Consider the following 72,089-nt stretch of genomic DNA (forward strand, 5'->3'; position numbering starts at 1 on the left):
CAGCAGTAACGACACGGAGTCAGTGATGCAGTCCAGGGCCTTTACTCACAGTTCTTATTATCCAGACCACTTCTGCACGTAACGGCTGCCCACGTCGTACTGTGCTCACCAGGTGAGGGGCTCAGACAACTCCCAGACACCTTTGGAGTGCTTCACAGGACCCCCTTTGTGTGTCCTTTGTCTGGCCTTTCTTACCAATGCTTCTGTCCGGCTGCCTCGGGCCTCCTCTTGGTAAACTTGGCGCCAGTTTCCCTGACCCTATGTGGTGCCTTTCTAGCGGGTGTAGCGAGGGGCTGCGCCACATAAAAAGTCACAGCCTCCGGTTTCTAGCTGAGGGTCGTTTCCCGCCTCCACTAGTTTCGGGGACCGGTCTCCCCCTTTGGCCTGACCCCTCCACGCAGGTGGATTCGGGCGTGCGGTGGCGACTCACCCATCCGCACCCCTGGGATCCCTTCTTTCCTCGTTCCTGGAGCCTTCTCCGCTCCTCTTCCTTCCTTCTCCCTCTTCCAGGCCTGGGCCTCTGTTACTAGGCCCGCCTCCGGAGCAGAGCTCATGCAGAGCCCCTGCTCCCTGTCACTTCTGCTCAGACTTCTCTGCTCTGAACTAAGATGGTGCCCACCTTTTATACTCCCTTCTCAATGCACCCAGGAACTGCTTCCTCCCTGCTCCTGCACTACAGGGTTCCCCTTCCTCGGTGTTCCCTCCCCCCACTCCAGCCAGGGACAGGGACTGTCGTGCCCATCTCAGGGGCATATTGGTCGCCCTGCCCCACGGCAATGTGGTGTAATGCATGCAGGTGTGGGGGTCCTGATCCACACTCCATCCTTACCTGAGAGTGAGATATCACACCTCTGGGTGAGGTGCAATACCTCTGTAGCAACCGAGCCCTCGGGGTGCTACAGTTCCATTTATCTTCTGCCTAGGTGACGTACTGCGATACAGGGCCGTGATTTTGGCTATAAAAGGGTCCCCTAGACCCCTACCCCAAGCTTTTTAAGAGAATAATATATGGCGTGCCAGGAGACTCTATGGAATGCTTTCTCAGCATCCAACGAGAGTATCTAATTACAAATTTTTAACTGCATCTAACCCAGGAAATACTTTGTGCCTAGTAGCAGTGTCTGCTAGTCAGCGGATTATCCCAGCTGTTAAGCAAGCTATACCACCTGTAGTTTGGACACTTAATTTTTTCAAAGGAAATGCTTCGGGACCCCGGGATACTCATTGAAGAGCATCGGGAGGCACCCCAAGGCATAGGGGCTGGGACTGGCGGTAGGACGCCTTGCGGTGGACAGCTGAGCTCGATCCTTATAAAAGCTTTTTAACTGCAGCAGCTTTAGTGGACGCTACTGGAGCTGGAATTACGCGGCTGCTGGCATGAGACTTGCCCTCCAATAGATCCTTGTAAAAGGATTTAAAGTGTATTCATTCAAATTAGAGAGACAATTTAAATTAAAAAGCTTAGAGCTGCCTCCACCACAGGGGGGCTCGCTCGACCCACCAGCGGACAGGAACCAGTATTGGGAGAGGGGGGCTGGCCGTCAGGGTCCACCGCAGCTCTGGCACAAAGCCGGCGACACGGAGGTCGCACGGGCAGGAACGGACTGGCCGTGTCGGCTTCGCACTTTTTTGATTTTAGAAGGGCATGACATGCCTATATCTGTGTCTCCCCCTCCTTTTACTCCTCCACCTCTTTTCTTTTCGCATGACTATATGTACTTGTCACTTTTCCATGTGTTAGTTGTGTCTTCTGAGCAGTTTGTCAGGTTTTGGACACCTTTGAAGGTATTCTCTATGTGTTTCTATGTGTTTTAGTTTGCCTGCCATTAGTTTTAATGGTGTTCGAAGGTGTTCGACGAACATTTCAGCGAACATACGGATGTTCGACGAACCGAACCGAACTCGAACACTACGGGGGTGGCTCAACACTACTTATCACTCCGTGTGTTTGATGAGTGGTGATAGCGTGTTGGGTAGCTGAGGTATGTGGACTGTGATGGGGTGTGATTTATGCTCACTTTCCAGCTTATAACAGAGGTTGAGTGCAAGACTGAATGAGAAGATAAATGAACCCTTGCAGGCACACTCCACGTCATGTGCTGACAACTGTGTACATGACAGACACAAAAGCTAATTATTTAGAATAATGCGAGCATTTGATCCTTGGTATCAGTTTTTCAATACAGTACAGGCAGGAAAGTTAACATTAAGTATAAAAAGCTAATAGTAACCAGGACCATGGGTTATTGGCTGAATCAATAATCAAAAGTACTAGGTGCTTTATCCAGTTTTTGTTATATATGGACACTATGTACCATGCCCACTAGTGTCATGACAGTGATGCTTGGTGAAAAATTGTGAAAGGGTTCTGAAAGTATCTGCTACTGCACCAAGGATCAGTTGGGGTGTTGAAGTCTTGCTGCACTTTATTATGGATAAAGAGAGGGTGCTATGTCTACACAGTACATGGTGACTGTTTGCTGACCAGATGCCCTCTGACTTCTCATCAAAGCTCATTGCTAGTTGTAAGTAACGTGGTTCAAATAATCTTTAGGGTGTGTTCACACTGAGTTATTTTGCAGAGTTTTTGGAACAGAGTGTCATGACAGTGTTGTTTTATATCCCGGTGCTAGGGGCTCCTTCCCTATCCCTTAAGCTGGGGGCGCCCTAGCTATCCCTGCTCCCCGGATTACTTCTTATGGTGAAGACGCTGGGACAACGAGCCTTGCTGAGTTCATAAATCAGCACTTATCTGTCCCCTCCTCTACCCAGGGAGGTGGGGAGTAGTAGTGTATAAGAATACACAAACCAGACTAACAAGGGAAGATGTACAGGGATAAATGAAAAAAACAATCACACACTTATGCAATCATAAACAACAGAATGGAACACCGGGAATTAAATAAAAGGAAAAACCAAGGATTATAGATGTAAAATATATACATCTCCGGCCTCTCCTGGGGAAGGATTTTGATGTGCTCCACGGACTCCGCTTCACGGCAAATGCTGACACGGGGAAATTAATGAGCGTTATAGTGCAGCTGTGTTTTGAGCACCCATGTGTCTCATTGGCCGCATATATGTATATAATACCCCACAATAATCTATTCTACTCCCTCTCTGAAGAAGCAATCACGCAAAACGTGCGTTAGAGGGGTGCAAGTCTGGGTAATTATAACATCTTTATGTTAGGAAGTGTACTTTACATTTGGTTGTCCTGTTAGCATATGCTGGTATAATCCTACTGCACATGTGGGAGGCACTAGCAATTTTACATCTATAATCCTACGGCACATGTGGGAGGCACTAGCCATTTTACATCTATAATCAATAATCATACTTCTGATTTAACTTTAATTTTCTGTTATTATTTTACATAATTCTATTAGTTATAGTTTCCATCTCCACCACTTTTGCAGTAGGATATTTTCTCAACCGTAGTTCTCCGTTAACACCACTAGGTGGAGATATTGCTTTACACTTTAGTTGTTTTCAATCGGTATAACCAGGCATCCATTTATGTGTGATTCTTGCTGATTTTGCACAATTGATATTTATATCTATTGCATTCTATCCTGCACATTTACTATTTAACATACTTTATAATGTTTACATTTTTGAGATTATGTGCAATATAAATATATAGAGATACATATATTTTATTACTGTGCCAGTGTTTACAACTTACCTGATTACATCATTTATTGTGATATTTATTGGTGTTTAGCAGCTTTCTCCATATGAACTTATTTTAATGGTCACTTCTCATAAGAATTCAATATACAGATGCATCTCACTAAATTAGAATATCATCAAAAAGTTCATTTATTTCAGTTCTTCAATACAAAAAGTGAAACTCATGTATTATATAGTCATTACAGACAGAGTGATCTATTTCAAGTGTTTATCTCTGTTAATGTTGATGATTATGGCTTACAGCAGGGGTCCTCAAACTTTTTAAACAGGGGGCCAGTTCACGGTTCCTCAGACCATTGGAGGGCCGGAATATAGTTTTTAAAAAAAACTATGAACAAATTCCTATGCACACTGCACATATCTTATTTCGTAGCAATAAAAAACAATACAGGAACAAATACAATATTTAAAATGAAGAACAAGTAAAGTTAAATCAACCGGTATTTCAAGAGGTAGGTAACTGTACCCAATAGGCAGCATAGGTCCTCAATAGGCAGGTAAATGTCCCCAATAGGCAGGTAAATGTCCCCAATAGGCAGGTAAATGTCCCCAATAGGCAGCATAGGTCCCCAATAGGAAGGTAAATATCCCCAATAGGCAGGTAAATATCCCCAATAGGCAGCATAGGTCCCCAATAGGCAGGTAAATGTCCCCAATAGGCAGGTAAATATCCCCAATAGGCAGTATAGGTCCTCAATAGGCAGGTAAATATCCCCAATAGGCAGGTAAATGTCCCCAATAGGCAGGTAAATGTCCCCAATAGGCAAGTAAATATCCCCAATAGGCAGGTAAATATCCCCAATAGGCAGCATAGGTCCTCAATGAGCAGGTAAATGTTCCCAATAGGCAGGCTGTTTCCCCCTTATAATGCCATATGCAGGCTCTTCCACCCCTTATAATGCCCCATGCAGGCTGTTCCCCCCTTATAATGCCCCATGCTGGATGCCACCCCCCCATATAATGCCCCATGCAGCATGTCACCCCCCCCCATATAATGCCCCATGCAGCATGTCACCCCCCCATATAATGGCCCATGCAGGATATCACTCCCCCCCATATAATGCCCCATGCAGCATGTCACCCCCCCATATAATGCCCCATGCAGGATATCACTCCCCTGTCTTTATAATGCCCCATGCAGCATGTCACCCCCCATATAATGTCCCATGCAGCATGTCACCCCCCCATATAATGCCCCATGCAGCATGTCACCCCCCATATAATGCCCCATGCAGCATGTCACCCCCCCATATAATGCCCCATGCAGCATGTCACCCCCCCATATAATGCCCCATGCAGCATGTCACCCCCCCATATAATGCCCCATGCAGCATGTCACCCCCCATATAATGCCCCATGCAGCATGTCACCCCCCCATATAATGCCCCATGCAGCATTTCACCCCCCCATATAATGCCCCATGCAGCATGTCACCCCCCCATATAATGCCCCATGCAGCATGTCACCCCCCCCATATAATGCCCCATGCAGCATGTCACCCCCCATATAATGCCCCATGCAGCATGCCACCCCCCCATATAATGCCCCATGCAGCATGTCACCCGCCCATATCATGCCCCATGCAGCATGTCACCCCCCCATATAATGCCCCATGCAGCATGTCACCCCCCATATAATGCCGCATGCAGCATGTCACCCCCCCCATATAATGCCACATGCAGCATGTCACCCCCCCATATAATGCCCCATGCAGGATGTCACCCCCCCATATTATACCCCTTGCAGGATGTCACCCCCCCATATAATGCCCTATGCAGCATGTCACCCCCACATATCATGCCCCATGCAGCATGTCACCCCCCCATATAATGCCCTATGCAGCATGTCACCCCCCATATAATGCCACATGCAGCATGTCACCCCCCCATATAATGCCACATGCAGCATGTCACCCCCCATATAATGCCCCATGCAGGATGTCACCCCCCATATCATGCCCCATGCAGGATGTCACCCCCCCCATATTATACCCCTTGCAGGATGTCACCCACCCATATTAAAGATCTATACCTCCATACATTAAAAAAAAAAAAAAAATCCAATACTCTCCTCACTAATCACTTGCTGCTGCTGCCGCTGCTCTGGTCTGGACTCCAGCATCGCGGCGGCGCTGTCCCGCTCTGCGCTTCCTGTGACGGCACTCGGGAGGGCGCGGTGAAAAGACGTCACCGTGCCCTCTGACCTAAGACGTCACAGGAAGCGCAGAGCAGGAAGACAGCGGATCTGCGGAGGCACGGGGAAAGGTAAGTATCCGCCTGCCGGGGCCCTGAGCAAGCGGGGGAGAAGGGCGGGCGCTGACACCGCTCTCCTCTCCTCCGCCCATAGCCCGGCGGGCCGGATAAAAGTCCTTTGCGGGCCGCATGTGGCCCGCGGGCCGTAGTTTGAGGACCCCTGGCTTACAGCCGATGAAAACACAACAGTCATTATCTCAGTAAATTAGAATAATTAACAAAAACACCTGCAAAGGCTTCCTAAGCATTTTAAAATGTCCCTTAGTCTGTTTCAGTAGGCTCCACAATCATGGGGAAGACTGCTGACTTGACAGATGTCCAGAAGGCAGTCATTGACACACTCCACAAGGTCCCAGAGTTCTAATTTTCATTTGGAAATCAAGGTCCCAGAGTCAGGAGGAAGAGTGGAGAGGCCACAATCCAAGCTGCTTGAGGTCTAGTGTGAAGTTTCCACAATCAGTGATGGTTTGGGGAGCCATGTCATCTGCTGGTGTAGGTCCACTGTGTTTTATCAAGACCAAAGTCAGCGCAGCCGTCTACCAGGAAATTTTAGAGAACTTCATGCTCCCCTCTGCTGACAAGCTTTTTGGAGATGGAAATGTCATTCTCCAGCAGGACTTGGCCCCTGTCCACACTGCCAAAAGTACCAATACCTGGTTTAAAAACAACAGTATCACTGTGCTTGATTGGCATCAAACTCGCCTGACCTTAACCCCATAGAGAATCTATGGGGTATTGTCAAGAGGAAGATGAGAGACACCAGAACCAGACCCAACAATGCAGACGAGCTGAAGGCTGCCATCAAAGCAACCTGGGCTTCCATAACACCTCAGCAGTGCCACAGACTGATCTCCTCCATGCCACATTGATGCAGTAATTGATGCAAAAGGAGCCCTGACCAAGTATTGAGTGCATTTACTGAATATACATTTTGGAATTTAAAATAATTTTTCAAGCTGTTGTTATAAAGTATTCTAATTTACTGAGATAATGACTTTTGTGTTTTCATTGGCTGTAAGCCATAATCATCAACATTAACAGAAATAAACACTTGAAATAGATCACTCTGTAATGACTCTATATAATATATGAGTTTCACTTTTTGTATTGAGGAACTGAAATAAATTAACTTTTTGATGATATTCTAATCTATTGAGAATCGCCTGTATATGGTTTTGCCTGTGACTTGCTTCCTGTAGTGATTTCAGTTCCCCCCTTCTTTTACAGTGGGGGAAAAAAAGTATTTAGTCAGCCACCAATTGTGCAAGTTCTCCCACTTAAAAAGATGAGAGAGGTCTGTAATTGACATCATAGGTAGACCTCAACTATGAGAGACAAAATGAGAAAACAAATCCTGAAAATTACATTGTCTGATTTGGAAATAATTTTTTTTTTTTTGGTGGAGAATAAGTATTTGGTCAATTACAAAAGTTCATCTCAATACTTTGATATATATGGTTTGTTGGCAATGACAGAGGTCAAACATTTTCTGTAAGTCTTCACAAGGTTGGCACACACTGTTGCTGGTATGTTGGCCCATTCCTCCATGCAGATCTCCTCTAGAGCAGTGATGTTTTGTGGCTGTTCCTGGGCAACACGGACTTTCAACTCCCTCCAAAGGTTTTCTATAGGGTTTAGATCTGGAGACTGGCTAGGCCACTCCAGGACCTTGAAATGCGTCTTACGAAGCCACTCCTTCGTTGCCCTGGCGGTGTGCTTGGTATCATTGTCATGCTGAAAGACCCAGCCACGTTTCATCTTCAATGCCCTTGCTGATGGAAGGAGGTTTGCACTCAAAATCTCACGATACATGGCCCCAGTCATTCTTTCATGTACGCGGATCAGTCGCCCTGGTCCCTTGGCAGAGAAACAGCCCCAAAGAAGAGACCATTTAAAACTAGTGTTGAGCGATACCTTCCGATATCAGGAAATATCGTATCGGATTGGATCGGACCGATACCCAAAAAGTATCGGATATCGCCGATTCCGATACCGGAAACCAATGCAAGTCAATGGGACACAAATATCGGAATGAAAATAAACCTTTTCTTTCCTTGTAGGTTAATTCTACATGAAGGAAAACAACTAAGAATAATGTAGAATGTATTACGCGAAATGCCGGCAATTCATCAGCGGCATACACCGGTACCCGACAATTTACAACAGAAAGAATAGAGCTTCACACATAGATTAGATAGATAGAAACATGTCAGTCACATATATATGAAGTACAGTGACAGTGTTGCTTACTGTACTTGTCATTTAGTGTAAAGGATTTATTTAAAAAAATAATAGTGTTTTCATGCACCGTCTCTTTAAAAGAGCCGGCCGGCAATTCAGCAGCGGTACCCGACAATTTATAATAGAAGGAATAGAGAATCACACATAGATTAGATAGATAGAAACATGTCAGTCACATATATATGAAGTACAGTGACAGTGTTGATTACTGTACTTGTCATTTAGTGTTAAAATAAAGGATTTATTTAAAAAAAAATTGGCGTGGGGTTCCCCGTAATTTTAGTGTCTAGTGGAGGTTAAGCAGATGGCTGGGGCAGCTGTTTGAAGCCTGGGAAGGGGGTAATACCCACGGAGCTTCCCAGGCTACTAATATCAGCCCCCAGCTGAATACCTAGCCTTTACTAGCTATTAAAAAGGGGGGACCCCCCCAAAAAATGACGTGGGGTCCCCCCTAATTTATTAGCTAGCAAAGGCTAGGCAGACAGCTGGGGGCTGATATTAATAGCCCAGGAAGGGTGCCATGAATATTGGCCCCCTCCCAGGCTAGAAACATCAGCCGTCAGCCGCCCCAGAAATGGCGCATCCATAGGATGTGCCAATTCTGGCACTTAGCCTCGCTCTTCCCACTGCCCTGTAGTGGTGGCAGTGGGGTAATAGGGCTGGGGTTGATGTCAGCTTATAATGCCAGCTGACATCAAGCCCAGGTTAGTAATGGAGAGGCGTCTATAAGACACCCCCTATACTAACCCCATAGTCAAAGTTAAAAAAAACACAAACACCCAGAATAAAGTCCTTTAATTGAAATAAAGACACAATTCTTTATTGTTCTAAATTAAACCATACTTACCACCACACCCATTCCAGCTGAAGCCAACGATCTCCTGCAATAAAAGCAATAAAAGAAAAATAATAAAGCAACATCATCCTTACCTTTCCATGGTTCCCACGACAGCTTCAGCTCTGCTACATCGAGATGACAGGCTGGATCGCAGCAGAACTCTGCCATTCAGCCTGTCATCCCGCAGACACTGAGAAGCGCAGGCATGCTTGCGCTCCTCAGTGTCTCTCTGTGACGGCATTCAGATGAGCCGAGTTCTTGTCCAATGAACTCGGCTCACCTCATGCACGTCACTGACAGCGTGGGAAAATTCTCCTGCACTCAGCGCTTCAGCGTGGGAATTTTCCCACGCTGTCAGTGACGTGCATGAGGTCAGCTGAGTTCATTGGACATGAGCTCACCTCATGCACCTCACTGACAGCGTGGGAAAATTCTCACGCTGAAGCGCTGAGTGCAGTAGAATTTTCCCACGCTGTCAGTGACGTGCATAAGGTGAGCTAAGTTCATTGGACATGAGCTCACCTCATGCACGTCACTGACAGCGTGGGAGAATTCTCACGCTGAAGCGCTGAGTGCAGGAGAATTTTCCCACGCTGTCAGTGACGTGCATGAGGTGAGCTGAGTTCATTGGACATGAGCTCACCTCATGCACGTCACTGACAGCGTGGGAAAATTCTCACGCTGAAGCGCTGAGTGCAGGAGAATTTTCCCACGCTGTCAGTGACGTGCATGAGGTGAGCCGAGTTCATTGGACATGAACTCGGCTCATCTGGATGCTGTCACAGAGAGACACTGAGGAGCGCAAGCAAGCCTGCGCTTCTCAGTGTCTGCGGGATGACAGGCTGGATGGCAGCGTTCTGCTGCGGTCCAGCCTGTCATCTCGATTATAGATGTAAAATATATACATCTCCGGCCTCTCCTGGGGAAGGACTTTGATGTGCTCCATGGACTCCGCTTCACGGCAAATGCTGACACGGGGAAATTAATGAGCGTTATAGTGCAGCTGTGTTTTGAGCACCCATGTGTCTCATTGGCCGCATATATGTATATAATACCCCACAATAATCTATTCTACTCCCTCTCTGAAGAAGCAATCACGCAAAACGTGCGTTAGAGGGGTGCAAGTCTGGGTAATTATAACATCTTTATGTTAGGAAGTGTACTTTACATTTGGTTGTCCTGTTAGCATATGCTGGTATAATCCTACTGCACATGTGGGAGGCACTAGCAATTTTACATCTATAATCCTACTGCACATGTGGGAGGCACTAGCCATTTTACATCTATAATCAATAATCATACTTCTGATTTAACTTTAATTTTCTGTTATTATTTTACATAATTCTATTAGTTATAGTTTCCACCTCCACTACTTTTGCAGTAGGATATTTTCTCAACCGTAGTTCTCCGTTAACACCACTAGGTGGACATATTGCTTTACACTTTAGTTGTTTTCAATCGGTATAACCAGGCATCCATTTATGTGTGATTCTTGCTGATTTTGCACAATTGATATTTATATCTATTGCATTCTATCCTGCACATTTACTATTTAACATACTTTATAATGTTTACATTTTTGAGATTATGTGCAATATAAATATATAGAGATACATATATTTTATTACTGTGCCAGTGTTTACAACTTACCTGATTACATCATTTATTGTGATATTTATTGGTGTTTAGCAGCTTTCTCCATATGAACTTATTTTAATGGTCACTTCTCATAAGAATTCAATATACAGATGCATCTCACTAAATTAGAATATCATCAAAAAGTTCATTTATTTCAGTTCTTCAATACAAAAAGTGAAACTCATGTATTATATAGTCATTACAGACAGAGTGATCTATTTCAAGTGTTTATCTCTGTTAATGTTGATGATTATGGCTTACAGCAGGGGTCCTCAAACTTTTTAAACAGGGGGCCAGTTCACGGTTCCTCAGACCATTGGAGGGCCGGAATATAGTTTTTAAAAAAAACTATGAACAAATTCCTATGCACACTGCACATATCTTATTTTGTAGTAATAAAAAACAATACAGGAACAAATACAATATTTAAAATGAAGAACAAGTAAAGTTAAATCAACCGGTATTTCAATAGGTAGGTAACTGTACCCAATAGGCAGCATGGGTCCCCAATAGGCAGGTAAATATCCCCAATAGGCAGGTAAATGTCCCCAATAGGCAGCATAGGTCTCCAATATGCAGGTAAATATCCCCAATAGGCAGCATGGGTCCCCAATAGGCAGGTAAATATCCCCAGTAGGCAGGTAAATGTCCCCAATAGGCAGCATAGGTCTCCAATAGGCAGGTAAATATCCCCAGTAGGCAGGTAAATGTCCCCAATAGGCAGCATAGGTCCCCAATAGGCAGGTAAATGTCCCCAATAGGCAGGTAAATATCCCCAATAGGCAGCATAGGTCCCCAATAGGCAGGTAAATATCCCCAGTAGGCAGGTAAATGTCCCCAATAGGCAGCATAGGTCCCCAATAGGCAGGTAAATGTCCCCAATAGGCAGGTAAATATCCCCAATAGGCAGTATAGGTCCTCAATAGGCAGGTAAATATCCCCAATAGGCAGCATAGGTCCCCAATAGGCAGGTAAATGTCCCCAATAGGCAGCATAGGTCCCCAATAGGCAGGTAAATGTCCCCAATAGGCAGGTAAATATCCCCAATAGGCAGTATAGGTCCTCAATAGGCAGGTAAATATCCCCAATAGGCAGGTAAATGTCCCCAATAGGCAGGTAAATATCCCCAATAGACAGCATAGGTCCTCAATAGGCAGGTAAATGTCCCCAATAGGCAGGTAAATGTCCCCAATAGGCAAGTAAATATCCCCAATAGGCAGCATAGGTCCTCAATGGGCAGGTAAATGTTCCCAATAGGCAGGTAAATATCCCCAATAGGCAGCATAGGTCCTCAATGGGCAGGTAAATGTTCCCAATAGGCAGGCTGTTTCCCCTTTATAATGCCATATGCAGGCTCTTCCACCCCTTATAATGCCCCATGCAGGCTGTTCCCCCCTTATAATGCCCCATGCTGGATGCCACCCCCCCCATATAATGCCCCATGCAGCATGTCACCCCCCCCCCATATAATGCCCCTTGCAGGATATCACTCCCCCCCCATATAATGCCCCATGAAGCATGTCACCCCCCCATATAATGCCCCATGCAGGATATCACTCCCCTGTCTTTATAATGCCCCATGAAGCATGTCACCCCCCATATAATGTCCCATGCAGCATGTCACCCCCCCATATAATGCCCCATGCAGCATGTCACCCCCCATATAATGCCCCATGCAGCATGTCACCCCCCATATAATGCCCCATGCAGCATGTCACCCCCCATATAATGCCCTATGCAGCATGTCACCCCCCCATATAATGCCCCATGCAGCATGTCACCCCCCATATAATGCCCCATGCAGCATTTCACCCCCCCATATAATGCCCCATGCAGCATGTCACCCCCCCATATAATGCCCCATGCAGCATGTCACCCCCCCATATAATGCCCCATGCAGCATGTCACCCCCCCATATAATGCCCCATGCAGCATGCCACCCCCCATATAATGCCCCATGCAGCATGTCACCCCCCCATATCATGCCCCATGCAGCATGTCACCCCCCCATATAATGCCCCATGCAGCATGTCACCCCCCATATAATGCCACATGCAGCATGTCACCCCCCCATATAATGCCCCATGCAGGATGTCACCCCCCCATATTATACCCCTTGCAGGATGTCACCCCCCATATAATGCCCAATGCAGCATGTCACCCCCCCATATCATGCCCCATGCAGCATGTCACCCCCCCATATAATGCCCCATGCAGCATGTCACCCCCCATATAATGCCCCATGCAGCATGTCACCCCCCCCATATAATGCCCCATGCAGCATGTCACCCCCCCCATATAATGCCCCATGCAGGATATCACTCCCCCCCATATAATGCCCCATGCAGCATGTCACCCCCCCATATAATGCCCCATGCAGGATATCACTCCCCTGTCTTTATAATGCCCCATGAAGCATGTCACCCCCCATATAATGTCCCATGCAGCATGTCACCCCCCCATATAATGCCCCATGCAGCATGTCACCCCCCATATAATGCCCCATGCAGCATGTCACCCCCCATATAATGCCCCATGCAGCATGTCACCCCCCATATAATTCCCTATGCAGCATGTCACCCCCCCATATAATGCCCCATGCAGCATGTCACCCCCCCATATAATGCCCCATGCAGCATGTCACCCCCCCATATAATGCCCCATGCAGCATGTCACCCCCCCCATATAATGCCCCATGCAGCATGCCACCCCCCCATATAATGCCCCATGCAGCATGTCACCCCCCCATATCATGCCCCATGCAGCATGTCACCCCCCCATAAAATGCCACATGCAGCATGTCACCCCCCCATATAATGCCACAATCAGCATGTCACCCCCCCCATATAATGCCCCATGCAGGATGTCACCCCCCCATATTATACCCCTTGCAGGATGTCACCCCCCATATAATGCCCTGTGCAGCATGTCACCCCCCCATATCATGCCCCATGCAGCATGTCACCCCCCCATATAATGCCCCATGCAGCATGTCACCCCCCATATAATGCCACATGCAGCATGTCACCCCCCCATATAATGCCACATGCAGCATGTCACCCCCCCATATAATGCCCCATGCAGGATGTCACCCCCCATATCATGCCCCATGCAGGATGTCACCCCCCATATCATGCCCCATGCAGGATGTCACCCCCCCCATATTATACCCCTTGCAGGATGTCACCCCCCATATAATGACCTATACCTCCATACTTTAAAAAAAAAAAAAAATCCAATACTCTCCTCACTAATCACTTGCTGCCGCTGCTCTGGTCTGGACTCCAGCATCGCGGCGGCGCTGTCCCGCTCTGCGCTTCCTGTGACGGCACTCGGGAGGGCGCGGTGAAAAGACGTCACCGTGCCCTCTGACCTGAGACGTCACAGGAAGCGCAGAGCAGGAAGACAGCGGATCTGCGGAGGCACGGGGAAAGGTAAGTATCCGCCTGCCGGGGCTCTGAGCAAGCGGGGGAGAAGGGCGGGCGCTGACACCGCTCTCCTCTCCTCCGCCCATAGCCCGGCGGGCCGGATAAAAGTCCTTTGCGGGCCGCATGTGGCCCGCGGGCCGTAGTTTGAGGACCCCTGGCTTACAGCCGATGAAAACACAACAGTCATTATCTCAGTAAATTAGAATAATTAACAAAAACACCTGCAAAGGCTTCCTAAGCATTTTAAAATGTCCCTTAGTCTGTTTCAGTAGGCTCCACAATCATGGGGAAGACTGCTGACTTGACAGATGTCCAGAAGGCAGTCATTGACACACTCCACAAGGTCCCAGAGTTCTAATTTTCATTTGGAAATCAAGGTCCCAGAGTCAGGAGGAAGAGTGGAGAGGCCACAATCCAAGCTGCTTGAGGTCTAGTGTGAAGTTTCCACAATCAGTGATGGGTTGGGGAGCCATGTCATCCGCTGGTGTAGGTCCACTGTGTTTTATCAAGACCAAAGTCAGCGCAGCCGTCTACCAGGAAATTTTAGAGAACTTCATGCTCCCCTCTGCTGACAAGCTTTTTGGAGATGGAAATGTCATTCTCCAGCAGGACTTGGCCCCTGTCCACACTGCCAAAAGTACCAATACCTGGTATAAAAACAACAGTATCACTGTGCTTGATTGGCATCAAACTCGCCTGACCTTAACCCCATAGAGAATATATGGGGTATTGTCAAGAGGAAGATGAGAGACACCAGACCCAACAATGCAGACGAGCTGAAGGCTGCTATCAAAGCAACCTGGGCTTCCATAACACCTCAGCAGTGCCACAGACTGATCTCCTCCATGCCACATTGATGCAGTAATTGATGCAAAAGGAGCCCTGACCAAGTATTGAGTGCATTTACTGAATATACATTTTGGAATTTAAAATAATTTTTCAAGCTGTTGTTATAAAGTATTCTAATTTACTGAGATAATGACTTTTGTGTTTTCATTGGCTGTAAGCCATAATCATCAACATTAACAGAAATAAACACTTGAAATAGATCACTCTGTTTGTAATGACTCTATATAATATATGAGTTTCACTTTTTGTATTGAGGAACTGAAATAAATTAACTTTTTGATGATATTCTAATCTATTGAGAATCGCCTGTATATGGTTTTGCCTGTGACTTGCTTCCTGTAGTGATTTCAGTTCCCCCCTTCTTGTACAGTGGGGGAAAAAAAGTATTTAGTCAGCCACCAATTGTGCAAGTTCTCCCACTTAAAAAGATGAGAGAGGTCTGTAATTGACATCATAGGTAGACCTCAACTATGAGAGACAAAATGAGAAAACAAATCCTGAAAATTACATTGTCTGATTTGGAAAGAATTTTTTTTTTTTTGGTGGAGAATAAGTATTTGGTCAATTACAAAAGTTCATCTCAATACTTTGATATATATCGTTTGTTGGCAATGACAGAGGTCAAACATTTTCTGTAAGTCTTCACAAGCAGGGCCGGCGTCAGCACCCGGCGCACCCGGGCAAATGCCGGGGCCCTGAGCAGGCAGAGGGGCCCACTGGCGGTCGCGCACCGCGCTGGGCTATGGGCGGTGGAGAGCGGTGTCAGCGCCCGCCCTTCTCCGCCACTTGCTCAGGGCCCCGGCAGCCGGATACTTACCTCTCCCCGTGCCTCCGCAGATCCGCTGTCTTCCTGCTCTGAGCTCCCTGTGACGTCTCAGGTCAGAGGGCGCGGTGACGTCTTTTCACCGCGCCCTCCCCTGGCCGTCACAGCGAGCGCTGAGCGGGAAGACACCGACAACGCTGGCGTTCGGACCCGAGCAGCGGGCAGCAGGTGAGGAGAAGGGAGGCGAGTATTTGATTTTTTTTTTTTAATGTATGGAGGCATGGGGCAGTATAAAGAGAAGGGGGGGGCATCCTGCATGGGGCATTATAAAGAGGGGGGGGCATCCTGCATGGGGCATTATATAGAGGGGGGGGTGACATCCTGCATGGGGCATTATAAGGTGGGGAACAGCCTGCATGGAGCATTATAAGGGGGGGGGCAGCCTGTATGGGGCATTATGTGGGGGGGTAACAGCCTGCATGGAGCATTAAAAGGGGGGGGGGCTGTATGGGGCATTATGTGGGGGGGAACAGCCTGCATGGAGCATTATAAGGGGGGGGGCATCCTGCATGGGGCATTATAAAGAGGGGGGGGCATCCTGCATGGGGCATTATAAAGAGGGGGGGACATCCTGCATGGGGCATTATATAGAGGGGGGTGACATCCTGCATGGGGCATTATAAGGTGGGGAACAGCCTGCATGGGGCATTATAAAGGGGGGGGGCAGCCTGCATAGTGCATTATGTGGGGGGGAACAGCCTGCATGGAGCATTATAAGGGGGGGCAGCCTGTATGGGGCATTATGTGGGGGGTAACAGCCTACATGGAGCATTAAAAGGGGGGAGCCTGTATGGGGCATTATGTGGGGGGTAACAGCCTGCATGGAGCATTATAAGGGGGGGACAGCCTGTATGGGGCATTATGTGGGGGGTAACAGCCTGCATGCAGCATTATATGGGGGCCAGTATCCTGTATGGAGCTTTATAAGGGGACCAGTATCCTGTATGGAGCGTTATATGGGGGCCAGTATTCCGTATGGAGCCTTATATGGGGGCCAGTATTCCGTATGGAGCCTTATATGGAGGCCAGTATTCCGTATGGAGCCTTATATGGGGGCCAGTATTCCGTATGGGGCATAATATGGGGGCCAGTATTCCGTATGGAGCCTTATATGGGGGCCAGTATTCCGTATGGAGCCTTATATGGGGGCCAGTATTCCGTATGGAGCCTTATATGGGGGGCCAGTATTCCGTATGGAGCCTTATATGGAGGCCAGTATTCCGTATGGGGCCTTATATGGGGGCCAGTATTCCGTGTGGGGCCTTATATGGGGGCCAGTATTCCGTATGGAGCCTTACATGGGGGCCAGTATTCCGTATGGGGCCTTATATGGGGGCCAGTATTCCGTATGGAGCCTTACATGGGGGCCAGTATTCCGTATGGAGCCTTTTATATGGGGGCCAGTATTCCGTATGGAGCCTTATATGGGGGCCAGTATTCCGTATGGAGCCTTATATGGGGGCCAGTATTCCGTATGGAGCCTTATATGGGGGCCAGTATTCCGTATGAAGCGTTATATGGGGGCCAGTATTCCGTATGGAGCCTTATATGGGGGCCAGTATTCTGTGTGGAGCGATTCACCGGTTTCTGAGCTATTGTGGAATTTACAATAGATATCACTCATGTAATGTAAGAAGTGAAATCTTTGCATTGTACTATATATATATATATATATATATATATATATATATATATATATATATATTTCTCCGCTGTATCTCTGCATCATGAATCGTGGTATGTGTTAAAGGGGCCCACTGAGACTCTTTCGCCTGGGGCCCAGAAAAACCTGGAGCCGGCCCTGTTCACAAGGTTGGCACACACTGTTGCTGGTATGTTGGCCCATTCCTCCATGCAGATCTCCTCTAGAGCAGTGATGTTTTGGGGCTGTTTCTGGGCAACACGGACTTTCAACTCCCTCCAAAGGTTTTCTATAGGGTTTAGATCTGGAGACTGGCTAGGCCACTCCAGGACCTTGAAATGCGTCTTAAGAAGCCACTCCTTCGTTACCCTGGCGGTGTGCTTGGTATCATTGTCATGCTGAAAGACCCAGCCATGTTTCATCTTCAATGCCCTTGCTGATGGAAGGAGGTTTGCACTCAAAATCTCACGATACATGGCCCCAGTCATTCTTTCATGTACGCGGATCAGTCGCCCTGGTCCCTTGGCAGAGAAACAGCCCCAAAGAAGAGACCATTTAAAACTAGTGTTGAGCGATACCTTCCGATATCAGGAAATATCGTATCGGATTGGATCGGACCTATACCCAAAAAGTATCGGATATCGCCGATTCCGATACCGGAAACCAATGCAAGTCAATGGGACACAAATATCGGAATGAAAATAAACCCTTTCTTTCCTTGTAGGTTAATTCTACATGAAGAAAAACAACTAAGAATAATGTAGAATGTATTACGCGAAATGCCGGCAATTCATCAGCGGCATACACCGGTACCCGACAATTTACAACAGAAAGAATAGAGCTTCACACATAGATTAGATAGATAGAAACATGTCAGTCACATATATATGAAGTACAGTGACAGTGTTGCTTACTGTACTTGTCATTTAGTGTAAAGGATTTATTTAAAAAAATAATAGTGTTTTCATGCACTGTCTCTTTAAAAAAGCCGGCCGGCAATTCAGCAGCGGTACCCGACAATTTATAATAGAAGGAATAGAGAATCACACATAGATTAGATAGATAGAAACATGTCAGTCACATATATATGAAGTACAGTGACAGTGTTGATTACTGTACTTGTCATTTAGTGTTAAAATAAAGGATTTTTTAAAAAAAAAATTGGCGTGGGGTTCCCCGTAATTTTAGTCTCTAGCGGAGGTTAAGCAGATGGCTGGGGCAGATGTTTGAAGCCTGGAAAGGGGGTAATACCCACGGAGCTTCCCAGGCTACTAATATCAGCCCCCAGCTGAATACCTAGCCTTTACTAGCTATTAAAATGGGGGACCCCCCCCAAAAAAATGACGTGGGGTCCCCCCTAATTTATTAGCTAGCAAAGGCTAGGCAGACAGCTGGGGGCTGATATTAATAGCCCAGGAAGGGTGCCATGAATATTGGCCCCCTCCCAGGCTAGAAACACCAGCCGTCAGCCGCCCCAGAAATGGCGCATCCATAGGATGTGCCAATTCTGGCACTTAGCCTCGCTCTTCCCACTGCCCTGTAGCGGTGGCAGTGGGGTAATAGGGCTGGGGTTGATGTCAGCTTATAATGCCAGCTGACATCAAGCCCAGGTTAGTAATGGAGAGGCGTCTATAAGACACCCCCATTACTAACCCTATAGTCAAAGTTAAAAAAAACACAAACACCCAGAATAAAGTCCTTTAATTGAAATAAAGACATAATTCTTTATTGTTCTAAATTAAACCATACTTACCACCACGCCCATTCCAGCTGAAGCCAACGATCTCCTGCAATAAAAGAAAAATAATAAAGCAACATCATCCTTACCTTTCCATGGTTCCCACGACAGCTTCAGCTCTGCTACATCGAGATGACAGGCTGGATCGCAGCAGAACGCTGCCATTCAGCCTGTCATCCCGCAGACACTGAGAAGCGCAGGCATGCTTGCGCTCCTCAGTGTCTCTCTGTGACGGCATTCAGATGAGCCGAGTTCTTGTCCAATGAACTCGGCTCACCTCATGCATGTCACTGACAGCGTGGGAAAATTCTCCTGCACTCAGCGCTTCAGCGTGGGAATTTTCCCATGCTGTCAGTGACTTGCATGAGGTCAGCTGAGTTCATTGGACATGAGCTCACCTCATGCACCTCACTGACAGCGTGGGAAAATTCTCACGCTGAAGCACTGAGTGCAGTAGAATTTTCCCACGCTGTCAGTGACGTGCATGAGGTGAGCTAAGTTCATTGGACATGAGCTCACCTCATGCACGTCACTGACAGCGTGGGAGAATTCTCACGCTGAAGCGCTGAGTGCAGGAGAATTTTCCCACGCTGTCAGTGACGTGCATGAGGTGAGCTGAGTTCATTGGACATGAGCTCACCTCATGCACGTCACTGACAGCGTGGGAAAATTCTCACGCTGAAGCGCTGAGTGCAGGAGAATTTTCCCACGCTGTCAGTGACATGCATGAGGTGAGCCGAGTTCATTGGACATGAACTCGGCTCATCTGGATGCTGTCACAGAGAGACACTGAGGAGCGCAAGCAAGCCTGCGCTTCTCAGTGTCTGCGGGATGACAGGCTGGATGGCAGCGTTCTGCTGCGGTCCAGCCTGTCATCTCGATGTAGCAGAGCTGAAACTGTCGTGGGAACCATGGAAAGGTAAGGATGAGGTTGCTTTATTATTTTTCTTTTATTGCAGGAGATCGTTGGCTTCAGCTGGAATGGGCGTGATGGTAAGTATGGTTTAATTTAGAACAATAAAGAATTGTGTGTTTATTTCAATTAAAGGACTTTTTTCTGGGTGTTGTGTTTTTTTTAAATACTTTACTAGAAATTCATGGTGGTCATGTCTAATATTGGCGTGACCCCATGAATTTCGGGCTTAGGGCCAGCTGATAATGCCAAGCTGGCCCTAACCCCTTTATTACCCAGTGAGCCACCGCACCAGGGCCCTGAATGAGTTGGGTACAGCGCCAGAAGATGGCGCTTCTATGAACGCGCCATTTTCCGGGGTGGCTGCAGACTGCAATTTGCAGCGGGGGGGGGGGGGGGGGCAGAAAGCTTGGGCCACCCAGCACTGCAGATTCCAGCCCCCAGCTGCCTAGTTGTACCTGGCTGGACACAAAAACAGGGCGAAGCCCCACATCAATTTTTTTTAAATTATTTCATGAAATAATTTAGAAAAAAAGGGCTTCCCTATATTGTTGTGTCCGGCCAGGTACAAATAGGCAGCTGGGAGTTGGGGGCAGCCCGTTCCTGCCTGCTGTACCTGGCTGGCATATAAAAATATGGCAAAGTCCACGTCAAAATTTTTGGGAAAAATTAATTAAAAAATAAATAATAATTTAGGGACTGCATCTTTATTAACCCCTCAAGTGTCATTTAGTGTTAAAATAAAGGATTTATTAAAAATAAAATTGGCGTGAGATCCCCATAATTTTAGTCTCTAGCGGAGGTTAAGCAGACGGGTGGGGCAGATGTTTGAAGCCTGGGAAGGGGGTAATACCCACGGAGCATCCCAGGCTACTAATATCAGCCCCCAGCTGAATAACTAGCCTTTACTAGCTATTAAAATGGAAGACCCCCCCCAAAAAATGACGTGTGGTCCCCCCTATTTTAATAGCTAGCAAAGGCTAGGCAGACAGCTGGGGGCTGATATTAATAGCCCAGGAAGGGTGTCATGAATATTGGCCCCCTCCCAGGCTAGAAACACCAGCCGTCAGCCGCCCCAGAAATGGCGCATCCATAGGATGCGCCAATTCTGGCACTTATCCTCGCTCTTCCACGCTGCCCTGGTGCGGTGGCAGGGCGTAATAGTGGTGGGGTTCATGTCAGCACCAGCTGCCATGAAGCCCAGGTTAGTAATGATGGGCGTCTATAAGACACCCCCATTGCTAACCTACAAAGTGTTAAAAATAAAAAACACACACTACACCCAGAAAAAAAAAATTTATTTGAAATAAAACACACCATTTTATTTAATTCTTCTGATAATTCTGATAATGATTCTGATAATCCCGACTTATTATAATTGCCAGACCTGAAATAACAAGCACTTTCCACCTATTGTGTCCCCCCATTTCCATGTAGATTGTAAGCTTGCGAGCAGGGACCTCACTCCTGATGTAACTGTTAAACTGTCTCACCCTGTATTGAATTTATTGTTTGTACATGTCCCCGCTTAATTGTAAAGTGCTGCGGAATATGTTGGCGCTATATAAATATAAATTATTATTATAAAAAATTATTAATTCTTAGTTTACTAAAAAAAAAATAGTTACCTGTCCACGTTCCTGTGCTGATCTCCCATGCACAGCTGTCACATCTGGAGATGGTGACAGCTGTGCATGGCTGCTGTAAGCTCACACTGCCGGGAACACGTTCGCTCCCGGCAGCGGGAGCCACTGACTGAGGTCACCGGAGTGCATTCAGTCAGCGCAGCTCCGGAGACCTCCTTTACGGCACTGCTGTACCGTGGGAATTTCTCACGGTACAGCAGGGTCGTAAAGGAGCTAACCGGAGCAGCGCTGCCTGAACTCCGGCGAACCCGCTTATGCAATGACGGGGCTGCTTTACGGCCCCGTCATTCTAGCGGCGGCAGCGGTTCAGAGCGGTCACATTCTATGTGGCTGCTCTAAACTGGAGATCATCGTGGGACACTTGTGGACTACTACGGAGGGGTAAGGATAAGGTTGTGGTTTATTATTTTATATTTTATTGCAGGAGATCGATGGCTTCGGGGAATTAGGTGTCTAGGTGAGTATAGGTGTATTTTTTTATTTTTTACTTTATTTTAGGTGGCGATCGGCGGGGACAGGTAATGTATAAACTAATTTATTTTAGGTAACCACTGGCCACCAATGAAATGTATTTAAAATTTACTGGGGACCAACAACCCCCCAAAAAATATGGGGGCTTAAATAAAACATGTATAGGGGCAAAAATAGAAAACTATGGGGGACAAAATAACATATGGGTCAGTTTATAGGGCAATTTAAATAGCAGGATCAGGCTAATGGGAACTACTGCTCCCATCAAGCTGATCCTGCTGGCACGAGTGGACGGGGGACAGACATAGGCCGATGGGAGTAGTAGTGTCACATTGGCCTATGTCTGCCTGCACGCACACACCCGCACACACCCACAGACACCGCGCACACCCGCACACACCCGCAGACATCGCACAGACACCCCGCACACACCCGCACACATCGCACAGACACACACACACACCAATCATGACCGGGCTGATGGTCTGGGAGGTGAGGCTGACCTGTGTGTCCGTGGGAAAGTTCACTTGAGTTCATGCAATGCAGTCAAGCATGAACTCACATGAACCCTCTGAGGGCACCGCGGCTACTTCAAATGAACAGCTGATCAGCATCACCTGATACCTCAGCTGTTCATTTGAAATAACCGGCGGGAAAGCGCAGCACAGAACGGGAAAGCCGGCGGTGAAGTCTTTCCACTGCCGGCTTCCCCGCCCGGGTCCTTCGCTCCCCGCTCCTTGGTGCTGCGTTTCCCGCCCGGTCCTAACTTACGATCGGGATGGGAGGTGGCGAGGGGAGCGGAGGATCGGGGTGGGAGGCTGCGGGGAAGCAGTATGGGGCAGTGTGATTGTTCAAAAGCCGGCGGGCGGTAAAAAGCCGCCGACTTTTAAACAATCAGGAGAATTCTCTCACACTGGGATGGCATTCTGATGACAGGCTGGATCGCAGCTGAGCGCTGCCATCCAGCTTGTCATCCTTCAGAGACACTGCAGAGCGCAGGCATTATGGGAACTTCCGATTCCGGTATTCGATATTGTAAAAGTATCGGAATTAAGTATCGGAATTCCGATACCGCGAATATCGGCCGATACCCGATATTTCAGTATCGGAATGCTCAACACTATTTAAAACATGACAGGTTCCCTTTAAGGCCTCATTCAGATGTCCATGAGTAACGTACCTGTTACTCAAGTAAACATAGAGAAATGTTCCTTTTTGATTGACGTTATGGACCAAAATAACCCATAAAAGTCTATGGGCCTGTGTTTTGTCAAATTTTAAAATTGTGATGGGTGATAGAAGCTTTGCAATAATTTTTTTTGTCATACAAGAACATTACTGACAGTAAAAACAGATGCACTGGCTAATCAGTGATCCAACACATTGATGAATGAGGTCTACCTTGCAGGTTCCTCATTCTTCTAATAAACGAGGGTCCCAGAAGTGGGACTTGCAGTAAATACATCCTGTAGAGCCATAAATGCTGGAAAATGACAGGAATACCTCTAAAGTGTACAGTACAGACCAAAAGTTTGGACACACCTTCTCATTTAAAGATTTTTCTGTATTTTCATGACTGAAAATCGTACATTCACACTGAAGGCATCAAAACTATGAAATAACACATGTGGAATTATATACTTAACAAAAAAGTGTGAAACAACTGAAAATATGTCTTATATTCTAGGTTCTTCAAAGTAGCCACCATTTGCTTTGATGACTGCATTGCACACTCTTGGCATTCTCTTGATGATTCTCAAATCTTTAAATGAGAAGGTGTATCCAAACTTTTGGTCTGTACTGTATGTCTACCATTTCCAGGACCAACTCACAGAATTGAGTGAACCATTGGACTATAATATAGGCTTTATCTCAGCATTGTATTACCATTCCTCTACAATTCATATCTACTGCAATACCATACTGATAGGGGTGTGCTTTTACTAGTCACTACGGCCCACTCTCCATATTGTCGGATATTTTTGGTCCTGTTTGACAACCAAGGAGTTACATGCAACTGGATTAATATATAAAAGAAACACAAGAGTTTGCACGTTTTCCACAGTATGTACCAGATTACCACGACAGCCAAAATCTCCATGTAACTATAGTAGCATTGTGAAATCGCCAGGGACAATAATGCAGGAATTCTTGTCACAGCATCAAGCAAATCCATAACCCCAAATATGCCGAGTTCTTCCATCTGCAATGACAAGTCATTGAGAACAAATTAATATAATGGCTTCAGAGAATGGCCAACAGCCGTTACACTTTGCACAATCCTCAAACGTCTTCATATGATACATATTAATCATTAAATATCATTAAAAGGGTTGTCTCAGATATGTTTAGTCGTAAAGAAAAATAAACATTCTTTGTAGCCGCTGTTTGTTCATGTTAATTGATGGGGGTTATCAGTGTGGGGACTCTCCTCAGAATGTCCTCAAAGACCTAGTTTTGAGGCTCATGGACTAAACTATTTGTCAATATGGATTTTTGAGGTGGCCACTCGCTAATGAAAAAGATTGCAGGACAAAGGCAACTAACCTGACGGCACCACGGAACCAGAATATCTCGCCGTCAGGAACCTCCATGGGTTGTTGACAACTGAACTTAGACAGCTGCAGGATCCAATATAGTTGATTTTTACACTTAGCTCCTGTTTATGACACTCCAATGCCTGGAGACCTGAAGAACCAGACTCTTAACTGCAGTCATTAAAAGTTCTGCACAGTTCAAGTGCCACTCCGGAGCAAGAGTCAACAGGCTAATTACCTTACTGGCGCAGGATAGTAAAAGACAAGTTAAAACATACCTCCTTGGTGAAAATTGATATTCCATAGCTTACAAAATGAACTTTGCATCTTTGTGTAAGTGGGTCCACAAGAGCATCGATGGTGGATCAATTCCCGTCAAGTGCACCATTGGTGGGCAGATTTCCTCAAGTGCACTGACTCTCCAAAATATCCCCAATTTAGCACCACCCTCATGTGCTTCACTGACTACTGTTCAGCGCTGCGGATGGAAATGACATAATGACGCTGAATCAAAGTCAATCAATCACATAAGGGTGGAGCTAGGAGGAGAATATTGAGGATGGATGCACTGGTATGAATTTCCGTCCTTGTTGCACTTACAGGTGTACTTGAATTTGTCAGTTACTACTCAACCCAGCAATTTAATTACTTTGTGGGCCATAAGGTTAGTATGTAACAAACATGCTGCATAATTGCTTGCAGAAAATCCACTGTGTTTTGCAGTGCCAGCATGCACATACTGTGAAAAATATCTGCACCATAAATTGATGAAAGCTGCGGATTTGAGATAAGCAATATGTCAATTTATGCTTAATATGTTAGTGCGAATTTCACTGAAGGGTGATATGTTTATGCCTCATTTTCAAAGTAGCAAAGCTAGGTAGACAAGGGTTAAATCTTAGCTCTACAGGCGCACCTAGCTGGCTTCGCATATAACCAGGCTAGCTGTTCACCTTAGTCAGCCTGCTGGGGGAAGCTGAGCAGACTGGATTATATTGGAGCAAAGCCACAATAAGAGGAATTAGAATGCCCCCACAAAATTAAAAAATTAACACAGCAATAAAAAGGGCAGCAGTATTTACCTGCCCAGGTCTCAGAACTAATGCACTATTAGGATGCAACAAACCTATGTAATAAAAATGTCGACAACACAGGTGCAAAATACTGATGAGATAACCACTCACAACCTACCAGTTCATGGAGGGAGTGATTAGTTAACATTAAAATTGCACACAAAAAAGGCTTGCATTGGGCGCTGGTCACACACAGGTAGTGCACAGTGACTGGCTTACAGCCTATTAGTGACACCCATACTATTGTGTGTAATTTTAATACTAAGCAATCACCCCCTCCATAAACTGGTAGGTTGTAAGTGGTTGTCTCATCAGTATTTTGCACCTGTGTGGTCTTTATTACATGGGTTTACTGATTCCTGATGCAGGTCTGCATTAGTTCTGAGACCTGGGCAGGTAAATACTGTTGCCCTTTTTTTTGGACTCTGTTAATTTTTGGATTATAATGGAGCTAAAGAGAGAGACAAACCATAGTTTCTCTCTGAGAGGAGACTTCACAGGCCACGTGCACCTAACTGCAAGTATGAGTGGTTTCTATGGACAATAGCCATTGTGTTTGACCGAACTGGGACTAGCTCAGCCGTGCATGAGGCCAGCCAGGGTCTATTTTGTTTAGTTAGTGCCTGTACAAGGCTAGGAATTTATGTTTATGGTTTTGTTTTAGTGCTGGGCAACCAGTGCAAATAAACCAACCATGAGTAAGGTTTCTTAGCTGAAACATGTAGGTTTTTTCACACTGAAGGAACAGCTATGATTTTATGATACCAATAAAGTGAAGTTGTATCTGCTGCCACATACCGCTTCACTGGAAGATCTGCTTTTTTTCCCTTTTGGCTGTCACGCCTGGACCCGGGTGGCTCATTGTGAGAGCTTCCACTGTGACGCTACTGAGAGACTGGTGAGCTGATTATCTTCTCTTCGCCCCTCCTCTCCTGATCAGTGCAAATAAATGTCACATTGTTTTGACTCAAATGTCAAAATGAATGTCCATGAATCTGACGCGCCCCCAGGGCCGTGGAGTACTCGGCAGCCGGGCCTGTGGATGCTGGTGGGGGATATCACGGTGGCTGGCCCGGTCCGTGGCCCAGGGCGGTCAACAAAAAGGGGATCATAACTTGGATAGGAAAAACGAAAATAAAATAAATAGTTCGTGATGCCACCTGTGGTACCTGTTAAGGCTTACCAGCGCTGCTTCAGACCTCCGGGGGTGTTGGGATGGCAGCTGAGGTGTTTCTGCTCCCCACAGGTGGAGCAGGCCCCCGGGGCAGGGATGGTGTGAAGGGATGCAGGAGAGAGGGGACCCAGCCGGGTCAGAGGAAGAGCAGACACGCACACAGGGGTTCGCTTCAGTACCTTTACTGATGATGGTAGTCAGGTACGGTCCAGGGTACTTGCTAGGAAGGGTGTGCACTTCTGGACTTGCTCCCCAGTGAGCGGGTGTAAGGCCTCTTTTCTGTATCTTCCTGTCCCTCTCCCTGGAGCTTCTGACCTGCCTGGAACAGGGTCTAGCTCCCTCGATGTTTCTCCCACCCATCTTGCTTGGCGGCGAGGGCTTTCCCACTGGTTACCACGATCCCTGGACGCTGGGGCCTTCATGGTACCTAGTCCTCTAAATATGCGGTATTCACGGGTGGACTGAGGGATATGAAATCCTCCTCAGTATGCTGGATCCCCTACTGGGCATAGAGATCCTAATAGGCTCGGGCCCAGTGCCCGGCTTGCATCAGGGGACGAACCCTCTGTGGTTCCTCTGTCCCTCATGGCTCTTCTCTTCTCCTTGCCTTCTAGGCCACTCTAGGCTCTCACTGGCCAGACTAGCCTGCAGCTTGGGCCTAGCCTGGCTTTCAGCCACACAGACTTCAGCTTGTCTGGTGCTGCAGCTTCGTGTCACACTGACTGCTTCCCACTGACTGACTTCCTCAACTCCACCCCCCAGTATATATATACCTGACAGGGCTCCATCTAGTGGACTTGGGTGGAGGTGTCTGCATGTATTGAGGCCACTGGGGAGAAACCATCTGTGCAACACCCAGGAGTTCTGTGACAGCCTGTAGCCGCAGGGTGTCACAAATCTCTACAGCAATGATATCCAGGGTCGGGCTGGGGTGTCTGGGTCCCATAGGGGGAATTGACCCTAGGGGTCCACCTTACAGCTATATGCAAACACCTGTTAGTCGTTATCCCTGTTATAGTGGAGCGTCGACTGTAAAACACAGGCGGCTCCTTCACATCTACTATGCGCCACCATAACTGGGATGTACAATTCCGGTAATTTGAATTAAAGGGTTCTTTGGTTAAAACAAGTTATCACCGATCCATGAGCTCCACAGGATAGGTTGAATATTGATTGTTTGGGGCCAACTATTGGAAAATGCACTGATCGGAAGAATGTGGAAGTTTTATCCCTGACAGGACACGTATCCCCATTTTAAAATGCAGCAGCACGTGGGACGTCTGACTGCAGCTCCATTCATTCTCTTGGGGGCTTCCAAAAAAAAGAGCAGTGCTTGCAGCCAATGAGAGAATGAATGGACCGGTGGTCAAGTTGCACATGCCGCTCCAGTAAAATGGGGACAAAAGCTCCACATGCTGCCGATTGGGTCTCAGCAGTCAGACCCCCACCAATCAATAAGTTAACACTGATCCTGTGGATAGGTGACTACTTGTGTTTTCACCGGAGAACCCTTGTAAGTCCATCTCTGCTGTTGTGTTCCAAGTATTTAATTTCTAAGGTCACGGCCAGAGCCGGCGCACCTGGGCAAGTGCCGGGGCCCTGGACCATCAGGGGGGCCCACTCACTGTCAGGGCCCCGGCCGCTCCCCCAGCATCAGTACAGGACCTCTCTCCGGTGCTGCTTGATTGCCAGCACTTCTCCAGACAAGGCCGCACGCTGTGCAGCTATGTCTGGTAGTAATGACATGGCAGGGGCGACACTGCAACTTTATTTGTGCTTGTTTGTCACCCCTGCTGTGTCATTACTACCAGACACAGCCACACTGCACACTGCATGCGACCATGTCTGCAGAAGTGCCGACAATCAAGCAGTGCCGGAGAGAGGTCCTGTACAGATGCTGGGGGAACGGTCCAGGCCCCGACGGTGAGTTGGCCATGCTGATGGTCCAGAGCTATGTCTGCTGGACGGGACACAGGCCGGTGGCCCTGGACAGCCACATACCTGAGGAGCTGGACGGGACATAGGCCGGGGGCAGGTGAGTGAGGCTTGTTTCCAGCTTCCCCAATACCCATATTAAATATATTTCTAGTGTATGTGTGTATGTATGTGTGTGTGAGTGCATGTATGTGTGTGTGTATGTATGTATGTGTTGTGTGTGTGCATGTATGTATGTATGTGTGCATGTCTGTGTGTGTATGTGTGTGCGTGTGTGTGCTTGTGCATGTGTGTGTATGATGTGAATATCTGGGTATGTCAGTGTGTATGACTGTATATATATTTATGTGTTTTTTAAGAATTTGTGTTCAAATATGTACGTATGCCTGTATGTGTACATATCTGTGTATATGTTTGTGTATATGCGTGTCTGCGTATTGTATGTGTGCATATCTGTGTACCATCTGCATGTGTGTATGTGTATGCATGTCTGCGTACTGTGTGCGTCTGCGTACTGTGTGTGTGTCTGCGTACTGTGTGTGTGTGTGTGCATGTCTGCATATGTGAAGGATGAGGGGACAGCCTGGGCCCTGTGTTATACACCTATATTTCTCTGCATGTGTGTATGTTTATGCATGTCTGCGTACTGTGTGCGTCTGCGTACTGTGTGTGTGTCTGCGTACTGTGTGTGTGTGTGTGCATGTCTGCATATGTGAAGGATGAGGGGACAGCCTGGGCCCTTTGTTATACACCTATATTTCTCTGCTGTATTTGTTCATCATGAATGGTGGTATGTGTTAAAGGGGCCCACTGAGACTCTTTCGCCCGGGAACACGAAAACCTGGAGCTGGCCCTGGTCACGGCCCCACTCTCAGTATTTGGTCGGTATTTTTTCTCCGGAGTGGGAGCCAAAACCAGGTGAGGAACAATCAGAGAAAATGTATAATAGAAACAAGTGCACCAATTCTGCATTTATCACCCACTCCTGATTTTGGATGCCACTCCTGAGAAAAAATACTGACCGAATACTGACCAAGTACTGATAGTGGGGCTGTGGCCTAAAGTAAATAATCTTCTCCTAGTTAATATCAGAGAGAACAAATGACCGCCATACACAACACAATCCACTGTACCAACTCCAATAATACCACATACAAAAGGGACTAATACCGCTACATCATGACCAGACTTCATATTACCACCACATAGTGACAGAATAATACCACACTCAAGGGACAAATACCACCACACCATGACCAGATTACATATTACCACCACATAGTGACCAAGTACTGATCATGAATACAAACCACAATGCTAACAACACTGTTATTAACACCAGTAACATTATACACCGAAGATCTGTATACAGTGTCAGCATTTAGGTAATACAGGGATCACCAGTGACATTATACACAGGAGCTCTGTATATAGTGTCAGTGTATAGGTAATACAGGGATCATCAGTGACATACACAGGAGCTCTGTATATAGTGCATAGGTAATACAGTGGTCACCAGTGACATACATAGGACCTCTGTATATACTATATAGTGTATAGTATAAGTGCACATGTAAGACACTGACTCACCAGTGACATCTCTAGGTGAAGTCCTTCATTTTCTCTTTTCCTCTTCATCTGGCACAGACCGTCATCATTTCTTCCAGCCAGGACTCATCTCTGCAGAAAATAGCACACAGTTATCAACTGATCTCTTCTAGAGCACATTCCACACTTTTTCACAGACTTCTACAATACGCCAGATGAAGAAAAAACGCGACATACTGCCACACTGCACAGTAACAGGACCCCCCTTTTGTCCCCCCTCATGGAGAACCGTTTCCTAAAAAGTAAATGATATTACAAAAGTAATAATGTTCCTAATTGGACCCTAAAGTGATAATGTTCCCACTTGCCACCATGAACTAATAATGTATGTTCCTCAATCTGGCCCTCAAACAGTAATTAAGTTCCTTGTCCAGCCTGACCCCCCAATGTGTCCAGCCTGGCCCCCCACCCCATATATCCATCCTGTTCCCCAAGTGTCCAGCATGGCCCCTCCCCATATATGCATCCTGGCCCCCAAGTGTCCAGCTTGTCCCTCCATATATCCATCCAGGCCTCCAATTGTCCAGCCTGCTCCCCCCATCATATGTCAAGTCCCCCCATATATCCATCCTGGCCCCAAGTGTCCAGCCTGTCCCCCCATCATATGTCCGGCCTGCTCCCCCCATTATATGTCCGGCCTGCTCCCCCATCATATGTCCAGCCTGCTCCCCCATCATCATATGTCCCATCTGCTCCCCCATCATATGTCCAGCCTGCTCCCCCATCATATGTCCAGCCTGCTCCCCCCATCATATGTCCAGCCTGCTTCCCCCATCATATGTCCAGCCTGCTCCCCCCACATCATATGTCCAGCCTGCTCCCCATCATCATATGTCCAAGCTGCTCCCCCCATCATATTTCCAGCCTGCTCCCCCTTCACATGTCCAGCCTGCTCCCCACATATCCATTCTGGTCCCCATGTGTCCAGTCTGCCCCCCCAAATATCCAATATTCAGCCAGGCCCCCATGTGTACAGCCTGCCCCCCAAAATATCTATCCAGACCCCCATGTGTCCAGCCTGTCCCCAACCAAATATCCATCCAGGCCCCCATGTGTCCAGCCTGCCCCACCAAAAATCCATCCAGGCCCCCATGTGTCCAGCCTGCCCCCCCAAATATCCATCCAGGCCCCCATGTGTCCAGCCAGGCCCCCATGTGTCCATCCAGGCCCCCATGTGTCCAGCCTGCCCCCCATACATCCATACAGGCCTCCCATACGTCCATACAGGCCCCCCATGTGTCCACCTAGCCCCCCCATCCGATTCTGCATCCATACACAGAAAAAAAAAAGATTCCCCTTACCGTCCTGCGTTCCTGACGCCGTGCGGTGTCCTCCTCTGCTTAGATCCGGCGCATTCGTAGAGGAGGCCGGCTGCTGATTCGCATGTGCGCGTCCCTGCATCTACTGTGCCTGCACTTTTAAAGGGCCCATGCCCCTAAAAACAGTAGGCTTTTTTTAAATCCTCTTCTTCCTCCTCTCATCTGCAGGAAGGGCCCACCGGGGAAATCCCCGGTACCCCGCCATGCCAGTCCAACTGTGATGATATCCACAGTAAATATGTTCCGTAGGAAAGTAACCTTAACGATATGTGCACATGACGTTTTCTTCAGATTCTGCCTGGAACCCAAACGAAAAAAGTGATAAAAGACGTAAAAAGAATGAACATATTCACATCAATGTCAAAATGGATCTCTACTTCTGGTGTGGCGCCCTGCTGCGCATTGGTGCCACAGAACCCAGAAGGGTGCATGGATGGACTTCTCCACAAGAGGCCCTCACTACATTCACACACCTCCACCCTACCACCACAGACCAGCAGAGGGAGCCCGTCAGGGATATATAAAGGGAGGGTGGAGCCAGGCAGCTCAGTTAGTTGGAGTTTCAGTTCAGTCAGACTGAGAGAGGGAGTCTGAGAGCGTGCTGACGCTCAGAGAGCAGCGAAGAGTCAGCAAGCTGGCTGCTGTGCTTAGGCGAGCCAAGGCCTACAGCACGTGTGAAGGCCTAGTGAGGGCCCTGAGTGGGCCGAGGAGAAGGAAGGAGTTGCGAGGGGGCAGAGGAGCATACCAGGCTCACCCCGAGATATATACCGGACACTGGGTCCACACCTACAGGGATCCTTTACACCCAGCAGGAACCCCTGGAGGACTGCAGGTCCCAGGTTCACCAAACGCTGATTACAGTACCAGGGCTAGGAGTCACGGAGGCCCCAGCATCCAGGGAGAGTGATCTCCAAGAGAAGGCCCTACCACCAGGTCAGCACGTGCAAAGAGAGACAGAAACCAAGCTAGGCCTAGTTCCAGGCAGGCCAGAAGCTTATTGAGTAAAACCACGGATCAGGAGGCCCTATACCCGCTCACTGGGGAGAGTCCAAAAGTGCGCCCTTCGTCCGGAGTACCCTGGACCGTGCCTGCACCACCACCAGAAAAGGTACTGAAGTTTACCCCCGTGTGAGTGTCTGTCTTTCCTCCGGGACCGTTCTGCCATTTCTCCCCTGCACCATCATCCATTACACCCCACGCTGCCCTGGAGCTAGCTCTACCTGTGGAGAGCCACACCATCCCTGCTGCCATAACACCAGCTCCAGAGGACTGCACCGCAGCGGTGGCACCCCTTAGCCGCATTCCACAGGTGGCGTCACAAACACTTTAAATCCCTGATAAATATTCCCCCCTTTTGACTGACCGCCCTGGGTCACGGACCGGGCCAGCTACCGTAACATCCCCCAGCAACCAGGGGCCCGGCTGCCGAGTACCCCACGGCCCAGGGGGCGCGTCACTGGCAGTTCCCCCTCGGAAGTCATCACTAAAAAGACAACAAAAGAACAGGGTCAAATGCACCACTAAAGACATCAACAGGGACGTGAGAGAACACGCTTCAGGAAAGACGCCGCCACCTTCTGCTTCAAAAATGATGCGGGTACACAAGATCCTAAAGATGCTGTGTGCACGTACCCTAAAGCTCATCACTGTTTCCTCATTGAAACAAGTGAAATAGACTTTTAATAAAATTGCTGAAATCTATAAAAATATTTCCAATGTTCAGGTTGTCACAGGTTATACACAGATAACTTTCCAGCAGCTTACCATACCTTGGCTCAGGTGCAGGACACATTCACAGACTGTTTTCCCCTCTGACCTTTCTCATAGCCAAATCTCCCTTGTATAATAAGACTGCCTCTTATCCCCTATGACACTCCCTGGGAGACACCTCATCTCCCTCCTCCATATTTCTAAAGTGGGGTAGACACTCTACTAACAAAAGGTTTTAAAGTGCCAAAGTTTTTTTTAGTACAATGTATTTGAGGTATCTATCATGTCTGATGTTGACCTCTCTGTGTATAATTAATATCCACAGTGGACATTGTGGATTTGTATTTTGTACCTTGACTTACAGTTGATACTGTGTTAACTTCTCATTTAGTGTTTGTTTGTTTTTTCATCTTCGACAGTTTGACATTTTTAATATTACAGTACAGCAAAAGAAAGTCGTTTGGGGTAACTTATGCAAAGAAATGTTATTCTAAGAAGTGTAAGGTTGTTGTGTAACCTTTACTGGCCGAGTTCCAAACAAATGTAATCAAAAGATTCCAAAGATTTAGTGAAGCAAGCCTAGGCATAAGTATGAATGTTAAACAGATGACATATCTATGGATACTGGTGTGGCTTGGAAAGAATGATAATGTCTTATTCTGGAACCTGATATTACTGTTTATTACATTGTGTAAAATACAAGGAGGAAGAATCTGTCAGCAGGTTTTTACTATGTAATCTGGAGCAACATAATCAGTCAGGTGTTATCACATCCGGCAGTGTCAGGAGGTAAGCAGGGTACATAGAGGAACATCACAGCACCATCACCGGTCACTGTTTTGTGTCTGCTGCCAAGTACTGCACATCTGCTTGACGCGCCCCCAGGGCCGCGGGGTACTCGGCAGCCGGGCCTCTGGCTGCTTGCAGGGGATATCACGGTGGCTGGCCCATTCCGTGACCCAGGGAGGTCAGAGAAAAGGGGGATATTTATAGGGGATTTGGGAAAGTTCGTGACGCCACCTGTGGTGTCTGGTGAGGATCACCAGCGCTGCAACAGTCCTCTGAGGCAGATGTTAGGGCAGCTTGTGATGGGACGGCTCCCCACAGGTGGAGCAGGCCTCAGGGCAGTGAAGTGATGGAGAGTGGGTTGCACTGGGTGTTGTAGTGCAGGGGGGAACAATGGCGCCAATGAAAGAAGGGACGGAGGCAGTACAGTGCAGTCATCCGAGATTTTACTCACAATTCTTCAGAAAGTCCACAGGTGCACTGTACAGGTGCAGGCCTCCCGCGTCGTGCTGCGTTCACCGGGCAGGGGTTCAATCCTTCCTCAGGCATCTTGGGAATACCTGGCAGAACCCCACTTTCTCTTGTTCCTATTTTGACCGTCTTCACACTGGTCCTTCTCCCTCCTGCTCTGCGCTGCCCACTCTCAGTCCTGTTCGGGTACTCTGAAGTCCCTCCTGTCCGTCGGAGTTACACAGACTTTTTTGACCCTCAGGGGACTAGAATGCGGCTGCGATCCCTCTGTCTTCTGACAGATGCGGGGCATACGGGTGCCGTCCTACACGCGCCGTACCCCCTGGGATCCCCTCTTAGAACGGAGCCTACTCCCTGCTCCCCTCCTGGGCCTCCTGACTTGGCCCTAACTGTGGAGCAGATCTCCTAATGAGACTCTGCTCCCGGACTGTTATTCTGAACTGTCCTGAGCTGTTCTTCTGAACAGCTCCCTAGAACTCACTCTACTACTCAATTGCCACTCTAAGATGGCTTCCCTATTTTATACTCCTACCAAAGTTCTCCCCCTAACTACTTCCTCCACCCACACCCACTACTGGTTCCCCCTACCTTTGGGTTCCCCCCACTCCAGCCAGGGTCAGGGCTCAGCAGCTGCGCTCTGCATGTTGCCCCTCCAGCTGGCCTGGAGCAGTGTAGTGTTGGATGCAGGTGTTTGGGATTCCATGCGGCACTCCCTCCTTACCTGAGAGAAGGGAGACACCACACCTCTGGATGAGGTGCAGTACCTGTGTGGCGACTGAACCCTCAGGCGCGCCACATGCTCGTATTCCCTTCAATAGGATCTGATATGCAATGCACTGATCGGTAGAGGCGCTGGGTGTTTGACCCCCACCAATATTATATTGAGGAGATATAGGCCATCAATATAAAAGTAGTAGACAAACCTTTAAATGTGTTACAGGCTGTAGCACAGGATCTAAGGGGTAAGGTTTCTCCTTGTGGAGAGTGAAATGCCAGGTCTAGCATGCCAGTATGAGGAGACTTAAACGCCTTTCAAATTCCTCTGGGAGATTAAATATGCAAATTGTCTCTTCAGAGAGTACTAGGTCTTAAACTCTAGTGCCACCTATTGGAAGTAGCAATTAGTGATGAGCGAGCATTAAAATGCTCGGGTACTCGTTGCTCGGGTCGAGCAAATTGGAATACTTGGGTGCTCGACCTGAGAAACGAGTCCAATGTAAGTCTTTGGGAAACTCGAGCATTTTTCAGGCGGCTCCCCCCGGCTGTCTGCATAGGGCCTAAAAATTGCCCAAATCGATGGGAACAGTGCTCAAATGACATGGGAACAGCATGGGGAAGACCCCTGGAAGCATCTCTGACTCCCAGATCACTGCTGTCAACAACGTGGTCAGAGTATTACGCCACTTTTACAGACTCACAATAAAACATACAAAAACAAAATCAAGAAGGATTTCCCTGGGAAATATGTTAAGGAACATATTTTCCAGGGTAATGACTTGTATATAAGGGAAAATAAATAACCAAAAACAAAAATACTCCTCCTCAACTTGGGCTATGTTCACAGTGCAAAAAAAAAAAAAGTGCAAAAAGTGCGTTTTTGCACTTTTGCATTGCTTTCAACCAAGACATATGCATTCACCAGGAAATGTCATTTTAAAATTTTGCAACCTTATCTGGCCATGTGGTGTGTGACACATCATCAGACACATGCATACAGTGCTGAAAAGACATGGGAACAGCATGGGGAAGACCTCTGGAAGCATCTCTGACTCCCAGGTTATCGCCTAAAATGATCCTTTGCACATGCGAAGATGCCTCCCGCCATGCACCTGTCGTTGCAGACTTGCAACAATCACCGTCCACGTCCTTGTCCCACTGCAGCATTTAGTCGTCCCTACCCCATTCCTTGGAATGCAATGTGTGGCCCCCCTGAGGGTTCAGTCGCCACAGAGGTACTGCACCTCACCCAGAGGTGTGGCGTCTCCTTCTCTCAGGTAAGGAGGGAGTGCTGCCCGGAACCCCAACACCTGCATCCAACACTTCACTGCTCCAGGCCAGCTGGAAGGGCAAGACGCAATGTATGTTTCCTGCTGAGCCCTGACCCTGGCTGGAGTGGGGGGAACCCAAAGGTAGGGGGAACCAGTAGTGGGTGTGGGTGGAGGAAGTAGTTAGGGGGAGCACTTTGGTAGGAGTATAAAATAGGGAAGCCATCTTAGGGTGGCAGACAAGATGAGATGGAGTAGTGAGAGGACAGTTCAGAAGAACATTCCGGGAGCAGATTCTCAGTAGGAGCTCTGCTCCACAAGTAGGGCCCAGTGTCAGAGGCCCAGGAGGGGAGCAGGGAGTAGGCTCCGTTCTAAGAAGGGATCCTAGGCTGTACGGTGAGTGCAGGAAGGCACCTATATGCCCCGCATCTGTCAGAAGACAGAGGGATCGTAGGCCGCAGGAAGGGGACCGGCCCCTGGCCCAGTCGTGTACTTCAAGTCCCGGCTGGAAAAATCGGAGGCTTCTGGCTTATATAGTCGGTTGCCGAAGCCGCATTCTAATCCCCAGGAGGGTCAAGCAGGTCCGGGATCCGACGCACAGGAGGGACTTTAGAGCACCCGAGCGGGATTGAGAGTGGGCAGCGCAGGGCAGGAGGGAGAAAGACCCAGCGGGAAGTCGTTTTAGCTAGGAACACGTGAAAGTGGGGTTCTGTCAGGTACCCCTGATTTACCTGAGGAAGTGCTGAACCCCTGCCTGGTGAACGCAGCGCGACGTGGGAGGCTAGCACCTGTACAGTGCACCAGTGGGACCGTCATAAGAACTGTGAGTAAAAACTTGGATGACTGCACCGCACTGCCTCTGTTCATTCTTTGATCTGCGCCATCGCTCCCTCCCTGCACTACAACGCCCAGCGCATCCCACACCACCTTACACTGCCCTGGAGCTTGCCCTACCTGTGGAGAGCCACACCATTCCTGCTGCCGCAACACCAGCTCCAGAGGACTGCTCCGCAGCGGCGGCTCCCTCTAGCCGCAATCCACAGGTGGCATCATGAAAAATCCCCAAAAAAACTCATATACAAATATCCCCCCTTTTTACTGACCGCCCTGGGTCACGGACCGGGTCAGCCACCGTGATATCTCCCGGCAACAAGAGGCCTGGCTGCCGAGTACCCCACGGCCCTGGGGGCGCGTCACAAGCACAAGTATGCAGCCAGCCACCCACCCACAGGCTGCAATACTATACTGCCACTTTTTTGACAGCTGCTTGCACTTGAAATGTGGCCTTTTAGGCTCGTGGAGGTGGTAGCTTTTCATAACCTCATGCCGCCGGCGGCAGCCGGGTGTCCATACTCGGTCCCCAGCCGCCACTATATTTCCCGGTATTGCCTCCGCCTTCCACAAGCACGAGTCCCACAACATTACCGGCGCCCTCCCCAGTGCACTTACTGGGAAGGACCGCCTAACCACAAACACGTGGACAGATGAATGTGGCCAGGGACAGTACGGAGCCAGTCCACAACTTTTTTTGCTGAGAGTTGTATTTAGCTCGGTGAAAGGGCTGGCATAGAAGGAAACCGTATCTACCCTGGGTTTCATTTCTCCCAGGAAGTCCTGTAATTGAGCTTGCTGCAGAAGCAATGGCAGCCAGTCCAACATCAACTCGCACTTGTTGGTGGTGCTTTGACACACACACATCTTTCTTTGCGCATTTAATTTCTTGAATAAAGAGTTGGAGAATGGCCTGATCTGTAATGCATTTTGAGAAATAACATGCATAAGCATGGCCAATCCACATTAAAAACGCAGCCATAGCCATAGAGTGTCCAGGAACCTTCCCCCACACTTTTCTTAGCCAGGTCTGGTTTTCGGCAGGGTTGGACGGGCCCACCAGAGAACCGGAGACTCCTCCGGCGGGCCCTGGCTTCTCCTTCAGGAGAGTTCATAGTGCCGAGGTGAGGCCATGATGATGATAGAGGCCACCATCTGCTTAGTTTTCTGTCACTTGGAATGCAAGTGCAAGTATGCAGCGAGCCACCCACCCACCCACAGGCCGCAACACTAAACTGCCAGATTTCTGGGCAGCTCTTTGCACTTAAAATATGGCCTTTTAAGCTCGTTGAGGCGGAAGCTTTTCACAACCTCATGCCGGCGGCGGTCGGGTGTCCATACTCTGTCCCCAGCCGCCACTATATTTCCCGGTATCGCCTCCACCATTAACAAGCACGGGTCCCACAACATTACCCGTGCCATCCCCAGTGCACTTACTGGGAAGGACCGCCTAACCACAAACACATGGACAGGTGAATGTGGCCAGGGACGGTATAGAGCCAGTCAACAACTTTTTTTGCTGAGAGTTATATTTAGCTCGGTGAAAGGACTGGTGTGGCGCCCCTGGGGGTTCGACCGCCACAGAGATGCTGCACCTCTTTAATGGGGTGTGGTATCTCTACTTCGAGGTAAGGATGGTGCAATCGTCAGGACCCCACCTCTACATCCAACACCACACTTCTCCCACCAGGGGGGGGCAATAGGCTCCATTGTGCTGCCCCAGCCGGGATAATAGGAGTTTGGGGAACCAAAAGATAGGGGGAACCATGTAGTGGGTGAGGGTGGAGGACACACATATAGGTTACACTTAATAATTCCTATTTAATAAACAGCCATCTTGGGCTTATGGTCTTTTGATTGTGATCTTCATCACTGAACGTGGCTTTCTGTGTGAACCTGCAGTTGATGGGGACACGGTCCTCGTACTCTGGCCTTGAGTCGAGGAGCTTGAGGGTTTGAGTTAATGGCTGTCTCAACCCGGTCAAGGTTCCTACCCAAGAAGGCCTGGAGCTTAGGAGTCTAGCTCCACCGCAAAAAGGATACCAGGGGGATGCAGACGGAGCGGTGTACGCCACCTGTTCTCGCTGTTCTGCCTAGTCAGAGGTTGTCAGACCCCTAGTCCTGGTGACCACAGAGCCCCGTGAGGAGCAGGGGGAAGCCTTGCAGCTGCATGCTCTACCGTGAGTAAAAACCCGTATGGCCTCCGGACTCTTTATTTCTGCACCGCACCGCACAGCACCAGACCTCCTCCACTACGACTCCCTCCATCCGCGTCTCTGCCCTGAGGCCCTGCTCCGCCTGTGGGGAGTAGTATCAACGTCGGCTGCCACAACATCCCGCCTCAGAGGACTGCAGCAGCGCTGGTGGCCTTCACCAGGTACCACAGGTGGCGTAGTCAATTTCACCACTCGATGAACACTAACTCTGTCAGCCCATTACATCCTTTTTTTAATGTGACAGCCCTGGGCACGGAACGGGTCCAGGCCACGGCTACAACCCACCAAACATCTGACCCGGCTCCGAGTAACCCCACTTCCCAGAGTAGGGCTGTGAGCGTCACACTGGCATAGAGGGAAACCGTATCTACCCTGCGTTTCATTTCTCCCAGGAAGTCCTCTAAAGCTGTTTGCACTTGAAATGTGGCCTGAACATTACTGCTGGTACTTTTCTGTGCGAATTTGCTTGCCTCCTACCACCCTGGAATATTTCCAGCAAACTATGGTACGACGCCATGGTATTAACACTGCCCCCAATACCAGTAGCGAAGCCATCCCCAATTCCCTTCTCAGAAATTTTATTTGGTAGACTGAGTGGCTGCCCAAATGCATTTTCTCACAAAGAAGCTGAAGATAGAGTGGCAGTAGGTGCAAGTTTCTCCAGCCTGTTAGATATTAGAGGGTGAACGGCAGCACATTGGATCAGTGGTTAGCACTGCAGCCTTGCAGGGCTGGGATCCTGGGTTCAAATCCCAGCAAGGACAACATCTGCAAGGACTTTGTATGTTCTCCCCGTGTTTGCGTGTGTTTCCTCCTCAGTAAAAATAGACTGTCCAGGAACCTTTCCACACACTTTTCTTAGCAAGGACTGCTTCTCGGCAGGGTTGAACGGTCCCACCAGAGAATCCTCTGGTGTGCCTTGGCTTCTACCTCAGGAGAATTCATGATAGCGCTAACTTTGCAGCTGCTATGGGGCTCTTGAGCGGGGGAGAAAGGTTAGCCCTTAGAATCAAATCCTCTGGTGGGCACAATGTTTTTCAATCTGAAACAGCTTCTCAGTGGGAGTTGTATTCTTTAGCTCGGTGAAAGGACAGGCATAGAGGGAAACCGTATCTACCCCGGCTGTTATTTCTCCATTACCAGGTTCCGCCCATTGTCACACACGACCATGCCTGGCTGTATGTTCAGCGGTGAGAGCCACAGATTAGGCTGCTGTGTTACAGCTTTCAACAACTCTGCAGCGCTGGGCGGTTTGTCAATTAAGCATGTTATCTCCAGGTCAGTCTGTTGCCGCTTGGCCAAGGCAGTGTTGCAGTGCTGTCAGCTTGTGACTGATGTAGTCATTTCGGAGATGGAGGAGGAGGTGCATGAGCTGAACAATGTGATTACATTGAGGTTAAATTGGTGATGCTGGTTTTTATACTAAAGAAAGATCCTATTGTTTTGTTTTTTTTACGTTATTTTTTAAGACAAATGCATTCACCGGGAAATGTAATTTTAACATTTTACAACCTTATCTGGCAATGTGGTATGTGACACATCATCAGACACATCCTGTTTTATTTATGATGGAGGGACTCTGAAAGTCATAATGCCTATTTTTATAGGGCCATCAGACAGCCATTACTATTCTTAAAAGGCCAGTAGTTGGCCCTCGCTATTGTTAGAGAGCCATCAGCCGGCTATGCTTTGATGTTCTTATTATTAACAAGTGGGTCTCCTATACTGTTATTGCGTATCCAGTGACTGCAAGGGCTGCCAAAAATTTGGACGCAACCCAATACCCCTTTGAAGAGACAAAGAGGAGGGTCTCAGTAAAAAAAATGTTCCCATTATAAAGGAGCGGGTCTCCTATAGTGGTAATGCCCATGCTGTGACTGCAAGGGCTGCCAAAATTTGGGAAAAACCCCTCTAAGAATTTAAAGACATATAGAGCAGGGCCACAGTAATGACAAATTCCATTTAGAAAGGAGAGAGTCTGCTATTCAGTTATAGGGTATGCAGTGAGTCCAACGGCTGACCAATTTTAGGAAAAACCCCACTAAGAATTTAAAGACACACAGAGCAGGGCCAAAGTAACAAGTACAACATGTTCCCATTAGAAAGGAGAGAGTCTGCTATACAGTTATAGGTGAATATGTAAGAAAAAAGTGTTTTTCAGCTCACCATTAGATGAATTCCTGTGGCTTTGGGTGTGGACTCCAGGATGGTGCTCGGATAAGGCGGCTGTGGTAATCAACAAAAAGCAAGGATCCAGCAACAAACATCCAAATAGGAATATGAATGTGTGTTAAAGCTTCATGTTTATTAGAATTCCTTTAAAATCATGCTGTTAAAATTATAAATCCAGGGGATTACGCGTTTCGAACAAAAATGTTCTTAGTCATAACCATGTCTTGTGATCATTACAAAAGCAAAGTTAAATAAAAAAAAAAGGGAGGAAAAGGAACAAGGTGAGCAATTAGTCATGTAAATGAGACAATTATGCTAATAAACCAAACAAATGTCATAGGTGTAAAAGCATTAATTCAATAATAATACGTGATATCCGTTCTCTTATTCAGTCCAGAAGGGACTCTGAAATTAAACTTGAAAATATATTGTGCTTCTCTAAAATGCAAGACTTTATCTCTATCACCGCCTCGATCACTGGTGAGAACCTCCTCCAATGCATGAACACGAAAAAAGTCCAGACAACCTTTATGGACAGACAGAAAATGGTGAGATGCTCCTGATGAAGCTCTTGTAACATTTGCAGCATCATACATATGGTCTGCAATTCTGGTCCTGAGAGGTCGTGTGGTGCAACCAACATATTGAAGATTGCACTGTGTGCACGTAATGACATAAGCCACATAGTAACCGCACATTTATTAATTGCAGTACAACCTATGTGTGTATAGAGCAGCTGTGGCTTTAATTTCCTTAGAATTATCCATGTATGGACATAAGCCGCACTGTCGTCTGCCGCATTTGTATGAACCGGACACAGATAACCAGTTGCGTTTTGCTTTAGTTTTTTGCCTTACTGTGTGATCAGAAGGTGATATCATGTTACCAATAGTAATGACGCGCCCCCTGGGCCGTGTGTGGGGGAATACCCGGAGCCGAGTCTCTGTGTAATGCTGGGGGTTTGTAGTCTCCGTGGCGGTGACCCGGTCCTGTGGCTCATGGTGGTCAAACCAGTGGCGGATCTGTTTATTTGGTTTTTAATGTTTAAATGTCCGACTCCGCCACCCGTGGATTGCGGTCACTGAGAACCGCCGCTGTGGGACAGGCCGCTGAGGCTGATGTTGGGTGCGCAGCAGAGGCTAGTATAACTCCCCACGGGAGGAGTATAGCCTCAGGGCAGCGTGTGTAGATGGTGAGGGTTGTGGTGCATGGGCGCAGCAGAAATGATTCAGAGTCCGTGTAGTGCAGTTCAGGGTCTTTACTGTTGGTAATGGAGAAGGCCCTGCCGGGAGTACTGGCTAACATTATCTCGCCGTCAGGAACCTCCATGGGTTGTTGACAACTGAACTTAGACAGCTGCAGGATCCAATATAGTTGATTTTTACACTTAGCTCCTGTTTATGACACTCCAATGCCTGGAGACCTGAAGAACCAGACTCTTAACTGCAGTCATTAAAAGTTCTGCACAGTTCAAGTGCCACTCCGGAGCAAGAGTCAACAGGCTAATTACCTTACTGGCGCAGGATAGTAAAAGACAAGTTAAAACATACCTCCTTGGTGAAAATTGATATTCCATAGCTTACAAAATGAACTTTGCATCTTTGTGTAATTGGGTCCACAAGAGCATCGATGGTGGATCAATTCCCGTCAAGTGCACCATTGGTGGGCAGATTTCCTCAAGTGCACTGACTCTCCAAAATATCCCCAATTGAGCACCACCCTCATGTGCTTCACTGACTACTGTTCAGCGCTGCGGATAGAAATGACATAATGACGCTGAATCAAAGTCAATCAATCACATAAGGGTGGAGCTAGGAGGAGAATATTGAGGATGGATGCACTGGTATGAATTTCCGTCCTTGTTGCACTTACAGGTGTACTTGAATTTGTCAGTTACTACTCAACCCAGCAATTTAATTACTTTGTGGGCCATAAGGTTAGTATGTAACAAACATGCTGCATAATTGCTTGCAGAAAATCCACTGTGTTTTGCAGTGCCAGCATGCACATACTGTGAAAAATATCTGCACCATAAATTGATGAGAGCTGCGGATTTGAGATAAGCAATATGTAAATTTATGCTTAATATGTTAGTGCGAATTTCACTGAAGGGTGATATGTTTATGCCTCATTTTCAAAGTAGCAAAGCTAGGTAGACAAGGGTTAAATCTTAGCTCTACAGGCGCACCTAGCTGGCTTTGCATATAACCAGGCTAGCTGTTCACCTTAGTCAGCCTGCTGGGGGAAGCTGAGCAGACTGGATTATATTGGAGCAAAGCCACAATAAGAGGAATTAGAATGCCCCCACAAAATTAAAAAATGAACACAGCAATAAAAAAGGCAGCAGTATTTACCTGCCCAGGTCTCAGAACTAATGCACTATTAGGATGCAACAAACCTATGTAATAAAAATGTCGACAACACAGGTGCAAAATACTGGTGAGACAACCACTCACAACCTACCAGTTCATGGAGGGAGTGATTAGTTAACATTAAAATTGCACACAAAAAAGGCTTGTATTGGGCGCTGGTCACACACAGGTAGTGCACAGTGACTGGCTTACAGCCTATTAGTGACACCCATACTATTGTGTGTAATTTTAATACTAAGCAATCATCCCCTCCATAAACTGGTAGGTTGTAAGTGGTTGTCTCATCAGTATTTTTCACCTGTGTGGTCTTTATTACATGGGTTTACTGATTCCTGATGCAGGTCTGCATTAGTTCTGAGACCTGGGCAGGTGAATACTGTTGCCCTTTTTTTTGGGCTCTGTTTATTTTTGGATTATATTGGAGCTAAAGAGAGAGACAAACCATAGTTTCTCTCTGAGAGGAGACTTCACAGGCCACGTGCACCTAACTGCAAGTATCAGTGGTTTCTATGGACAATAGCCGTTGTGTTTGACCGAACTGGGACTAGCTCAGCCGAGCATGAGGCCAGCCAGGGTCTATTTTGTTTAGTTAGTGCCTGTACAAGGCTAGGAATTTATGTTTATGGTTTTGTTTTAGTGCTGGGCAACCAGTGCAAATAAACCAACCATGAGTAAGGTTTCTTAGCTGAAACATGTAGGTTTTTTCACACTGAAGGAACAGCTATGATTTTATGATACCAATAAAGTGAAGTTGTATCTGCTGCCACATACGGCTTCACTGGAAGATCTGCTTTTTTTCCCTTTTGGCTGTCACGCCTGGACCCGGGTGGCTCATTGTGAGAGCTTCCACTGTGACGCTACTGAGAGACTGGTGAGCTGATTATCTTCTCTTCGCCCCTCCTCTCCTGATCAGTGCAAATAAATGTCACATTGTTTTGACTCAAATGTCAAAATGAATGTCCATGAATCTGACGCGCCCCCAGGGCCGTGGAGTACTCGGCAGCCGGGCCTGTGGATGCTGGTGGGGGATATCACGGTGGCTGGCCCGGTCCGTGGCCTAGGGCGGTCAACAAAAAGGGGATTATAACATGGATAGGAAAAACGAAAATAAAATAAATAGTTTGTGACGCCACCTGTGGTACCTGGTAAGGATTACCAGCGCTGCTTCAGACCTCCGGGGGTGTTGGGATGGCAGCTGAGGTGTTTCTGCTCCCCACAGGTGGAGCGGGCCCCCGGGGGCAGGGATGGTGTGAAGGGATGCAGGAGAGAGGGGACCCAGCCGGGTCAGAGGAAGAACAGACATGCACACAGGGGTTCGCTTCAGTACCTTTACTGATGATGGTAGTCAGGTACGGTCCAGGGTACTTGCAGGAAGGGTGTGCACTTCTGGACTTGCTCCCCAGTGAGCGGGTGTAAGGCCTCCTTTCTGTATCTTCCTGACCCTCTCCCTGGAGCTTCTGACCTGCCTGGAACAGGGTCTAGCTCCCTCGATGTTTCTCTTACCCGTCTTGCTTGGTGGCGAGGGCTTTCCCACTGGTTACCACGATCCCTCAGCTTGTCTGGTGCTGCAGCATCATGTCACACTCACTGCTTCCCACTGACTGACTTCCTCAACTCCACCCCCCAGTATATATATACCTGACAGGGCTCCATCTAGTGGACTTGGGTGGAGGTGTCTGCATGTATTGAGGCCACTGGGGAGAAACCATCTGTACAACACCCAGGAGTTCTGTGAAAGCCTGCAGCCGCAGGGCGTCACAAATCTCTACACCAATGATATCCAGGGTCGGGCTGGGGTGTCTGCGTCCCATAGGGGGAATTGACCCTAGGGGTCCACCTTACAGCTATATGCAAATACCTATTAGTCGTTATCCCTGTTATAGTGGAGCGTCGACTGTAAAACACAGGCTGCTCCTTCACATCTACTATGCGCCACCATAACTGGGATGTACAATTCCGGTAATTTGAATCAAAGGGTTCTTTGGTTAAAACAAGTTATCACCGATCCATGAGCTCCACAGGATAGGTTGAATATTGATTGTTTGGGGCCAACCATTGGAAAATGCACTGATTGGAAGAATGTGGAAGTTTTATCCCTGACAGGACACGTATCCCCATTTTAAAATGCAGCAGCACGTGGGACGTCTGACTGCAGATCCATTCATTCTCTTGGGGGCTTCCAAAAAAAAAGAGCAGTGCTTACAGCCAATGAGAGAATGAATGGATTGGTGGTCAAGTTGCACATGCCGCTCCAGTAAAATGGGGACAAAAGCTCCACATGCTGCCGATTTGGTCTCAGCAGTCAGACCCCCACCAATCAATAAGTTATCACTGATCCTGTGGAGAGGTGACTACTTGTTTTCACCGGAGAACCCTTGTAAGTCCATCTCTGCTGCTGTGTTCCAAGTATTTAATTTCTAAGGTCACAGCCAGAGCTAGCGCCAGCACCCGGCGCACCCGGGCAAGTGCCGGGGCCCTGGACCATCAGGGGGGCCCACTCGCTGTCAGGGCCCGGGCCGCTCCCCCAGCATCTGTACAGGACCTCTCTCCGGTGCTGCTTGATTGCCAGCACTTCTCCAGACAAGGCCGCACGCTGTGCAGCTGTGTCTGGTAGCAATGACACGGCAGGGGCAACACTGCTACTTTATTTGTGCTTGTGTATCACCCCTGCTGTGTCATTACTACAAGACACAGCCACACGGCACACTGCGTGCGACTGACGCGCCCCCGGGCCGTGTGTGGGGGAATACCCGGAGCCGGGTCTCTGTGTAATGTCAGGGGTTGTAGTCTCCGTGGCGGCGACCCAGTCCCGTGGCTCAGGGTGGTCAAACCAGTGGCGGATCTGTTAACTTGGTTTTTAATGTTTAAATGTCCGACTACGCCACCCGTGGATTGCGGTCACTGAGAACCGCCGCTGTGGGGCAGACTGCTGAGGCTGATGTTGGGTGCGCAGCAGAGGGTAGTATAACTCCCCATGGGAGGGGTATAGCCTCAGGGCAGCGTGTGTAGATGGTGAGGGTTGTGGTGCATGGGCGCAGCAGAAATGACTCAGAGTCCGTGCAGTGCAGTTCAGGGCCTTTACTGTTGGTAATGAAGAAGGCCCTGCCGGGAGTACTGCTAACATTAGAGGCCTGATCAGTCTGTGAGCGAACAAGAGTCCCCCTGGCCAGGTGGAGGTGTAAGCCTTCCTGTCTGACTGCACTCTTCCTGGCTACCCTGCTGTAGTCGTGTAGTAGCCCACGTCCCTGAGTGTACCGTGTGGTGCTCACCCGTATGGCTGGTGACTTGGGGCTTTTGGTACCTTCCGCTCCTCGATGGCAGTGCCGGTCTCTTGCATGTGACTGAGCCTCCGGGCTTTCTATGGCCAGAGGACCTGAAATCCCCTGCCAGGTGGTTTCTGCTGCTGGATGTGGAAATCCTCACAGCCTCGGACTCCGGTGTCCGGTTCTCTGCGTCTTCGGCCAGGACGAGCTCTGCTAGCTTCAGTCCCTGGCCTTCAGCTCCTGTCTCCTACCAAGCTCCTTGCTGCTCCTCTGTCCCTTCCTCTGGAACTACTACTTAACCCTGCCCCAGATCCAGTTTATAAATGGCAGGTTCCTCCCCTCCCTGGACTGGGGCAGGAGGCGTTGCATGCAATAGTACTCCTGACCAGGAAAACCCATGCTCGCTCTCAGACATGGTATTTCTACCACTGTGGCAACCAGACCCCCTTGGGTGCCACATGACCATGTCTGCAGAAGTGCCGACAATCAAGCAGTGCCGGAGAGAGGTCTTGTACAGATGCTGGGGGAGCGGCCCAGGCCCCGACGGTGAGTGGGCCTTGCTGATGGTCCAGAGCTATGTCTGCTGGACGGGACACAGGCCGGTGGCCCTGGACAGCCACATACCTGAGGAGCTGGATGGGACATAGGCCGGGGGCAGGTGAGTGAGGCTTGTTTCCAGCTTCCCCAATACCCATATTAAATATATTTCTAGTGTGTGTGTGTGTGTGTATGTATGTGTGTGTGTGTGTGCATGTATGTATGTGTGTGTGCATGTATGTGTGTGTGTATGTATGTATGTGTTGTGTGTGTCCATGTATGTATGTATGTGTGCATGTCTGTGTGTGTATGTGTGTGCGTGTGTGTGCGTGTGTGTGCTTGTGTATGTGTGTGTATGATGTGAATATCTGGGTATGTCAGTGTGTATGACTGTATATATATTTATGTGTTTTTTAAGAATTTGTGTTCAAATATGTACGTATGCCCATATGTATACGTATCTGTGTATATGTTTGTGTATATGTGTGTCTACGTATTGTATGTGTGCATATCTGTGTACCATGTGCATGTGTGTATGTGTATGCATGTCTGCGTACTGTGTGCATGTGTGTCTGTGTACTGTGTGTGTGTCTGCATACTGTGTGTGTGTGTGTCTGCGTACTGTGTGTGTGTGTGCATGTCTGCATATGTGAAGGATGAGGGGACAGCCTGGGCCCTGTGTTATACACCTATATTTCTCTGCTGTATTTGTTCATCATGAATGGTGGTATGTGTTAAAGGGGCCCACTGAGACTCTTTCGCCCGGGCCCACGAAAACCTGGAGCCGGCCCTGGTCATGGCCCCACTCTCAGTATTTGGTCAGTATTTTTTCTCAGGAGTGGGAGCCAAAACCAGATGAGGAACAATCAGAGAAAATGTATAATAGAAACAAGTGCACCAATTCTGCATTTATCACCCACTCCTGATTTTGGATGCCACTCCTGAGAAAAAATACTGACCGAATACTGACCAAGTACTGATAGTGGGGCTGTGGCCTAAAGTAAATAATCTTCTCCTAGTTAATATCAGAGAGAACAAATGACCGCCATACACAACACAATCCACTGTACCAACTCCAATAATACCACATACAAAAGGGACTAATACCGCTACATCATGACCAGATCACATATTACCATTGACGCGCCCCCTGGGCCTGTGTTGTGCAGGGGAACCCGGAACCGGGCCTGTTGTAGAATGCTGGGGGTTGTAGTCTCCGTGTGGCGGTGACCCGGTCCGTGCCCAGGGTGGTCAAACCAGTGGCAGTCTTAATGTATAGCAAATGTCCGACTACGCCACCCGTGGATTGCGGTCAGTGGGGACCGCCGCTGCGCTGCCGACCGCTGAGGCTGATGTTAGTTGCGCAGCCGAGCATGGGATAACTCCCCACGGGAGAAGTATTGCCTCAGGGCAGCTAATGTGAGAGATGATGGGAGTGATGGTGTGAGGGTCCCAGTGCTAATGGTGCTGGTGCGGCAAGGAATCACAGAGACGTGAGGTGCAGTTCAGGGTCTTTACTGATGGTACAAGGCAGACCCTCCCGGGAGTACTGGCTAGTATAAGGGGCCTGGTCAGTCTGCGAGCAAGCAGGAGTTCCCCTGGCCAGGTGGAGTTGTAGGCCTCCCCGTTTATCTGCACTCTTCCTGGCTACCTTGCTGTCAGTGGTTACAAGTAGCCCACGTCCCTGAGTATACCGTGTGGTGCTCACCCGTATGGCTGGTGACTTGGGGCCTTCTGTTAGCCTCCGCTCCTGGATGGCGGCGCTGGTCCCTTCTTTGTGACTGAGCCTCCGGGCTTCTATGGCCAGAGGACCTGGAATCCCCTGCCGGCTGGTTTCTGCTGCTGGGTATATATCAGTCCCCACAGCCTCGGACTCCTGTGTCCGGTTTTAGAAACTTCAGCCAGGGCGAGCTATATCTCTGCTCACAGCCCCTGGCCTTCTGCCTCTGCTCCTACAGAGCTCCTGATGTATCTTTTCCTGTGTCTGCAGCTTCACTCTAGGCTCTGCCTGCTCTGCTTGTTCTGCAGGCTCTGTCTCTGTCTAACCTAATCCCGCCCCAGACCCAGTTTATAAGGGCAGATTCCTTCCCTCCCAGGTCTGGGCGGGCAGTGTTGCATGCTTAGGGTTCCTGACCAGAGAAACCTCCCACTTGCTCTCAGACATAATATCTCTATTACTGTGGTAACCAGACCCCTGGGGTGCCACACCATCACATAGTGACTGAGTAATACCACATACAATGAACAAATACCGCCACACCATGACCAGACCTCATATTACCACCACATAGTGACAGAATAATACCACACTCAAGGGACAAATACCACCACACCATGACCAGATTACATATTACCACCACATGGTGACAAAGTACTGATCATGAATACAAACCCCAATACTAATAACACTGTTATTAACATCAGTAACATTATACACCGAAGCTCTGTATACAGTGTCAGCATTTAGGTAATACAGGGATCACCAGTGACATTATACACAGGAGCTCTGTATATAGTGTCAGTGTACAGGTAATACAGGGATCATCAGTGACATACACAGGAGCTATGTATATAGTGCATAGGTAATACAGTGGTCACCAGTGACATACATAGGACCTCTGTATATACTATATAGTGTATAGCATAAGTGTACATGTAAGACACTGACTCACCAGTGACATCTCTAGGTGAAGTCCTTCATTTTCTCTTTTCCTCTTCATCTGGCACAGACAGCCATCACTTCTTCCAGCCAGGACTCATCTCTGCAGAAAATAACACACAGTTATCAACTGATCACTTCTAGAGCACATTCCACACTTTTTCCCAGACTTCTACAATACGCCAGATGAAGAAAAAACGCGACATACTGCCACACTGCACAGTAACAGGACCCCCCTTTTGTCCCCCCTCATGGAAAACCGTTTCCTAAAAAGTAAATTATATTACAAAAGTAATAATGTTCCTAATTGGACTCTAAAGTGATAATGTTCCCACTTGCCACCATGAACTAATAATGTATGTTCCTCATTCTGGCCCTCAGACAGTAACTAAGTTCCTTGTCCAGCCTGACCCCCCAATGTGTCCAGCCTGGCCCCCCACCCCATATATCCATCCTGTTCCCCAAGTGTCCAGCATGGCCCCTCCCCATATATGCATCCTGGCCCCCAAGTGTCCAGCTTGTCCCTCCATATATTCATCCAGGCCTCCAATTGTCCAGCCTGCTCCGCCATCATATATTCTGCCTGCTCCCCCCATCATATGTCCAGTCCCCCCCATATATCCATCCTGGCCCCAAGTGTCCAGCCTGTCCCCCCATCATATGTCCGGCCTGCTCCCCCCCATCATATGTCCAGCCTGCCCCCCCCCATCATATGTCCAGCCTGCTCCCCCATCATCATGTGTCCAGCCTGCGCCCCCATCATCATATGTCCCATCTGCTCCCCCATCATATGTCCATCCTGCTCCCCATCATATGTCCAGCCTGCTTCCCCCCATCATATGTCCAGCCTGCTCCCCTCATAATATGTCCAGCCTGCTCCCCACCATCACATGTCCAAGCTGCTCCCCCCATCATATTTCCATCCTGCTCCCCCTTCACATGTCCAGCCTGCTCCCTACATATCCATCCTGGTCCCCATGTGTCCATTCTGCCCCCCCAAATATCCAATATTCAGCCAGGCCTCCATGTGTCCAGCCTGCCCCCCCAAATATCTATCCAGACCCCCATGTGTCCAGCCTGCCACCACCCAAATATCCATCCAGGCCCCCATGTGTCCAGCCTGCCCCACCAAAAATCCTTTCAGGCCCCCATGTGTCCAGCCTGCTTCCCCAAATATCCATCCAGGCCCCCATGTGTCCAGTAAGGACCCCATGTGTCAAGCCTGCCCCCCATACATCCATACAGGCCTCCCATACGTTCATATAGGCCCCCCATGTGTCCACCTAGCCCCCCATCCCATTCTGCATCCATACACAGAAAAAAAAAAGATTCCCCTTACCGCCCTGCGCTCCTGATGCCGTGCGGTGTCCTCCTCTGCTTAGATCCGGCGCATTCGTAGAGGAGGCCGGCGGCTGATTCGCATGCGCGCGTCCCTGCATCTACTCTGCCTGCCCTTTTAAAGGGCCCATGCCCCTAAAACCAGCAGGCTTTTTTTTTAAATTCTCTTCTTCCTCCTCTCGTCTGCAGAAAGGGCCCACCGGGGAAATCCCCGGTACCCCGCCATGCCAGTCCAACTGTGATGATATCCACAGTAAATATGTTCCGTGGGAAAGTAACCTTAACGATATGTGCACATGACGTTTTCTTCAGGCGGATTCTGCCTGGAACCCAAATGAAAAAAGTGATAAAAGACGTAAAAAGAATGAACATATTCACATCAATGTCAAAATGGGTCTCTACTTCTGGTGTGGCGCCCTGCTGCGCATTGGTGCCACAGAACCCAGAAGGGTGCATGGATGGACTTCTCCACAAGAGGCCCTCACTACATTCACACACCTCCACCCTACCACCTCAGACCAGCAGAGGGAGCCCGTCAGGGATATATAAAGGGAGGGTGGAGCCAGGCAGCTCAGTTAGTTGGAGTTTCAGTTCAGTCAGACTGAGAGAGGGAGTCTGAGAGCGTGCTGACGCTCAGAGAGCAGCGAAGAGTCAGCAAGCTGGCTGCTGTGCTTAGGCGAGCCAAGGCCTACAGCACGTGTGAAGGCCTAGTGAGGGCCCTGAGTGGGCCGAGGGCGAGAGGAGAAGGAAGAAGTAGCGAGGGGGCAGAGGAGCATACCAGGCTCACCTCGAGATATATACCGGACACCGGGTCCGCGCCTACAGAGATCCTTTACACCCAGTAGGAACCACCGGAACCCCTGGGGGACTACAGGTCCCAGGTTCACCAAACGCTGATTACAGTACCAGGGCTAGGAGTCACGGAGGCCCCAGCATCCAGGGAGAGTGATCTCCAAGAGAAGGCCCTACCACCAGGTCAGCACGTGCAAAGAGAGACAGTAACCAAGCTAGGCCTAGTTCTAGGCAGGCCAGAAGCTTATTGAGTAAAACCACGGATCAGGAGGCCCTATACCCGCTCACTGGGGAGAGTCCAAAAGTGCGCCCTTCGTCCGGAGTACCCTGGACCGTGCCTGCACCACCACCAGTAAAGGTACTGAAGTTTACCCCCGTGTGAGTGTCCGTCTTTCCTCCAGGACCGTCCTGCCGTCTCTCCCCTGCACCATCATCCATTACACCCCACGCTGCCCTGGAGCTAGCTCTACCTGTGGAGAGCCACACCATCCCTGCTGCCATAACACCAGCTCCAGAGGACTGCTCCGCAGCGGTGGCACCCCTTATCCGCATTCCACAGGTGGCGTCACGAACACTTTAAATCCCTTATAAATATTCCCCCCTTTTACTGACCACCCTGGGTCACGGACGGGGCCAGTTACCGTGATATCCCCCAGCAACCAGAGGCCCGGCTGCCGAGTACCCCACGGCCCAGGGGGCGCGTCACTGGCAGCTACCTCTCGGAAGTCATCACTAAAAAGACAACAAAAGAACAGGGTCAAATGCACCACTAAAGACATCAACAGGGACGTGAGAGAACACGCTTCAGGGAAGACGCCGCCACCTTCTGCTTCAAAAATGATGCGGGTACACAAGATTCTAAAGATGCTGTGTGCACGTACCCTAAAGCTCATCACTGTTTCCTCATTGAAACAAGTGAAATAGACTTTTAATAAAATTGATGAAACCTATAAAAATATTTCCAATGTTCAGGTTGTCACAGGTTATACACAGATAACTTTCCAGCAGCTTACCATACCTTGGCTCAGGTGCAGGACACATTCACAGACTGTTTTCCCCTCTGACCTTTCTCATAGCCAAATCTCCCTTGTATAATAAGACTGCCTCTTATCCCCTATGACACTCCCTGGGAGACACCTCATCTCCCTCCTCCATATTTCTAAAGGGGGGTAGACACTCTACTAACAAAAGGTTTTAAAGTGCCAAAGTTTTTTTTAGTACAATGTATTTGAGGTATCTATCATGTCTGATGTTGACCTCTCTGTGTATAATTAATATCCACAGTGGACATTGTGGATTTGTATTTTGTACCTTGACTTACAGTTGATACTGTGTTAACTTCTCATTTAGTGTTTGTTTGTTTTTTCATCTTCGACAGTTTGACATTTTTAATATTACAGTACAGCAAAAGAAAGTCGTTTGGGGTAACTTATGCAAAGAAATGCTATTCTAAGAAGTGTAAGGTTGTTGTGTAACCTTTACTGGCCGAGTTCCAAACAAATGTAATCAAAAAATTCCAAAGATTTAGTGAAGCAAGCCTAGGCATAAGTATGAATGTTAAACAGATGACATATCTATGGATACTGGTGTGGCTTGGAAAGAATGATAATGTCTTATTCTGGAACCTGATATTACTGTTTATTACATTGTGTAAAATACAAGGAGGAAGAATCTGTCAGCAGGTTTTTACTATGTAATCTGGAGCAACATAATCAGTCAGGTGTTATCACATCCGGCAGTGTCAGGAGGTAAGCAGGGTACATAGAGGAACATCACAGCCCCATCACCGGTCACTGTTTTGTGTCCGCTGCCAAGTACTGCACATCTGCTTGACGCGCCCCCAGGGACGTGGGGTACTCGGCAGCCGGGCCTCTGGCTGCTTGCAGGGGATATCACGGTGGCTGGCCCGGTCTGTGACCCAGGGAGGTCAGAGAAAAGGGGGATATTTATAGGGAATTTGGGAAAGTTCGTGACGCCACCTGTGGTGTCTGGTGAGGATCACCAGCGCTGCAACAGTCCTCTGAGGCAGATGTTAGGGCAGCTTGTGATGGGACGGCTCCCCACAGGTGGAGCAGGCCTCAGGGCAGTGAAGTGATGGAGAGTGGGTTGCGCTGGGCGTTGTAGTGCAGGGGGGGAACAATGGCGCCGATGAAAGAAGGGACGGAGGCAGTACAGTGCAGTCATCCGAGATTTTACTCACAATTCTTCAGAAAGTCCACGGGTGCACAGTACAGGTGCAGGCCTCCCGCGTCGTGCTGTGTTCAATCCTTCCTCAGGCAACTTGGGAATACCTGGCAGAACCCCACTTTCTCGTGTTCCTATTTTAACAGTCTTCACACTGGTCCTGCTCCCTCCTGCTCTGCGCTGCCCACTCTCAGTCCTGTTCGGGTACTCTGAAGTCCCTCCTGTCCGTCGGAGTTACACAGACTTTCTTGACCCTCAGGGGACTAGAATGCGGCTGCGATCCCTCTGTCTTCTGACAGATGCGGGGCATATGGGTGCCGTCCTGCGCGCGCCGTGCCCCCTGGGATCCCCTCTTAGAACGGAGCCTACTCCCTGCTCCCCTCCTGGGCCTCCTGACTTGGCCCTAACTGTGGAGCAGATCTCCTAATGAGACTCTGCTCCCGGACTGTTCTTCTGAACTGTCCCGAGCTGTTCTTCTGAACAGCTCCCTAGAACTCACTCTACTACTCAACTGCCACCCTAACTACTTCCTCCACCCACACCCACTACTGGTTCCCCCTACCTTTGGGTTCCCCCCACTCCAGCCAGGGTCAGGGCTCAGCAGCTGCACTCTGCATTTTGCCCCTCCAGCCGGCCTTGAGCAGTGTAGTGTTGGATGCAGGTGTTTGGGGTTCCATGCAGCACTCCCTCCTTACCTCAGAGAAGGGAGACACCACACGTCTGGATGAGGTGCAGTACCTCTGTGGTGACTGAACCCTCAGGGGAGCCACATGCTCGTATTCCCTTCAATAGGATCTGATCTGCAATGCACTGATCGGTAGAGGTGCTGGGTGTTTGACCCCCACTAATATTATATTGAGGCGATATAGGCCATCAATATAAAAGTAGCAGACAAACCTTTAAATGTGTTACAGGCTGTAGCACAGGATCTAAGGGGTAAGGTTTCTCCTTGTGGAGAGTGAAATGCCAGGTCTAGCATGCCAGTATGAGGAGACTTAAATGCCTTTCAAATTCCTCTGGGAGATTAAATATGCAAATTGTCTCTTCAGAGAGGACTAGGTCTTAAACTCTAGTGCCACCTATTGGAAGCAGCAATTAGTGATGAGTGAGCATTGAAATGCTCGGGTACTCGTTGCTCGGGTCGAGCAAATTGGAATACTTGGGTGCTCGACCTGAGAAACGAGCCCAATGTAAGTCTATGGGAAACTCGAGCATTTTTCAGGCGGCTCCCCCCGCTGTCTGCAGAGGGCCTAAAAATTGCCCAAATCGATCGGAACAGTGCTCAAATGACATGGGAACAGCATGGGGAAGACCCCTGGAAGCATCTCTGACTCCCAGATCACTGCTGTCAACAACGTGGTCAGAGTATTACGCCACTTTTACAGACTCACAATAAAACATACAAAAACGAAATCAAAAAGGATTTCCCTGGGAAATATGTTAAGGAACATATTTTCTAGGGTAATGACTTGTATATAAGGGAAAATAAATAACCAAAAACAAAAATACTCCTCCTCAACTTGGGCTATGTTCACAGTGCAAAAAAAAAAAAAGTGCAAAAAGTGCATTTTTGCACTTTTGCATTGCTTTCAACCAAGACAAATGCATTCACCAGGAAATGTCATTTTAAAATTTTACAACCTTATCTGGCCATGTGGTGTGTGATACATCATCAGACACATGCATACATTGCTGAAAAGACATGGGAACAGCATGGGGAAGACCTTTGGAAGCATCTCTGACTCCCAGTTTACTGCCTAAAAGTGTGCCTATCATAAATGATCCTTTGCGCATGCGAAGATGCCTCTCGCCATGCACCTGTCGTTGCAGACTTGCAACAATCACCGTCCACGTCCTTGTCCCACTGCAGCGTTCAGTTGTCCCTACCCCATTCCTTGGAATGCAAGTGTGGCACCCCTGAGGGTTCAGTCGCCACAGAGGTACTGCACCTCACCCAGAGGTGTGGTGTCTCCTTCTCTCAGGTAAGGAGGGAGTGCTGCCCGGAATCCCAACACCTGCATCCAACACTACACTGCTCCAGGCCAGCTGGAAGGGCAATGTATGTTTCCTGCTGAGCCCTGACCCTGGCTGGAGTGGGGGGAACCCAAAGGTAGGGGGAACCAGTAGTGGGTGTGGGTGGAGGAAGTAGTTAGGGGGAGCACTTTGGTAGGAGTATAAAATAGGGAAGCCATCTTAGGGTGGCAGACAAGATGAGATGGAGTAGTGAGAGGACAGTTCAGAAGAACAGTCTGGGAGCAGAGTCTCAGTAGGAGCTCTGCTCCACAAGTAGGGCCCAGTGTCAGAGGCCCAGGAGGGGAGCAGGGAGTAGGCTCCGTTCTAAGAAGGGATCCTAGGGGGTACGTCGAGTGCAGGAAGGCACCCATACGCCCCGCATTTGTCAGAAGACAGAGGGATCGTAGGCCGCAGGAAGGGGACCGGCCCCTGGCCCAGTCGTGTACTTCAAGTCCCGGCAGGAAAAAACGGAGGTTTCTGGCTTATATAGTCAGTTGCCGAAGCCGCATTCTAATCCCCAGGAGGTTCAAGCAGGTCCGGGATCCGACGCACAGGATGGACTTTAGAGCACCCGAGCGGGATTGAGAGTGGGCAGCGCAGGGCAGGAGGGAGAAAAACCCAGCGTGAAGTCGGTCTAGCTAGGAACACGTGAAAGTGGGGTTCTGTCAGGTACCCCTGATCTACCTGAGGAAGTGCTGAACCCCTGCCTGGTGAACGCAGCGCGACATGGGAGGCTAGCACCTGTACAGTGCACCAGTGGGACCGTCATAAGAACTGTGAGTAAAAACTTGGATGACTGCACTGCACTGCCTCTGTTCATGCTTTGATCTGCGCCATCGTTCCCTCCCTGCATTACAACGCCCAGCGCATCCCACACCACCTTACACTGCCCTAGAGCTTGCTCTACCTGTGGAGAGCCACACCACCCCTGCTGCCGCAACACCAGCTCCAGAGGACTGCTCCGCAGCGGCGGCTCCCTCTAGCCGCAATCCACAGGTGGCATCACGAAAAATCCCCAAAAAACCCCATATACAAATATCCCCCCTTTTTACTGAACGCCCTGGGTCACGGAGCACTTGAAATGTGGCCTTTTAGGCTCGTGGAGGTGGAAGCTTTTCATATCCTCATGCCGCCGGCGGCGGCTGGGTGTCCATACTCGGTCCCCAGCCGCCACTATATTTCCCGGTATCGCCTCTGCCTTCCACAAGCACGGGTCCCACAACATTACCGTTGCCCTCCCAAGTGCACTTACTGGGAAGTACCGCCTAACCACAAACACGTGGACAGGTGAATGTGGCCAGGGACAGTACGGAGCCAGTCCACAACTTTTTTTGCTGAGAGTTGTATTTAGCTCGGTGAAAGGACTGGCATAGAAGGAAACCGTATCTACCCTGGGTTTCATTTCTCCCAGGAAGTCCTGTAATTGAGCTTGCTGCAGAAGCAATGGCAGCCAGTCCAACATCAACTCGCACTTGTCGGTGGTGCTTTGACACACACACATCTTTCTTTGCGCATTTAATTTCTTGAATATAGAGTTGGAGAATGGCCTGATCTGTAATGCGTTTTGAGAAATAACATGCATAAGCATGGCCAATCCACATTAAAAAAGCAGCCATAGCCATAGAGTGTCCAGGAACCTTCCCTCACACTTTTCTTAGCCAGGTCTGGTTTTCGGCAGGGTTGGACGGGCCCACCAGAGAACCGGAGACTCCTCCGGCGGGCCCTGGCTTCTCCTTCAGGAGAGTTCATAGTGCCGAGGTGAGGCCATGATGATGATAGAGGCCACCATCTGCTTAGTTTTCTGTCACTTGGAATGCAAGTGCAAGTATGCAGCGAGCCACCCACCCACCCACAGGCCGCAACACTAAACTACCAGATTTCTGGGCAGCTCTTTGCACTTAAAATATGGCTTTTTAAGCTCGTGGAGGCAGAAGCTTTTCACAGCCTCATGCCGGCGGTGGTCAGGTGTCCATACTCGGTCCCCAGCCGCCACTATATTTCCCGGTATCGTCTCCGCCTTCCACAAGCACGGGTCCCACAACATTACCCGTGCTATCCTCAGTGCACTTACTGGGAAGGACCGCCTAACCACAAACACGTGGACAGGTAAATGTGGCCAGGGACGGTATAGAGCCAGTCAACAACTTTTTTTGCTGAGAGTTATATTTAGCTCGGTGAAAGGACTGGTGTGGCCCTCCTGGGGGTTCGACCGCCACAGAGATGCTGCACCTCTTTAATGGGGTGTGGTATCTCTCCTTCGAGGTAAGGATGGTGCAATCGTCAGGACCCCACCTCTACATCCAACACCACACTTCTCCCACCAGGGGGGGCCAATAGGCACCATTGTGCTGCCCCAGCCGGGATAATTGGAGATTGGGGAACCAAAAGATAGGGGGAACCATGTAGTGGGTGAGGGTGGAGGACGCACATATAGGTTACACTTAATAATTCATATTTAATAAACAGCCATCTTGGGCTTATGGTCTTTTGATTGTGATCTTCATTACTGAATGTGGCTTTCTGTGTGAACCTGCAGTTGATGGGGACACGGTCCTCGTACTCTGGCCTTGAGTCGAGGAGCGGGTTTGAGTTAACGGCTGTCTCAACCCGGTCAAGGTCCCTACCCAAGAAGGCCTGGAGCTTAGGAGTCTAGCTCCACCGCAAAAGGATCCCAGGGGCATGCAGATGGAGCGGTGTTCGCCACCTGTCCTCGCTATTCTGGCGGACCCCCAGTCCTGGTGACCGCAGAGCCCCATGAGGAGCAGGGAGAAGCCTTGCAGCTGCATGCTCTACCGTGAGCAAAAACTCTGCAAGTCAACCCCTATGGCCTCCGGACTCTTTATTTCTGCACCGCACCACACAGCACCAGACCTCCTCCACTACGACTCCCTCCATCCGCGTCTCTGCCCTGAGGCCCTGCTCCGCCTGTGGGGAGTAGTATCAACGTCGGCTGCCACAACATCCCGCCTCAGAGGACTGCAGCAGCGCTGGTGGCCTTCACCAGGTACCACAGGTGGCGTAATCAATTTCATAACTTGATGAATACTAACCCTGTCAGCCCCTTACATCCTTTTTTTTAATGTGACGGCCCTGGGCACGGAACGGGTCCAGGCCACGGCTACAATCCACCAAACATCTGACCCGGCTCCTAGTAACCCCACTTCCCAGGGTAGGGCTGTGAGCGTCACATATTTGGCGTAGTCGGCAGGATCGCGTGCCCGCAGCAACGGAAGGAGATTGCCCATTGCTACCGGGTACTGTGCGCCTTTCACTTTAGACTGTCGTTTCCACTCAAAATGGCGCCCGCCCAAGAAGAACGGACGCCATAATGCACAGAAAGGACAATCTCCTAGCACCTCCTATCGTGGGCCAGGCTCCCCCATGGCGCCAAAAGAGCAGACCGCCCCTTCCATCAGAGACTATCCATGGGGTAGTACCCATCAAAACGGAGGGGATGTCCGAAGGGGTACCTGTCAGCCCACCGCCCAGGAGCCGCCCCGAAAAGAGGAGGGAATGGAAAAACAACAAGGTGCGGCCATAACAGTCGGAGACTTACTATCCTCAGGAGCGGACATGGACGCTGCTGAATGGAGTCAATCGGAGCCTTCCGAACCCGGCCCAGGTTCATCTCCCATCGGCGAGGAGGGTGGCGTGTCCCTGACATCGGGAGATATTGAGTTTCTCCGCCAAGAAACCCCGGACCTTGCTCGAAGAGTGGCTGAGGCCCAGCATGCGGTATCCGCTGCATGGCGGGAAGAAATGCTGCAGCGGATCCGGATCCGCCGCCAAGGAGCAGCAACTCAGGAGGAAGCAGCAACAGAGGTCGTGTGCAGCCCAGGAGCGGGTGAGTGTGATACCCCTGTCCCGGCTGCTGAGCCCACCGTGCCCCTCCAGGATCTCATGACTGAGTACCTGCTACCTGGCGCGGTCACCTGGGAGCAGGTCTTTGCCCCGGAGCTAGAGGCCTCCGCTATCAGCGGGGACCTGCATTGCCTCCCGTCTCGGAGGAACCTGAGTCTGCTGGGGTATCCACTGACCCCAACCCGGACTGGTCCGCACTTCCTGAGGACCTGCAGCAGCCCCTGCTGTCACCACTGCCCGCACCTACAGTTGCCTGGCCGGCAGCTGAAGAGTGGGCCTGGGACAACCAGGGGGGGGACCTGATGGGCTTCCCCCGGGAGACCCGGGCTGAAGCGCATAGGAGGAGCGAGCTGTGTCACCAGCAGATCCTCCAGCTCGATCGTGAGCAACAGCAGAGGGAGGTCCACTGCGAGCGCTTCGAAGTGCGCCAAGGCTGCAAAATCCAGTGCCCGCCAGGAGGAGGCAGCCCGTCCAAGCCCCCGGGAGCAAGGGCAAGTCGTCCACTTCCACCATGAGGCAGGATGGGGCTTCATCAGGAGTCCCCAGTTCGAGCAAGACGTCTTCGTCAGCCGGCGGGACGTCGAGCCGTGGCTGAAAAAGGGACACCCTGGCCGGAATCTCTTCCCGGGTGACTTTGTGTCGTACACCCGCCACCACGGGGTGCGGGGGTGGTACGCCTTGGATGTACGTAAGGTGTCCAGGAGTGATGCCCCCTCGCGCTCGACAGTGGAGGACCGTTCAGCCTCCGTAGGGAGAAATGAGCCTTTTCCCCAGTGGGGACCCGTGGTTTAAGCGGCCCCGGCGGCTGTAACCTGTTTGCAGTTATGATGTTATGTTTTATGTTTACCATGTTTTCCTCCCGGATTCTAGAGACATTTGTCCCTGCGGACTTGCAGTAGGCAGACTCTTCTACTGTATATAGTTTGCATCTCTTTAGGTGCTCCTTATTGGTTTTATGTAAAACCGCAGCTACTTCTACCTCAGACCTCGGAAGAAAAACCTGTCTGGAGTGGCTCTCTTGGAGGTCCAACTCAGGATCTTTATGCCCTGCAGCCACCCCAGGGCCTACGTTGAGGGTTTGGGACAGGTCCCTCGTGCTTCTGAACTGACTCTTCTTCTTTGCACTTTAACTAGTCTGTCTCTGCATAATGTCTCTTGATGGTTTTATATCTTTATACTTCTTTATAATATTTACAGTTTGTAACGTTAAAGGAAAAGTGCCTCCCATATTGGGAAGGTTGTTAAACTGTTATCAAAAATATAAAAAGGCTGTACCAGGTTTTACTCTCTTTGCAGCCTGCAGACGTGCTGTGTTTCACCAGGGGGGAATGTGGCGCCCCTGGGGGTTCGACCGCCACAGAGATGCTGCACCTCTTTAATGGGGTGTGATATCTCTCCTTCGAGGTAAGGATGGTGCAATCGTCAGGACCCCACCTCTACATCCAACACCACACTTCTCCCACCAGGGGGGCCAATAGGCTCCATTGTGCTGCCCCAGCCGGGATAATGGGAGATTGGGGAACCAAAAGATAGGGGGAACCATGTAGTGGGTGAGGGTGGAGGACGCACATATAGGTTACACTTGGGCTTATGGTCTTTTGATTGTGATCTTCATCACTGAACGTGGCTTTCTGTGTGAACCTGCAGTTGATGGGGACACGGTCCTCATACTCTGGCCTTGAGTCGAGGAGCGGGTTTGAGTTAATGGCTGTCTCAACCCGGTCAAGGTCACTACCCAAGAAGGCTTGGAGCTTAGGAGTCTAGCTCCACCACAAAAGGATCCAGGGGGATGCAGACGGAGCGGTGTACGCCACCTGTTCTCGCTATTCTGGCCTAGTCAGAGGGATTCCGGCTGCAAGAGGGGTACCGGCCCCCGACACCTGACTTTGCTACTCTACGTCCTAGTCAGGGAAGCCCGGAAGGCTCAGAGGATCCCACCGGGTAACGGACGGAGCGGAGTCGCCACCCGTACCCTTGTTCTGCGCGTAGTCCAGAGGGAGACCCGGCCTTTCTACACACACATGGACAGGAGAGGACTCAGTTTGAAGTCTAGGAACACTCTGGTGCGGGGTCCTGACTAAGCACTTGAATTACTCGGAGGTTGTCGGACCCCCGGTCCTGGTGACCGCAGAGCCCCGTGAGGAGCAGGGAGAAGCCTTGCAGCTGCATGCTCTACCATGAGTAAAAACTCTGGAAGTCAACCCCTATGGCCTCCGAACTCTTTATTTCTGCACCGCACCGCACAGCACCAGACCTACTCCACTACAACTCCCTCCATCCGCGTCTCTGCCCTGAGGCACTGCTCTGCCTGTGGGGAGTAGTATCAACGTCGGCTGCCACAACATCCCACCTCAGAGGACTGCAGCAGCGCTGGTGGCCTTCACCAGGTACCACAGGTGGCGTAGTCAATTTCACCACTCGATGAACACTAACCCTGTCTGCCCATTACATCCTTTTTTTAATGTGACGGCCCTGGGCATGGAACGGGTCCATGGCTACAACCCACCAAACATCTGACCCGGCTCCGAGTAACCCCACTTCCCAGGGTAGGGCAGTGAGCATCACACTGGCATAGGGGGAAACCGTATCTACCCTGCGTGTCATTTCATAGAATCATAGAATCATAGAATGGTAGAGTTGGAAGGGACCTCCTGGGTCATCTGGTCCAACCCCCTGCTCAAAGCAGGATTCACTAGATCATCTCAGACAGATGTCTGTCCAGCCTCTGTTTGAAGACGTCCATTGAAGGGGAACTCACCACCTCTCGTGGCAGCCTGTTCCACTCATTAATCACCCTAACTGTCAAAAAGTTTTTTCTAATATCTAATCTGTGTCTCCTCCCATTTAGTTTCATCCCATTGCTTCTAGTCTTTCCTTGTGCAAATGATAATAAAGATGATCCTTCTACAATGTGACAGCCCTTGACATATTTGTAGACAGCTATTAAGTCTCCTCTCAGTCTTCTTTTTTGCAAGCTAAACATTCCCAAATCCTGCAACCGTTCCTCATAGGACATGGTTTGCAGACCAGTCACCATTCTGGTCGCTCTTCTCTGAACTTGCTCCAGTTTGTCTATGTCTTTTTTAAAATGTGGTGCCCAAAACTGTATACAGTATTCCAGATGAGGTCTGACCAAAGAGGAGTAAAGACCGATAATGACTTCACGTGATCTAGACTGTATGCTTCTGTTAATACATCCCAGAATTGTATTTGCCTTTTTTGCTGCTGCATCACACTGTTGACTCATGTTCAGTCTATGATCTATTAGTATACCTAAGTCTTTTTCACATGTACTGTTGCTTAGCTCTATTCCTCCCATTCTGTATGTGCTTTTTTCATTTTTATTGCCCAGATGTAGTACTTTGCATTTTTCCCTGTTAAAAACCATTCTGTTGGTTGCTGCCCACTGCTCCAGTTTATTTAGGTCTTTTTGAATCCTCTCTCTCTCTTCTCTAGTATTAGCTATCCCTCCTAGCTTTGTGTCATCAGCAAATTTAATCAATTTACCCTCAATTCCTTCATCTAAATCATTGATAAAGATGTTGAACAATACAGGTCCCAGGACGGAGCCCTGTGGTACCCCACTTGAGACATTCATCCAGCTGGATGTGAAGCCATTTACAACCACCCTTTGAGTCCGATCACTAAGCCAGTTATGAATCCACCTAACAGTTGCCTGCCAAGGAATTTCTCCCAGGAAGTCCTCTAAAGCTGCTTGCACTTGAAATGTGGCCTGAACATTACTGCTGGTACTTTTCTGTGCGAATTTGCTTGCCTCCTACCACCCTGGAATATTTCCAGCAAACTATGGTACGACGCCATGGTATTAGCACTGCCCCCAATACCAGTAGCGAAGCCATCCCCAATTTCCTTCTCAGAAATTTTATTTGGTAGACTGAGTGGCTGCCCAAATACATTTTCTCACAAAGAAGCTGAAGATAGAGTGGCAGTAGGTGCAAGTTTCTCCAGTCTGTTAGATATTAGAGGGTGAACGGCAGCACATTGGATCAGTGGTTATCACTGAAGCCTTGCAGGGCTGGGATCCTGGGTTCAAATCCCAGCAAGGACAACATCTGCAAGGACTTTGTATGTTTTCCTCGTGTTTGCGTGTGTTTCCTCCTCAGTAAAAATAGAGTGTCCAGGAACCTTTCCACACACTTTTCTTAGCAAGGACTGCTTCTCGGCAGGGTTGAACGGTCCCACCAGAGAATCCTCTGGTGTGCCTTGGCTTCTACCTCAGGAGAGTTCATGATAGCGCTAACTTTGCAGCTGCTATGGGGTTCTTGAGCGGGGGAGAAAGGTTAGCCCTTAGAATCAAATCCTCTGGTGGGCACAATGTTTTTTGTTTTTTTTACGTTATTTTTTAAGACAAATGCATTCACCGGGAAATGTAATTTTAACATTTTGCAACCTTATCTGGCAATGTGGTATGTGACACATCATCAGACACATTCTGTTTTATTTATGATGGAGGGACTCTGAAAGTCATAAAGCCTATTTTTATAGGGCCATCAGACAGCCCTTACTATTCTTAAAAGGCCAGTAGTCGGCCCTCGCTATTGTTAGAGAGCCATCAGCCGGCTATGCTTTGATGTTCTTATTATTAACAAGTGGGTCTCCTATATTGTTATTGCGTATCCAGTGACTGCAAGGGCTGCCAAAAATTTGGACGCAACCCAATACCCCTTTGAAGAGACAAAGAGGAGGGTCTCAGTAAAAAAAATGTTCCCATTATAAAAGAGCGGGTCTCCTATAGTGGTAATGCCCATGCTGTGACTGCAAGGGCTGCCAAAATTTGGGAAAAACCCCACTAAGAATTTAAAGACACATAGAGCAGGGCCACAGTAACGACAAATTCCATTTAGAAAGGAGAGAGTCTGCTATTCAGTTATAGGGTATGCAGTGAGTCCAACGGCTGACCAATTTTAGGAAAAACCCCACTAAGAATTTAAAGACACACAGAGCAGGGCCACAGTAACAAGTACAACATATTCCCATTAGAAAGGAGAGGGTCTGCTATACAGTTATAGGTGAATATGTAAGAAAAAAGTGTTTTTTCAGCTCACCATTAGATGAATTCCTGTGGCTTTGGGTGTGGACTCCAGGATGGTGCTCGGATAAGGCGGCTGTGGTAATCAACAAAAAGCAAGGATCCAGCAACAAACATCCAAATAGGAATCTGAATGTGTGTTAAAGCTTCATGTTTTTTAGAATTCCTTTAAAATCATGCTGTTAAAATTATAAATCCAGGGGATTACGCGTTTCGAACAAAAATGTTCTTAGTCATAACCATGTTTTGTGATCATTACAAAAGCAAAGTTAAATAAAAAAAGGGAGGAAAGGGAACAAGGCAAGCAATTAGTGTAGCGTCGGTGTCCCTGCCTCCTGCTAGGCAGGGACGCTGTTCCCCTCACCTCTCCGCTCTGTGCCCGGCGTCTTCCTCCCGCTCTGCTGGCAGCGTGCGCTGCTTCCCGGCCACGGTGCTTAGGGCGCGCGCGCTCCCCCTCTCTTAAAGGGGCCGCGCGCGCCGTCCTAAGGAGTCCCCGGCCAATGGCCGGAGGACTTCACCATATATAAGGCACCTCCTCCAAAATGGAGGTGCCCGAGCAATGTTGTTGCAAAGCCTTCACTCTGCTTCAGCCCTCAGGTCCCATTTCCAGTTACCTGCCAGTCACCTGCCAGATTCCTGCCTGTTACCTGCCAGTCACCTGCCAGATTCCTGCCTGTTACCTGCCAGTCACCTGCCAGATTCCTGCTTGATACCTGCCAGATATCCATTTACCTGCTTGCAAGCCTACGGTCCGACGGTCTGCCTTCCGACACCTGTCAGTCTGTCTATGGACCAGCCTGCCCGCTCACCTGGGAACGCTCATCTGCTACCTGCCTGCTAGCCTACCTAGAGGCTCCGCCGTCACTTGCCGTGACCACCTGCCTGTCCAGAGACTCTTGTCTGCTCACCTGGGAGCGCTCATCTGCTACCTGCCTGCTAGCCTACCTGGAGGCTCCGCCGTCACTTGCCGTGACCACCTGCCTGTCCAGAGACTCTTGTCTGCTCACCTGGGAGCGCTCATCTGCTACCTGCCTGCTAGCCTACCTGCAACCACCGCTAGTGTCATGACTCGCAACCCGGCAGCACCGCTGCCCACCAATACCATGGTATCCTGTCCAGGACCCCGGCTTTCTGCACCTCCTCGTTTCGGAGGTGACTCCGCTCAAGCTCGGGGCTTCATAAACCAGTGCACCCTGCACTTTGAACTCTTGTCCCACCAGTTTATCTCCGACCGGTCCAAAGTAGCCTTTATCATGTCCCACCTCACGGGGGAGGCTGTGGCTTGGCTAAATCCTCTGTGGGAGAGAGGAGATCCCCTGGTGTCCGACCTGCCAGCCTTTCTCACGGCTTTCCGGAAAGTCTTCGACGAACCCGGACGGAAGACCTCATCCGCATCGTCTCTGCTACGCCTCCGTCAAGGAGATCTCACCATGGGCCAATATGCCATACGGTTCCGTACCCTTGCTTCGGAGCTGGCCTGGGATAACGACGCTCTGGTGTCTGTCTTCTGGGAGGGTCTGTCCGGCCGTATTTAAGATGAAGTCGCCGGTCGGGACATTCCTACCACTCTCGACGACTTAATAACACTTGCCACCCGGATTGACATCCGATTCCAGGAGCGCGCCAAAGAGGTCACCCGTGAGAGGAGGTTTCCACGTCTAGCCCCCACCTTCCAGAAACCCGTCACTCCCTCCGTTACTCCCCAGGCACACTCACCTGAGCCTATGCAGGTCGACCAGACCAAGATGGTCAAAACCCATCAAGACTTACGCCGTGCCGAGGGGAGCTGCTTCTACTGTGGCAGTAAGGAGCACCGGATCCGTTCCTGCCCAGAGAGGTCGGGAAACGCCTGTGTCTAGGATCGCTCAGAGAGGTCGCCCTAGACAAAAGTAAACCCTCTCCATCTCTGATGCTGTCAGTCTCTATCACCTGCGGAGAGAACCGCTATTTCGAACTGGCTCAACTTGACTCAGGAGCTGCTGGAAATCTCATTTCTCAGTCTCTGGTAGAGAAATACCGCATTCCCACCAAACCTCTGGCCGTACCTTTATCTGTCGCCGCCGTGGATGGGGGCCTCTTACCACATCCCATCCAACTCATCACCGAATCCATAACTCTGCAGGTGGGAATGCTGCATTCTGAGAGCATCTCCTTTCATGTTCTGCCTGGACTCTCTCACGCACTCTTGTTAGGCCTACCTTGGCTCCAGAAACATGCACCCGTGCTTGACTGGCAGACCGGAGAAGTCCTTCGCTGGGGACAGGACTGCCATAGGACTTGTCTAGTTCCCGTTCATCCTGCTCGTCCTTCTCCTACCCCAGTCAGTCTACCCGGTCTACCGGTTCCCTATTGGTCTTATGCGGATGTCTTCAATAAAAAAGAAGCAGAGACATTACCCCCTCATAGACCATACGATTGTCCAATCGACCTGATACCCGGCTCTACTCCTCCCCGTGGGCGTATCTACCCTTTGTCCGCAGCGGAGACCCGGTCCATGTCAGAATATATTGAGGAGAATCTGGCCCGGGGATTTATCCGGAAATCTACCTCCCCGGCGGGAGCAGGCTTCTTCTTCGTCAAAAAGAAGGACGGCTCACTCCGTCCATGTATAAATTATAGAGGCCTTAACCAGATTACAGTGAAGAATAAATACCCCCTCCCGCTCATTCCTGAATTATTTGACCGCCTGAGGGGGGCTAGAATCTTCACCAAACTGGATCTCCGTGGGGCGTATAACCTGGTCCGTATCCGTCAGGGGGATGAGTGGAAGACGGCATTCAACACCCGGGACGGCCACTATGAGTACCTTGTAATGCCCTTCGGTCTCTGTAACGCTCCTGCCGTCTTTCAAGAGTTGGTCAATGACATCTTCCATGACCTTCTCTACTCCTGCGTGGTGGTGTACCTGGACGACATCTTGGTCTTCTCTCCGGACCTTCCTACTCACCGGAGGGATGTTCGTCAGGTCATGCTCAGGCTCAGGCAGAACCACCTCTACGCTAAATATGAGAAGTGCATCTTTGAGCAGACCTCTCTTCCATTTCTGGGCTACATAATCTCTCAGACCGGCCTACAAATGGATCCTGAGAAACTGTCTGCCATCCAGAAGTGGCCCCGACCAGAGGGGTTGAAGGCTATTCAGCGGTTCCTGGGCTTCGCCAACTATTACCGCCTCTTCATACCGCACTTCTCTTCCCGGACTGCCCCTATCTCTGCGCTCACCCGTAAGGGTACTAATCCCAGAAGATGGCCGCCCGAAGCTGAGGAGGCCTTTCTTTCCTTAAAACAGGCCTTCTCCTCCGCCCCGGTGCTGCATCATCCGGACGGCAACGAACAATTCTTCCTAGAAGTTGACGCTTCCTCCTCCGGAGCCGGGGCGGTACTTACCCAAAAGTTATCTTCCGGAAGAATGGTAACCTGCGTTTTTTTCTCCAAACTCTTCTCCTCTTCTGAGCGCAACTATTCTATTGGAGACCGTGAATTGTTAGCCATTAAGCTGGCACTGGAGGAGTGGCGTTACCTGCTCGAGGGGGCTCTTCACCCGGTAATAATTTACACGGACCACAAGAACTTGGCTTACCTTCAGAGCGCCCAGAGACTTAACCCGCGCCAAGCCCGGTGGTCCTTGTTTTTTGCCCGCTTTGATTTTGTTCTTCATTTTCGCCCGGCAGACAAAAACATCAAAGCTGACGCCTTGTCCCGATCCTTCCTGGTATCTGATCTAGAGGAGGAACCTAAGCACATCATTGATCCCGCCAGAGTAATGCAAGTGGCTCCCGTGAATCTAAATCGTCTCCCTCCCGGTAAGACGTTTGTAACTGTACCTGATCGGAAGAAGGTCCTACACTGGGGTCACTCGTCTAAGCTAGCTGGCCACGCCGGTCAGAAAAAGACCCTCCAGCTCATTACCCGGCATTACTGGTGGCCTACCCTGCACAAGGATGTAATAGACTTTGTTTCTGCCTGTGTGTCCTGCGCCCGCAACAAAGTTCCGAGACACCTGCCAGCCGGTCGCCTTCTTCCTCTTCCAGTACCTGCTGCCCCGTGGTAGCATATTGCTATGGACTTTATAACGGATCTTCCTGTCTCTGCCGGTTGTACGGTCATTTGGGTGGTCGCTGATCGCTTCTCCAAGATGGCGCACTTCATTCCCCTGCCGGGTCTCCCGTCTGCACCCGAACTGGCTAAAGACTTTATCCACCACATCTTCCGTCTCCATGGCCTGCCCCTCCACATCGTGTCAGATCGTGGGGTTCAGTTCACCTCACGCTTCTGGAGAGCCACATGTAAGTTGCTTGACGTCACTCTGGACTTCTCCTCCGCTTACCATCCACAGTCCAATGGTCAAGTGGAGCGGATCAATCAGAACCTGACCAGTTACCTCCGGCACTTCGTTAATGCCCACCATTCGGACTGGGTGGATCTCCTACCATGGGCCGAGTTCTCTTACAATAATCACGAGAGCGAATCTTCCTCCAAATCCCCATTTTTTGCAGTCTTCGGTCAGCATCCTCGGATCCCATTTCCCGTCTCCACCTCGGTAGACAATCCGGCTGCGGAATCTCTCGTTCGCGAATTCTCCTCCATTTGGGAGAGTACCCGATCCGCACTCCTTCAGTCGTCCGAACGGATGAAAAAACACGCTGACAAGAAACGCCTGGATCCTCCACAATTCCGTCCTGGAGATAAAGTCTGGCTCTCGTCCAAATATGTCCGGCTCAAGATTCCCTCCTACAAGTTAGGGCCTCGGTTCATCGGTCCACTGGAAGTTATCAAACAGATCAACCCGGTGGCCTATAAATTAAAACTCCCGGCCAATTTACGGATCCCTAACTCCTTCCATGTATCTCTCCTCAAACCCGTGGTACTTAACTCTTTTTCCAAGTCTACAGGTACGCCTCCTGCTCCGGTTTCCGCTGAGAACGAGTTTGAGGTAGAGAACATTCTGGCCACCAAAAGGATAAGAGGAAAAACCTTTTTTCTGGTAGATTGGAAGGGGTTTGGTCCTGAGGAGAGAACGTGGCAGCCCCGGGAGAACATCCATGCCCCTCTCATCCTTGATAAATTTCTCTCTGGCCTAAAGAAGGGGGGGCCTAAAGGGGGGGGGGGTACTGTAGCGTCGGCGTCCCTGCCTCCTGCTAGGCAGGGACACTGTTCCCCTCACCTCTCCGCTCTGTGCCCGGCGTCTTCCTCCCGTCCTAAGGAGTCCCCGGCCAATGGCCGGAGGACTTCACCATATATAAGGCACCTCCTCCAAAATGGAGGTGCCCGAGCAATGTTGTTGCAAAGCCTTCACTCTGCTTCAGCCCTCAGGTCCCGTTTCCAGTTACCTGCCAGTCACCTGCCAGATTCCTGCCTGTTACCTGCCAGTCACCTGCCAGATTCCTGCCTGTTACCTGCCAGTCACCTGCCAGATTCCTGCTTGATACCTGCCAGATATCCGTTTACCTGCTTGCAAGCCTGCGGTCTGACGGTCTGCCTTCCGACACCTGTCAGTCTGTCTATGGACCAGCCTGCCCGCTCACCTGGGAGCGCTCATCTGCTACCTGCCTGCTAGCCTACCTAGAGGCTCCGCCGTCACTTGCCGTGACCACCTGCCTGTCCAGAGACACTTGTCTGCTCACCTGGGAGCGCTCATCTGCTACCTGCCTGCTAGCCTACCTGGAGGCTCCGCCGTCACTTGCCGTGACCACCTGCCTGTCCAGAGACTCTTGTCTGCTCACCTGGGAGCGCTCATCTGCTACCTGCCTGCTAGCCTACCTGGAGGCTCCGCCGACACTTGCCGTGACCACCTGCCTGTCCAGAGACTCTCGCCTGCTCACCTAGGAGCGCTCACCTGCTACCTGCCTGCTAGCCTACCTGGAGGCTCTGCCGTCACTAGCCGTGACCACCTGCCTGTCCAGAGACTGTCCCTGTCACTTGCCGTGAGTACCCGTCCTTCTACCCAGAGACTGTCCCTGTCACTTGCCGTGACTACCTGCCCTTCTACCCAGAGACTGTCCCTGTCACTTGCCGTGACTACCTGCCC

At 49.4% G+C, this 72,089-nt stretch overlaps 1 long non-coding RNA gene across 4 annotated transcripts; it reads right to left on the reverse strand.

Annotated features, from left to right (window-relative positions):
* Positions 1 to 21,195: 21,195 nt before the first annotated feature.
* LOC141174693 (uncharacterized) lies at positions 21,196 to 54,046 on the reverse strand. 4 transcript variants are annotated; one of them, XR_012252950.1, is made up of 5 exons: positions 53,972 to 54,046; positions 50,837 to 50,926; positions 41,987 to 42,215; positions 30,485 to 30,574; positions 21,196 to 24,378 (listed from the first exon to the last, which is right to left on the reverse strand). It is a non-coding gene; the product is annotated as an uncharacterized lncRNA (long non-coding RNA). The 4 variants fall into 4 exon arrangements; XR_012252951.1 differs by lacking the exon at positions 50,837 to 50,926 and having other exon boundaries at positions 53,972 to 54,036; XR_012252953.1 differs by lacking the exons at positions 50,837 to 50,926; positions 53,972 to 54,046 and adding an exon at positions 31,804 to 32,119 and having other exon boundaries at positions 41,987 to 42,424.
* Between the last annotated feature and the right edge of the window lie 18,043 nt (positions 54,047 to 72,089).

This window comes from Phyllobates terribilis, unplaced genomic scaffold (genome assembly GCF_046119375.1).
Source record: "Phyllobates terribilis strain yellow unplaced genomic scaffold, ASM4611937v1 Scaffold_13__5_contigs__length_258822181, whole genome shotgun sequence".
In the NCBI taxonomy this organism is placed as follows: Eukaryota; Metazoa; Chordata; class Amphibia; order Anura; family Dendrobatidae; genus Phyllobates; species Phyllobates terribilis.